Consider the following 72,089-nt stretch of genomic DNA (forward strand, 5'->3'; position numbering starts at 1 on the left):
AGTAACATTTTTGCAGATAAACAGCTATGAAAACTTTGATTCTAAACTTAGTCACATTTAGCACCTGCTACTGAGCTTTGTCCAAATTCTTATTCTAGACATCAAACCAGACTCTGTTTTGATTGAATCTCTTTTCTTTATCTTCTTCATTCATTAAAAAATATTCTAAAACATTTAGCTAATATGAGGCTGACAAGTTCTCTGCCTCCATTAAGACAGATTACAATAGGAAAACAATCAATATAATGAACAATACTCAAAAACAAATACAAGAATGATAATATGTTGAGACAACCATTTTGAAAAAATGTAAATTGGGACACCAATAGTTCAAAACATGGGGAGGAATGGAATACAAAGTGAAGTTTTTAATTTAAATTTTAACTTCTTTTTTATTTCTTTTCCTATATTAATCAATCTCAAGTTTTTATCATTTGAAAGAGTTTTTTTTAAATAATCGAAATAGGTTGTTATCAGCCTCATGGTAATCATAAAGCAAAAATCAATAATCAACTTTTCTAAAGTAATAAGCAAATAATGAAAGCATGCAGTTGGAGAAAAGTCATTTAACCACAAAGGAAGATTTTCAGAGATGTAGAAAATAGATAAAACTGGAGATCATTATTTAAGTGAAATACAGCAAGCACACATTATTTTCTATCTCACTCAAATGTGGAATATAACATTTGAAATAACAGATATTAAGAACATGAGGTTATGCTAAGCTAGCAATGCCTCATGAATGAAAGGTTGACAAAAGGGTACTTAGCTATTGTTAGATCGGATCAAGAGGTTCTGACATTTCACTGCTTAGTAAATGACTATTGACTATGTATCTCAAGGAAATCACAAGAAAAACGTGGAGAATATATTCACCACAAAATATTCAGTGTTTGAACAGTTTTAAGTTTATTTTGATTTGATATCATGCAATATATGTCTAGAAATGTCGCATGGTGCCCCACAGATACACTATTAATTTGTCTGTTAAACATAAAAGAAATAACAAATGTGATAATTTGAAAAATAAAAACAATATGAATAAAATAAATCAGCAATAAAAACAATTAGAAAATTATAATAATTGTTTTGTGGGATAGGTGAATTGAGGGATAGGTGAATCATGCTTTTGTGTGGCATTTAGTGCAATTCAAGGGCAGATGGCCAACAGATTTGGTGAATAAATGGAAATATGCCACTGAGAATATTTGTGGAAGAATAGAAACAGTGACAAAGAGAAGTGAAAATAATCCTTATGGCAGCAATTACAGCGAGGGCTAGGGACTCAGAATAATCAGAATAATTTACCTAGAAGAGAGCCCATGGATTTTATCAGAGAGACAGATATACCAAAACAGTACAATCAGCTAATTATTGCAAAAGTAGGTGTCTGCATGGTGTTGTGTGTCAAAGATGGTGAGCATGAAGTAAAAGGACTCACTTTGCTTGACAGAGGATTATACCTGGACAATCTTTAGAGAAAATAGGAATTTGTATACCAACTCTGGTAAAAGAAATCAAGGGAGAAAACAAGGATGAGGAATTATGGCTAGTAAAAAGAACCTGGAGTCATACGTAACTTTCACTGTACTGGGTGGGACAGAATCCTGGGCTGACAAGGGATGGGATTCGTACTGTGTGAAGCCTGATGTGACTGCTTAAAAGCCAACTGGCTTCTCATTCATACTTCGTTCAGACTTTTGTTACATAAGGACAGACATTACTGTCAAAACAATACTACATGCATAAATACACACTTGATAATTAATACACATTTGATAATTGCCTCTAACTTCTCTGGAGATCAAGGTACTTTTGTGAGGACAGAACATTGTTTCTACCTTTGGAAGTTGAGCTACTCTTCACCCAAATGTTCTTTTCTGACAAAAATATTTTGGTTGTGTTTTTCTAACAGCCCACCAGCATATATTAACACTGATGGTGTAGGAAAAAACCCAAGGACCCAGAACATGTGAATGTATCATATTCTTAAGCTGTCTTAAATGCAGAACTTAGTTTCAGTTTATGAGGTCATAAAAGAGTGTGTTATGAAATTAAATTGCCTGTTCCTTTTAGAATGATATATAATAGATATGTTATTATTTATTTAAATTGTGTATAAGCACTGGATTTAAAATTTTGAATATTGAACTTTTGCCAAATTAAATATGAATAATTAAATTCATATGAATGGAAATGGATTCAAGTAAGCAAAATAATGTTGCAATATTTTTTCTCATTTTTAGCTAAATGTAAAAGGAACATAACAATATAGATCAATGTTTGCCATGTGGAGCTTTGTAGGCTGTCCCTATTTCATCTGTATTTTACGTGCATAATTCGTCTTTGAGTCAGAATCCCTGTCTGCTTTCTGATGCCTTTACGCCTGCTGAATTCTCTTCTGGCTACAGAATTAGTTTCCTGGAGTGAGTCGTCCATCTCTGATAGCCACACATCATAAGTCTTTAGCTGTCACTGTCAGAGCCAAGTAATTCTGATTCTGATCAACACTTTCTCTTGGGCTCATCTCAGAGCAGAGGAAACAGATTTTGTTCACCAGTAAGTCATATGATCAGCCAGTCATTCCTTTCTTGACACATTTCTAAAGGTATACATCTCTTACTAAAGCTAGTGCCCCAACCCCATCAGCATATGTACATTGGGTCTAAATGGCATGTGACTTTGTTTCATCAAAGAACAATAATTGTAAGAATATGCATTATTACACTGCACCCTGAGCTGTGCTCAGGGCTGGGCGCAAAGCATGTTAAATCAAGATGTTTCCTAATTCCTATTGAAGTTACAACACTACTTTTCCTTTTTTTTTTTTTTTCTGAATGAACAGTATGATCATGTTTTACGTGTTAGAGTCCCTGGCATCCAAGGAAGTCTGGTTCAGCCATGCTGAATAAGGGAGGTGCTACATCACTGAGTACTGGGTTACTGTCTCACCTCTGCTCTCACCGTGCTCCATTGCACAGCATATCTCCTTTTAGTCCTGATGAACTCGTAGCAATACACTGAAAACTCAAATTCAATACTGCTCCACATTTCAAGAGAATGATATTTTTTACAGTGGATAAAACACAGGCTTGAGAACTGACAGACCTGTTTTTAAAACCTGCCTCCCCCTTTCTATTTCTGAGAGTTTGTCTGTGTTTCCTGATTTGTTAAAGGTTCAGTTTCTCCAAATGTACAATTAGTTCAATTCATCCTCTTTCCAGTCATCTTGATTGTGGTAAGAGTACGGGGCTGAAGGGGAGACTATGCAATGTAGCAAATGTGTCTTATTTATAAGATGTCTCTGAAACTCCAATATAAGCTGGTAGAAATGTGGAAAAGACATGAACAGTAACGATCACCATGGATCATCAATGACTGTGCATGAATAGTGGACAAAGCCAAGGGATTCTGACAACAGAATTCAGGGAATCAAATTTCTGTGAATTATCAGTGGAAAACTGAAGAGTTAGCTTGAAAACAGTAGTGCTACCTTGGAAAGAAACTGACCGGCTCAGATATTTGCTAGAGAATGGATTTGATTACATTAGTAAATCAGAGAATTTTTTTCAAGCCAAGAGGTAAAGAGAGGATACATTTCTATATATAAATGTCAAATTGAATAAGACAAGAAAACAGAGGAGAGAAAAAGTAAAAATCACATGCAAGTAAACGTGGGAGCACATGTAGTGTAGATGTTACAAAGGGCGAGATGAGTTTTTGGCTTTTTTAATTTTTATTTTACGAGAAAGAGAAAGAGATTTTAATAAGGCTTTCTGTGGGCCATGATGATTTTAAAGTGTTAAAAACATTAATAAAAACACAACTGTATCAAAGACATAATCTGTTTTCCTTTTTAAAAAGATTTATGGACAGACAGACTCACAGAGAGAAAGAGAGACAGAAAGATCTCCTGTGTGCTAGTTCACTCCCCAAGTGGCTGCAATGGCTGGAGCTGAGCTGATGTGAAGCCTGGAGCAAGAAGCTTCCTCTGGGTCTCCAATGTATGTACAGGATCCCAAGGTTTTGGGTCATCCTCTATTTATTCCCCAGGCCACAAGCAAGGAGTTGGATGGGAAATGGAGCAGCCAGGACATGAACTGGTACCCAAATGAGATCCAGGCATGCACAAGGTGAAGGTTTAGCCACTGAGCCATCACACTGAGCCCCTAAGATGTAGTTTCAAACACTTGAATGTCATAGGAGAAGGAGATCCAGGGACTAGGAAATTAAGAAAGATGATATAGCATCCAAATCCCTTGTAAGAGTAGATGAAAATGCAACTCGCAGAACCACTGAATTCAGAAAAGACAAGTGTCACCCCACTTATTCAGTTTTTATTATAAGACTGAGCATGATAGGGTCGATATGAGCATGAGAGGGAAGAATTATGCCTCTACAACCAACTAACTTGGATAACATAAACTGTAGATAAGCAGCTTAAAATAATGAGCAGAACTAATGAATAGGAGGTGGTTAGAGAGAAAATTTCAGAACTCAGGAAGAAATAAGAAAAAGGAAAAAGCCACTTTACACATGAGGCCTAAACTAACAAATGACACAAAGAGGAAAAGTAGTAATTTATAGCTCTTGTTCATGCTGAATTATGATCATTTTACTTGTTAATTACTTAGTGGTACATTAAGCCTTTGACTAAAATGCAGATGAAAAAGATCATTCAAGAATTCGAGAAAACAAAAGAAAGAAAACAAAGAGGAGAAGAAGGAAGTGTCATTACACTTTTAGAACTGGGTCTCTGATGTGGGGCTGACACTGTGGCTCAACAGGCTAATCCTCAGTCGGCCAGCACCAGTCCCACATGGGTGCCAGTTCTAGCCTTAGTGTTTCACTTCTGATCCAACTCCTTGCTTATGCACAGGGAAATCAGCAGAGCATTTCTCTGTGTCCCTGTACCCTTGTGGGAGAGCTCGAAGAGGCTCCTGATCTCTGATTTTGGATTGGCTCAGCTACGGCCATTGTGAACATTTGGAAAGTGAACCAGCAGATGCAAGATCTTGTTCTCTCTCTGTATCTCCTACTCTCTGTAAATCTGCCTTTCAACTAAAAGTAAATAAAAAAATAATAGATCTTAAGAAAAGAATAGTGTCTATTATGAGCAACATCAAATCTGAAAATTGTGTATGTTTCTAAAAGGAACAAATAAATACTTATACATAAAGTATTTATATATGATATTTGTTTTATATACATATCTTAAACTTCTTTAAAGATTTATTTATTCATATTTGAAAGATAGATTTACAAAGTGCACAGAAACAGGGAGACAATCTTACATCTGCTGATTCATTTTCCAAATGGCCTGAACAGCCTGAGCTGAGTCGATCTGAAGCCAGGAGCCAGGAGCTAACTCCCTCCAGGATCCCCTGTATGGGTATAGGAGCCCGAGTTTCTGGGGCATTCTCTGGTGTTTTCCCCTGGGAAAGCAATCAGCTCCCATGGGATGCAGGCAATGCTGGCAAAAAATTAACCTGCTACAACACCATGTTAGCCCCAACAGAAATTTAAAATAATTTGTTCAAGAGACAGTGAAGAAGACAAAAAAGAATGCTTGTATGTGTGACAAAGGTTACAAAAGAAGAGCAAAGCATTAAAGAGAAGTTAACCTTATAGTTAAAATAATGTCATGTTTTTAAATAACATCATACAATCATTCATCTATTATAATGTCATACAATATTCATTGAGAACATTCAGCTACAGCAAGTAATACCATAACATAATTGTGGTCAAATTATAGGACTTTAAGTAAATAAAAAAGTAAATAAGCCCAGTGCATCTAGGTAGAAGATAAAAATCAGTAATAAAGGAAAGAAATACAATTGTTACCAGGCTTTTCCACAGCAATATTTCCTTATAAAATATAAATATCTTCAAAGAGATAAAATATGAGTTACAGCTTTTTTTCCTTTAATTTATTTGTGTAGGTCAAGTGAACAACCTTCGTTATCTCACAGTGCAGGTTGAGGGGGAGTGCTACTTCCCCTCCTGCCCTCGCCTGCCTGCATCCCCACCTAGCTCCCTCCATCCTTCTCTCTGTTTTCCTTTTACTTTGACATATTTTAATTTCACTACACAATGTAAAGTTATCAACACACAGTAAATAGGAAAAAAAGGTCTACTAATCTTCAGAAGTCCAAAAAAGCCTGTAAACAGTAATCAAATTTCACAATCTCAAACATCATGTAGATCATAGTTTTTGGTAATCTGTGTATTAGTGAAAACACAGATCAGTGAAAACAAATGAAAAGCTACAACTTTATTTTCATCTCAAATAAAACGTCAAGTGTAAATGCTCAAGAAAACCTAACATGAGTGCGTGCTATCTTAGGAAACATTATGACCTAGCATTTTCTTAAAATCTAGCAGAGAACAAACAAGACAGATGACATAATGAAAACCTACTTCTTTTATTTTTTGCATGGGTATGTAACTGTGCAAATGTAGATATAGATATAGATTAGTGAAAATATACTTTTCCTATGACATATTCCTGGAAAAATTGAATTAGATTTTGTAAAAAAATTGTTGCTGAAAATATTCATATGGTTATTGAAAACATAAGACACAGAAGCACATTGGAGAGTATGAGAATAATGCAGAATGAGAGAGAGAGATTGGAGGCCAAACTATAGAGCAAAGGAAAATAAGAAGTCTGGGCATGCGATGCGATGGTCAAATCAAATTGCCCTTGGAATGCTCACATTCCGTACAGCAGTGTCTGGTTCAGGTCTCTGGCTGCTTTGTTTCTGATCCAGCCTCTTGCTGAGGTACATCCTGGTAAGCAGCAGATGAAAGCTCAATTACTTGTATCTACTGTAGATGTGGAAAACTTGGATGGCGCTTTGGGCTCCTGGCCTCCTTTTGGCACACTTTGGATGTTAGAGGCATTGGTGAGTAAATCAGTGGAGAAATAATTTTCTCTGACTCTAATTTTAAAATAGATTTGAAAAAAATCTTCTATTTATATAAAAGAGTTAATAGAGACAAATCAAATAACAATAATGTATGTATTTTATTTTCATACTTTATTGGACCAACAGTAAATATGAAACAACTTGGGCTATCTGAATCTAGTTATTTGATGAGTGTAATAAGTTATCATTGGATATATCTTAACAATAGAATGCTGGATTCTCTGCCCATGTCTGTACCTGCAATGACAGGTTACACTTAAATAGCAGAATGATAGAATTATGACTGCTTATGAAGGACTATACTATTGTGACAATATGGGGGGAATCTGTTGGGGAAAGGGAATTTGCAGAGGGACTAAGGGATATCCCAGAGCCTAAGGAATTGTATCATAAAATTAAAAAATAAAATAGAAGGAAAAAAGAAAGAAGTTCCTATTTTTTTATTTGAGATACAATGGAAGAGAAGCAGCCAAAGAGAGCCCCCACATATTTATTCACTCCCCAAATGCCTTCAATGGAATCAGGCTGAAACCAGGAACTCTAACCAGGTGATTCATGTAACTACAGAAGTCTAACTGCCTGCTGCCTTCTTGGGTGTGCATTGGCAGGAAGTAAAGCCAAAACTGAAGCCTAGGTACTCCAACTTGTGATGTGGTGTGTGTTCGGGGGGTGGGGGGGAGTTTTCAAGGAGAGAGGGGTTTCAAGTGGAAGTGGTATCTTAACCCCCAAGACACTTACCCCCGGGAATTTGTTACTGTTTTGCAGTGGGATAATGGTATTGTGTCTAGGTTCACTAAGGCTTTTCATCTTTCAAGATGTATTTGAAGGACTGTAAGCATAATATGATGTCTGTTACTATATCTGATTATCACATATCCTTTTCCTTAAACCATGATGTTTCCCTTGGACTGATATAATGAATTTCTTACTGATATTTCCATTTTCATTCTTCGCATCTTAAAATTCATCCACAGCACAGCAGCCAGATGATCTTGTAAGCCTATAATTGGGAAGATAATCTTAGCAACATATAAAGCATATATGTCAGCACTTATTATTCACATGCATAACTTGTTATTGGCCACACTTCCATGTTTGAAGTGGGCCCTAAGTTCATTGCTACTTTATACAGAAGATGGCAGAGGCACATGAATGGTTAATGTCCAACTCAAGCAGAGGAGACAAAAGTGAAACCAAAGCATCTTGGTGTTGTTACCTTGTACACTCTGCTCTCCTAACGCTTTGTCCAAATCTGCACTCACTTCTCCAGCACCTGAAGCCTTCCCATTCTTTCCATATGGTAGGTTGTATAGTCTGGATTTTCCTGGCCTGCTGGCTACTGCTTAAGCTTTGTTTCGGGGTTTATGGTTATGACATCAATTAGAACACCACCTTGTTCTAATTTTGTTGTCCAGAGAACATTTTCCTCTAATTTATCTGCTGTGAGGAGGTGCATTTTTTGCAATTTGAAAGAAGGTGCCAAAAGTACTAACACAGCTCTGAGAAGAATCTGCCTCACTCCAACCTTAATAAGTGCCAATCCCTTCCACGCACATTTGTTCCTCTCATGCTGGTTTATGTCAGTTTCTAGAATTTCCCAAGCTTTTTCTCATCAAAGGATTTTTGCTTTCTGCCAGAAACACTACGCCCTGCCCTTTGTGATGGTGAGCTCCGTTCACTCCACAGTTTTAAATGCTAACTGTGCAGAGAGGAATTTTCTTACTGCCTTCTCCCAGGCACCTCACAATACAGCATGTTTACATAAAGCATAAATTGGAGACTATTCTTACAGTAAAGTTCATTTTGCAGTTAAGGGTAACAAAAGTGGCAGTCACTAATTCTACCCTAAGCTTACAACTAAGGATCACAAAAAGACACAAGAGACTAAAATGATAGTATCATTTCTAGTGGTGATGATAGCTGGAGACTATATCTTACTGCTGAGGCCATAATGGACTTAAGGCTTCTCTGAAATCCTTTTCATCCTCCAGAATTGCAGGTTAAACACATCCAACAAAGCTTGCCCTAAACATGTCCCACTTCAATCAGAGGTCAGGGTACTCCCTACCCAACTTCACGCAGATCTGAAAGAGAGAGTGCCTTTAGAGGTGCAACACATTTCACGCCTGGTTAATGTTCTCAGATATACCAATGAGGTGAATTCATGCCCCTGCTTATGAGATACAGAAAGGCTGGGGTTATTCTTGTGTATTTGTAACTCATGGAAAGGAGGATGAGCATTTCCCTCTGTTTCCATTCAACGGAAATCACAAGGGTGAAATGCAAATGAAAAATACTTGGAATTTTTCCCCAAGTACAAACCTAGAGGCTGGTTTTTTGGTTTTGTTGCAGCTGCTTGAGCTGCTACCTGGAGCACTGTTACCCTACATACAGCTTGAATCCTGTCTGTTCTACTTCTGACCCAGCCTGGGAAAAACTGTAGAAAATGACCCAAATATTTTCTATCCAAGTGGGAGATCCAGCCTTGGGCTGGCTCAACCCTGGCCATTGGAGTCACTTAGGGAATGAAGCAATGGATGGAAAAATCTCTGTCTCTCTCTTTTTCTCTCTTGTCCTCTGTAACTTTGACTTTCAAATAAATGAATGTCCTTTTTAAAAATGAGGACACCCTAGTGTCCTCATTTGACTGGAATGAATTATAGCTTTGCTAGATTTTTAAGAATATTATGAACCAGGTTTGAAATGTCAAACAGCTTGAAATCATCATCATGGAGGCCTGAACAATATAACGTCTTCATGCTCACCTTCATCTCTTCAGATTCTCTGCTCATCTTCTTACAAGATTCCAGGAATATCTTTTCCTTAGTCTTAAGTTTTTTTCTTTTTTGCCCTTTTTAAAAATATATTTTTATTTTGAATTTGTATTATGTGGTACAATTTCATATAGGCTGGGATTCCCCCTCAAACTCCCACCCCCAACAGATTTTCCTCACTTTACTACAATAGTGTAGTCCTTCATAAGGGATCATAATTCTGTTAGACAGTGTCAGGCAGTCCAGCATCCCATTATCTAAACATGTCCAACAGTTTCATTGGGAATCTATCTTTCATTTGAAAGCAAGGATGCATGTTCCATTATTCCCCCAGCATCTGCATATGATAGACCCCAGTATTCTATCATTATACATTTCTATAATTGAGAAGCCATGAAACCAGGTCAACAACTAGTATGAGTTAGAACAGGCACAACAACAGCCTTAAGTTTTAAATTGAATTCCTCTTTATGCCGTTTATACTTGTGTCTTTCTTGAAGGTTCTTCTCTCATACCACTACATAGCTTGTTACTTCTTCCCATTCAGATCAAGTGAAATGCCACAACCTCCACAATACTTCTTTATCCCTCTAACTGAATGGAGTTCATAGTTGTTCCTTATCGTGTTGCTTTTTATATGTATGTTCACAGCAAGTCACTATGTAAGTACTTGATAACTACTATTATATTGTCTATGAATGTAAATTCTCCAGCAGCAGAAGGCTCATCTGTTTTATTCACGGCTGTGCCTCTATTCTCTAGACTGTGGCTAGCACAGTCAGTTGAATGTATCAGTAACTCTGCCTCGATCCAAACTGCATGACTCAAGGGTGAAAAACAAAGTGGATCAATGAAATTCTAAATTTAGATGAGCATTTACTTTTTCTAATAATTTTAGCGTGACACATGTCTCATTTTTTAAAAAAAGACGAACAGATAATATGAATTAAGACTTTCTTGAATGTACATAATTCATAACATTTGATCCTTGCTATTCTCAAAAGAAAACTGATGTTGCAGCTTTTCTTGTAAATTTCAGAATGATTCTTGAATTCATGAGGTAAATACAGTGGTTTATTTTCAGGAACATTCCAGGATGTTTTCATATGACAGCCAGAATGTATCTTAACTTTTATAGAAATATTAATCTTAAGGTTTCCATTACATTTTTCACTCCATGGATTTTATTTTTCTGTTGTAGTTTTTGTGCTGGAAAGCTTTTGACTAATACTAAGCCCTGATAAAGTCTGAAATTGGTTAGTTAGAAAAAATTCACTGTCAAGCCTAGCGTTCTTTATGAAAACACCCTTTAGATCGTTAACTTAGAGGGGAATACAGAGTAAGAGGGAACGTGTAACCCCTAGAAACATTCAATCTTCTTAAACACTGAGTTTGTTCTGTGGAACACCTTAACACTACAGGAAGAAACACCACTCTTTCAAAAGGGCAAACGAAGCAAGCAATAATTTCTGCAAACTCAGAAAAATAATCTAAAAACATGTATTTTGCTTTGTAGAACGAATCATCAATGAAGAAAAATAAAGATGAAGCACCTCAAATAGAGCATCAGATGTAAAAAGAGCAGACATAAGCACTGCTCAGAGATATAGCCCACAGTTCAACTTTCAGATAGTGGGAGTTGGTTCATTCTTCATTATGTCTGGGTGACTCCAGCATGAGGACTTGTTTCATTGGTAAACTATAATTTTCCACCCTGTAAACCAATGCTTAGTTTTTGTTAGCCTCAGATATTTTATTTCCTTTTGTAGATGCCAGTTTATTAGACTGTGACCCTTGCTTCCTACCCACAAGTATATGCAGCTTGCTTTATGGAAGTCGGAAATTTATTGTTTATCTTTAGGGAAGTCTGGAGAAGAGAAAGTGTGGTTATATATTTTAACATTAGAAATTGGCATGTATGATAAAGGAAAACCTTGTGCAAGTGGACTATATGACAGAGCAATGGGATCACTGTTTCCATGGTCTGCATTGGCTTTGTCTTTGAGTAAAATTTCAATCGTGTTGAAAGTTTGTTGCTGTTCCTTAGGCTATCTGGAATTCATTCAGTGCTAAGTGGTAAGTGGCATAACATCCTTTTCGGAGTGCTGACCTCCAAACTGCAATACGTTAGTCCCATCTCCATAAGGATGAACTGCTAACTGACCCTTCTTGCTGGCACAAGCCTCCTATGGAACCCAGTGATGTGAGTGCATTCATCATAAAATGCAAAAGAAAAATCTATTACCTATTCCAGGAGTTATTTTTTAAATAAGTGCGGGCTTGTGTAATCACTTAACTTGATGATATGACTTTTCATTCCTAAAATGACTGCATAAAGATGGAATAGAGAGTCTTTTAAATGTTCCTCAAAGTCCACTAACTTTAGGCAAACACACAAGCAATGAAAAAAATGGGTATGTCTGCAATCCACAATATGATACATTTAAATGCATATAGGTATTTAGGGTGATATTTTCTCTGAAAGTGAATCCAGTGGAAGCGAAGTATGTGGAATGGTCCTTAAACTTCTTTTCTACTATTCATACTTAAAAATTTCTGATCAACAATTTAATTGTCCTAATTTTACAGATGAAAAACACAACAAAACTTCCTTCCAAATTGATACACTTGAAAGAACTGGCAAGTTCAATCGAGCATCCAGTTGAACAGTCTGAATATGAGCCAGGAACAGAGGAGAAGGACACACTATATAAATCCCCTAGAAATGGACCCTGCAAGAATTCTATTGTTTTTGAATGACAGCAGTATCCAATATCTCCAAGTTTACACTAAAACATACCTAAAAGCTTATTGAAAAATTGAAACTCATTTATTAAATGATTTTAAAAAATTAGATTGAAAATTTACAATGTATCAGTTGTTGCAAGAATCTGAAAAAAAAGTGTGCTCTCCTTGAGAATGCTGGATTAAAACATACCATTGAATGACTCTACTTACCTTAGAGTGTGTAGAAAGGCATTCTTCCTTTTTTGTTTTAACAGAAATGATTGCCAGTCAATTTTTGAGGGAAGCAAAATGCTTTTTTTTTTTCCCTCTGCAGCAGCGATTGGCTTGATTTGGAGAGAACACAGCCCTTGTGGCTGCACATTCATCCTGATAAAAATGGTTTTCACAACTGTAATGTCAGTGGTGAGAATGTAGCTGAGTTGATCAACACATCCTGATGATTTTATTTTCCCATATGTTTTTTTAGCTTCTGAATGTGAGAAGGTTGGAACATTTTAGCGACACAGCGTTAAATTACTTAAAGGCCACAAGGCCTTTTGAGTTTCATCAGCAACTATTGAAATCAGGTTACCAAAAATTTAGAGTCCATTCATACCAGAGAATGGCTAGGAGCTCTCTGCTTCCCTGCATCCCCATTGCCTAAAAAAGAATGCCTGTGGGGTATTAAAAACAAGGGGGACAAAGCTATCATTTGTGTTGAACATGCAGAAATAGAGAGGACTTTCGTGACTGGAAATATTTGAACCAGGAAACATTTAAAAAAATATCCATTGCTTTTTAATAGTGTATTTTATTTTGTGACTGTTCTAAATGATGTCAATTTTGCAAAAATGTGTCACTGAAATTAGAAAATACAAAAGTGGTATAATGGTGAAGACTTGTGAGGAAACAAAGGTATAATACTGGAAATGAAAGTTTAAATCTGGTAGTGATGGAATTATCCTGGAAAACAGAATCACAGATGTGGATATGAGATTAAGAAATTGGTCCAGAATTCAGAAATGGAAAAAATAATGAGAAGACATAGAACAAGCACACAGGATTCAACTGAAGGGTGATGTATTTGGCTGTGTTACATTTCGAACAATCAAAGAAATCTCTCAAAACTTGGAAGAGGCAATCATGTGAAAATGTATATTCAGCCTTTCCATATAAAGTCAACATAAAGAAAACCATCCTTATACTTGTCTTTCAAAGATTGTTTTGAAATATACAGACAAAAAGGCTACTAAAATGGTTAGTACTCAAGAAGGTGAAAAAATAAGAAAGGGAGAAGTTGATTCTGAAATCTCTTTGGCAGTAATAAATGTTGAATGAACATTGTCAACTGAGTTAGGAATGAAGAAAAAGCAGAGATTCAATGACTCCAGCAAGACAAACTATTGCTCTTTTGGTAAAGAAAGAGGAACAAAGTTTCAGGTTTTCAAGGTCTGAAAAAGAACTCAGTCTCTTCTACTGCTGTAGCTAGACCTACCCTGGGGAGATGGCAGATTGCATTCACTGGGGACTCTGTTTGATACTTTGTCTGCTTTCCTTACAATGCTATGATTATTTACTGCATATAGTCTCCATCACAAAATGTAGTTTGGCGGGTAACACTGTTGACAACATAAAATCAAACCTAATGCATTTGATCTCTTTTAAAAAGTGCTTCAGAGGCATGGGGTTACATCACTTAATTTTGGTGTTCCGACATGGCATTGCTCACACTGAGAGCACAGATATTGAGCCCAAGAGCCTAAGAGGCTAATGTGGCTCTTAGCCCAACTGTGAACTGACATTTTTTTGAAAGAACCACTGAGCTAAAGCCATCCTGAAAGCCATCCGTGGTATTTGGATGGTGAGCTAAACAGGTGTTGAAAATGGCTCAGAATCCAGGACTATGCATTATGCCCCCACATTCACGATTCTAGGGAAAATCCATCTGAGGTCACAAAGTAGTTAGCACTTGGGCTCCTCACCGGGGTGTAAGCTCTTCCACAGCAACTGTGTCCTTGCTTAAACTCTCCTATGTCTCAGCGGGTTACCTCACCAACAATCCCCATAGACTCTGCCCTATCCTACTTCTGGTCTGCCTCAACAACCACCATTCCCAACCAGTGCCTGACAGAGTGAAATTGTCACAGGTGCAGAATGTATTTCAAAAACTGCCTTCAAAGTTGCTCCTAAACCAGTAAAAGCCAGATGTCTTACACACACACACACTCTCACACACACACAATCTTAGTCCAAACATAGATATTAATCTTGAAGAAATTACACAAACTTGATGTCCCTTAGTTACATTGCTACATTGTAGAGATGGTGATAAACACATGACTTAGTAGCAGTCCATAATCAAATTCATATATATATATATAGATATATACATATAACATACGATAGAGCCTGGCACATGATAAACATTATTCAGGAATTATCTAGCATGGCAGTGCTTAGAAAGAGTTTATCATGGTGGCTCAAATTATAATTCACTAGGGATTTTTTTTTTAGCTCTTCACAAGCTGGCACTGAATGCAGCAAATTTGGGGTGATTTTAACTATAAGGAAATGCTGATTTTCTTAAATAAGTGCTTTAGAATGTGAAAAGAAAACAAAAATATCAAAACTCCTGAGGTGTAGCACAAACACTTCCTCATGGACTCGTAGGTCACACAGTAGCATCATTTGCTTTAAGAAGTTTTTTTTTTTCCCACATCTTTGTTGACACATTGATCTTTCAGTAGCATGTTACTTGACTCCATGTTGTAAATTTTCCACTTTTTTCCCTATTGTTGATTTTGTTTTATGGCATTCCACTTAAAAGTGTGTATAGTAATTGTGTAATGTAAACTATCACATTCAGATGTGAGGATACAATGCAATATGCATCTTTACTTCCAAATCTAACATGCACACCTAATGAAACTGTTAAATATGTTTTGACAATAGGATGCTGGTCCCTCTGCCATTGTCCATCCCTGCAATGGCGGGGTATACTGAAAGAGCAGAGTGATAGACTAATGACTGTTAATGAAGGACTATAATATAATAATGGTATAGGGGAAATTAAGGGAGAGTTTAGGATTTGGGTGGGAAAAGGTAAATCCTAGAGCCTATGGAACTGCATCATAAAATAATAAAATACATAAATTTAATTTAAAAATGAGGCACTTAAAAACTGCTTTTGTGGTCCTCACTTTTAGTTAGAAATAGCAATTGAGTGATATGTTCAATGTTTTACATAAAGTTCAGCCTAAAATCTGTGAATTTTCTCTAAAATGTGCGGAGCTGAGTATTGTGTGAACCTGTATCTGAGGATTATAGCAGTTCAGATGAAGTCTCTTGTAGACTTACCTATTTATTTCTCTACTGCTACACTCTGAAGCAATGACTGCTTCAGATTTTACAACCCCCTTTTTTCATTATAGATTTATTATAGCTACTCAATTTATTAATGAGTCTAAAGGCTTGCAAAGTTAATATAAATGACATCATACTACTCACAAACTTTGATTGTTGCAATTTTCCATTTATTATTATATAGAAAACATTTTATTAATTTCATAGACAAGATTCCAAGAATACAATAATACTTTTCATGCCTTCCCTTATCCCTCTTCCTTTCATTAATTTCTTTCTTTCATTATTTTACAATATTATACTTTCAAATTATATTGTAACACAGGTTCAATACAAAGAGCTTTACAATAAAAGATGGATAGAGCAATGTTCCACAGGGGCACAAAAAAAGGTAGCAGAAAGCAATCCAATCACATGATGGCAGTTTAGCTCAATACATATTAAGGTTTTTTTTGGGTACTCTACATGTTAGCTACATTCATCAGAGAAAATATGGTATTTTTCTTTTTGGGTCTGGTGTATTTCACTAAGCTTAATTGTCTTTAGTCACATCCGTTTTGTTGCAAAGGACAGGAGTTCATTCCTCTCTCATGGCTGAGTAGTATTCCATCATTTAAATGTAGTACATTTTCTTTACATAGTTACCAACCGATGTACTCTGGATTGATTCCATGTCTTAGCTCTGAATGCACACAATCCAGAACAGGCTCTTTTCATTCTGTGATATATTATTTGAGATCCATGTCTATGAGAAAAGCCATGTGGCATTTATTTTCACTACTCAGAAGTCCTCACACTATATCAATCAGACACACTATTATTCATAGTCTCTCTTGTTTCTATTTGCTTCTAATTATGTGTTAACATAAGTAGATCATTATTATTATAATTGTTCCAAGGTGAAAACATGGTACTCTTCTTACCAGGAGATGCCATACATGATTGATTTCATTTTGACTTTTCACTCTGGAGATGGCCTGGGATTAGTATTTGATGCATTCTAGTCTACCGTGTACTTGAGATTTCAATTTCTTAGTATAGCTTTCCAACTCATTTCTAACTTGCTACGCAAGCTTTCAGCAGTTTATACCCAATTTCTATGTACTTCAGTTCCTTATAGAAAATATGAGATAATAAGAACACCTACTCCTAGGATAAAATTATTTAGCCTGTGTTTAACATAGAACAGTGCTCAGTACTTACGAAATACTAGTTACTATGATAGGAGTCTTAATTCTCTCTTCAATTATGCTAAAAATGGTCCCTATGTATTTTTAAAGGTTTATTAATTCTTATTGGAAAGTCAGATATACATAGAGTAGGAGATACAGAGAGGAAGATCTTCCATCCATTGGTTCGCTCTCCACATGGCCACAATGGCTGGAGCTGTGCCAATCTGAAGCCAGGAGCCAAGAGCTTCCTCTGGGTCTCACCCAGGTGAAGGGTCCCAGGGCTTTGGGCTGTCTTCAACTGCTTTCCCCGGCCTAGGCAGGTTGCTGAATGGGAAGTGGGGCAGCCAGGATTAGAACCAGTGCCCATATGGAATCCCTGACTGTGCAAGGTGAGGACTTTAGCTGCTACACTATTGTGCTGGGCCCCTATGTATTTTTAAGGCACGATTTAGATAGATTAAAAAAAAATAAAAGAATGGGTGACTGAATATTGACAATTGTATACACCCATGTAAGCATTATATTAATATAAATATATAGAAATCTCTGAAGCTTAGAAAGCTTTCTGCCTTTTGATTGTGAAACCCAAATTCAGCAACCATTGATCTGTTTTCTAACATGATAAGTTGTTGTGCCTGTTTTGGGAATGGTATACTGTGAATTATACAATATGTCCATATATTTTTTTTCTATTGAGCTTTCAGCTTTTGTCAATGTTTTTGAGTTTTATCTATCTTACAGCATTTTTCATTATTTTAGTATGCATCCTTTAAATTATTTATGAAACTTTAGTCATTTTCGTGTGATTTGAAAGACAGAGAGACAGAGACAGAGAGATGAATGGAGATCTTTGTGCTCTAGTTCATTCCCCAAAAGCTGGCATTAGCCAGAGCTGGAACAGGCTAAAGCCAAGAAAGTTGCAATCCATTTGGGTTTCCTACTTTGGAGACAGAGACCAAAGTGCTTGTGCATCAACTGCTGCCTCCCAGCTGTGAGTTAGCAGCAAGCTGCATCAGAAGCAGAGGAATGAAGACTCAGACCAGGCACACTGATGTGGCATGCTGGCATATCCAATGACGACTACAGCCACTGTACAAGTGTGAATATTCTTTGGTGAGTCATAGTTTCTTCAATGATTTTTTAATTGATGAAAATTGACTGACACAATTATTCATGGATCAGTTCATTGGTGTCTGTAATTTGCATTTCCTTTCTGGATTACATAGGAATGACTATCAGTTTAGCTTTTATTTTCAAAAATTATTTTTCATTTTTACCTAAAGTTGTGAGTTTTACAAATAATCATGAGCTATTTGTTATCATTTTAGTTAGCCAATAATTTTCAATGTTTTTTTTTTAAATTTCTGAAATCAGTTTGAAATATTCATTTAATGTTTTATGTTCTGTATTTCAATAGTTGATGTATTTCTAAGATTGAGATATATTTCACATATTTTAAATATTTGACTTTCAGTTCTACTTTTCTCAGTTTGGGATTTTGTGTTTACTTTTTTGGACAGTTTGGTTTTGATTTTCAAATATAATGTAAAGTTTGTGGTAACATTATGCATACAATTATGATGTGATGTGTGAAGAAAGTTTTTTCTTTCTTGATGAAAGACTTAGAGTCTGCTAATAAAACACACTGTAGAATTATTTTCAATAAATTTACTGTGTATATTTGTGTTTTTTAGACCACTATTACAATTGATGCCATTGTCGACTTCAAATATTTTTGAATGCCAATCTATAGATTTGTGATATTATTTTTTCTATTGTATACACTACAGAGCAAAGTCAGATAATTTTTTTCCTATGTATATTTGTCCAATGAAGATGGGATGGAGTGGGGAGATTGAGTGGTATTTTTTCCCCTTTCTACACTTTTACTGAATGAGAAATCACTCATACAGCCAAATTTTACAACTCGATCTCTATTACAGCTTTCTATATTTTTCTAATGAATTTAATTTGATGATTGCATCTCAACTCTGAATTTCCATCTGTCATTTTCATTACTTTTTTTTAAAGCAATCAGTTTACAAGGTCCTGTTTCATTTTTGGTGTTTACAGTCATCTTTTCTTCCAAAACAACATACATTTAAAAGAATATGTGTCATGTTTTTATTCATAAATCTATGTTTTGATGAAATAGGAACATTGCTAGGAAGTTTTACTCAGAGGAAAGCCTGAATTGGTAATAAGTGGAAACATATTTTATGATAAAAAAAAATGGGCACAATAAATAATCATAGCTGAAGCATCAACCATGTGTCAGAAACCATTGGAAGGTCTAATGGAGCATCACATGAATCCCAGGGAGGCAAGATGAGGGTCAGAGATAAGGGCATGTAGGTAAAAGTGATGAACAGGATGATTTGTGCAACATGGCACCCACGGGGCCAGTTTAATATGATGTAAGGAAGATAGAGAGGTTGGTTCTGTGTCTCTAACTCGGCTAGTGGTGTTGCCAAGAAAACGTGAAAAAGGGATGATTCATTCCCGCCAAATGACACTCTATCCCTTTCCCTGCAGTCAGGGAAATATCTTATGCATGTGACATATTCTGATGGGGTGACAGTTACCACCACCATATCATCACAAGTAGTTGACTATCTCCCATTTTTTTCCCTCTCATGCCCTAAGCATGGGTGGAGAATATCAGATCATAAGGTTGATGAAATCATTCGATGTGGTGCTGCCAAGGCAACTGCAGAGGGGGTGGATATGCAATAAATCTATAGTTGACTGATTTCTATGTTGGTGGTTTTTTAAAAGGGATATTTGCTTATTTGAAAGAGCTACAGATACAGGCAGAGACACAGTACAATTTTTCCATCTGATAATTCACTCAAGTTGCCCTAATGGCTGGGGCTGAGTCTGGTTAAGTGCTTCTTTTAGGTGTTCTATCTGAGTAGCAGGGGCACCAGAATTTCGGACATCTTCTGCTGCTTTTCCAGGACAACAGCAGAAGTGGAGTAGTCAGAACATGAATCAGCACCCATATAAGATGCTGGCACTGCTGGTGATGTCTTTACGCACTGTGACACAATACTGGCACCCTAAGTTGATAGTTTTATATGACATGTGAATGCTGTTCTAAATATCCAAAATATGCCTGTCAGAAAATATTGTGACCCCCTCCTTGGTTGGGAGTGACCTGTGTCCTGTTTCTGGTCATGATTCTTGCACACTCCTTCTTTAGGTATCCTTCCCTTCCTGACCTCCTATTGCAACCCCACCTCCAACCCCATATACTGGCTTGAGAATGATTAGAATCAGGCTTAGGTTTGAGACAAAAAGGAAACAGAATGCACATCTAACAAGTAGCTGGTGTCAATATAGTTTGCACTGTGAGTGATACTCTCCTTTCCTTTTCTTTGTTTATTATCTTTATCTCTCAAATGTTGCTTACAGGGAGGGTGGGTGGTTGATAGAATAGAATATAGCCATTGCAATAAATCATCACTAAGTTCAGTAGGACAAACTGTTTCCTTGAACTACCATTGGTCAGGAACTTTTGAATCTTGTTTATGACTAGACTCTGACTTTGACCTTGTCTTTGTGTTCCTGTAGAATCAAGTTTGAGCAGGAATTGTGCCAAGTCAATATATCTAATAGTCTTTTTCTTTTTATCTGACTACATTTCATATCCTATTATGCCGACCTGCCTTCAGTAAAAATTCTGAGTCCAAGTTAAAGAAAAAACAAAAACAAAAACAACTCTGTTTACTCAATACTTGATGTTCATAAATTCCAAACATTATTGCCACCCTACTCTTGGTTATAAATCTCCATGTTTCCTTGTTAGAAGAATTGGATGTAGTCTCTTTCCCACATTGAAGACCTCCTGGGAGTAGGTTCTATATCTAGCATGATTGTTTCTGATTTATACAGAGAAGAAAGAGACACAACTTCTATTTGCTGGCTCTCTCTCTAAATAGCCACAGTGGCAAAGATCTGGCTTAGAATGATACCAGGAGCTAAGGATTCAATCCGGGTCTTTCATACAGGTGTCAGAAACCCAATCACTTGAGCAATCGCTACTGGTGCTCCAGATCTATGTCAGCAAGGATTTGGAGTCAGGAGCCTGACCTGGAAGCAGAACCCAGGCGTTCTGGTGTGGTACACAAGGGTCTTACCTAGTGAGTTAACTGCTAGGGTAACGCCCACTCTATAATCCCGTCTTCAGTAAGATTTTTAACAAATGCCAGCAATTATATTTTTCTTTAATAAGTGTCAGTAATCATATTTGCTACTTTCTTTCAGATTAAAACAATACTTAATCATTTATCTTTTACTATTTCTGTGAGATTTTTCTTGCTAAAATTTTAATCTCAAAGGACAAGAGTTTTTCCATATCATGGCTAGAATTGGGTGCTTTGTCAAGTCATTCTCTATTAAGACATATTTGTTAGGTCATTTTTGTCACTGCAATATTAGTTTAATTTGTATAATGGGAAGTGGCAGCTCTTCATAGTCATTATAACTTTCCATATTTGAAAATCATAAATTCTTGTATTTTTGTGTAAAAGTGTCTTTTCTCAGAGACAACATACAACATTTGTCCTTTTGGGATTGGCTTATTCCACTGAGCATAATGATTTCCAGTTAGGACCATTTTGTTGCAAATGGTTGAATTTCATTTTCTTAAAACCTGAGCAGTATTCCATAGAGTAGATGTACTAGTTTCTTTAGCCATTGGATGTCCTCTTCCAATGGGCATCTGGACTGTTTCCATGCCATACTACTATTACAGATAATGCATACTACAATCACAGATTGTGCTGCTGTAAAAATAGTATTACAAGTCAGTTTCTTATATACATATATTACTTATATACATATATTACTTCCTCTGGATAAATTCCCATAAGTGGGATAGCTTGGTCATCTGGAAGCTCTGAGTCTAAGGCATTGTATCATGAAAAAAATCTAAAATAAATAAATAGATAAATAAATAAATAAATAAATAAAAATAATGGCTTCATTTATCTAAAATAATAATGTAAGGTATTTTAAGGTTTTGTATAAATGTGTGCTCTGTGATCAAAATGAAGGCTACGGATCAAATGTATAAGTTTATTGTATTAATATTATGCTTAGTATTTTCATGTAAATTAAAAGAGTGACATGAATAAGCAAAGCCATCATTCTTAAATGCTGTGTGATACCAGCTCTCAGGTGTTTCCCTCTGCTATAACAGAACACCTAAGACATTTTACTGAGTAGTTTTAATACCAAGATGATCCTCTTTCTTCAAAGAGAGTATAATTTACTTTGTCATGATAGACTTCTTGAAAGCACAGTTTTGATCAGGTATACCTCTTAAAATGAAGATGCAAGATTTAAATGAAGACCAGGCAATATGATTTCTTTGTAATGTTTCCCTGTATGAAAGATGCAAAATCCAAAAAGAAGAAAAATGTATATTCGAGACTGCAGGGAACACTAAGAGGAGGGTGGCAAGCAATCCCTAAATGTGTATGTGTTTCCATCAACTACACAGTGAGCAACTGCAAAATCACTCTCTAAGGGAGGCTCTCCTTGCCCATGTACGAGTGAATTCATGCATGGAAGCACCAGCCGCTCCCAGGTACTGAGGGAGGGTTCCTCCCGCAGGAATTAGTCCCATGGTGTTTGCAGGATACCCCAAGTTGGGGGCAGAGCAGCCCTCAGTTCCACAGGAAGCCCTCAGGCACAAAGATGCATATGTCAGCAGTTGTGAGTAACCAGTACCATACTAAAAGCGCTGGAAGCATCAAAGCATCATGAAGATCTTCCATATTCTGCCCTGCAATGTCAATTCCTTTCATCTCCCACTATGCACTTGAAATCATTTCTAGAAGATTAGTTTTAAAAAGTTGAAATTGTAAGCACAATTCCTGCTATTTTTAGGCAACCAAAGTTTGTTTTCTTTCCTTTTCAATTCAGGTACCACTTATTCTACATTTCTCTTCTATCTTCTTTATGAAAACATTGTAACTTTTATGAAGAATTTTAACTACAGACACCTATAATATAAACTTGCCTCTTGGTGTCTTAGAGGACAGTTGAATCCTTCTCAGAATGTTCCCCTAGTCGGTATAAAAATGTGTCGATGCTTAAATTCTTATATAAAGTGGCATGTCATTTGATTAAAAACATCATCCTTCCTCTCTTATAACTTAAATAAGCTCTGGATTATCTAAAGTGTCTGATAAAAATGCAAATATGACCTAAATAGTTGATGATAAGAGATGGTCTAAATGTGTTCATTGCAGTGCAGTTTATCTCCAAATATTATCACCAAGGTTAGTTGAATCCACAGTTTTGGAACCAATGGATAAGGAGGGTTTTGGATCTTGTCATTTTCTGCAAGCTTTAGCTCTACTGTTAGGTTTCAGGTTATACTTTTTATCTTTGTCATTCCAATAGCATCTGACGCTTCATAGTGTCCATAATTTCATTTATAAAGTATTTAATGAATATTCCTGGGTAGACCTGAGAATAAATGTTTTGTGTGACATAAAAGCTCTTGAGTTCACAGAATTTAAGATAACTATTTTAAGATAACTTTAAGAATCTTAAGATAATTATATTTTTCACAGCTATAAAAGAAAAATTGTAAAACTTGACAGTAATATTTAATCTAATTTGTTCATTGATTAAAAATAATCTTTCTTAAATGAACAAGTGAAATGATAGATCAGCTCAAATGTGAGTGTTCAAATTTTGAAAAATATCTGTAAGGAAGTGGTATTTGACATACTAGTCAAATTCAGAAATTATAGGCTGTATTTGGGCTTATTTTATGTGACAGAGAAAAGGAAGAGCTTTTATTTTTTATTATTTCTTTGTACATCTTTTTTTTTTAGATTTATTTTTATTATTTTTTAATTGGAAAGGCAGATATACAGAGAGGAGAGACAGAGAGGAAGATCCTCTGTCCGATGTTTCACTCCCCAGGTAGCTGCAACAGCTGGAGCTGAGCCAATTTGAAGCCAAGAGCCTCTTCCGGGTCTCCCACGCGGGTGCAGGGTCCCAAAGCTTTGGGCCGTCCTTGACTGCTTTCCCGGGCCACAGGCAGGGAACTGGAAGGGAAGTGGGGCTGCCGGGATAGAACTGGCGCCCATGTGGGATCCTGGGCATGCAAGGCGAGGACCTTAACCACTGCGCCACTGCACCGGGCCCTGTTTTTACATCTTTGAAGAACACAGTTTTTGTGTCTATACTCCAGGGAAGACATTGGAAGGAAATTGCTGATTTTCAAGTTTTATTATGCTTCACTCCAACATTTTTTTTTTCTAGCATGAAAATATTAATGGGACCACAAAGGTTCTGAAACACTTTTATCCCCTTCATATTAATTTATTCCAAAATTAGCATTACAGAGAAGGGAGGCAGAAAGAGCTGTTTATTTCCAGGTACACTCCCCACATGGCTGCAATGACCAGGAATGAGCTCAGCACATGTCAGAAGCCAGGAACTTCTATGAGTCTCCCACACAGGGACCTAGAGCCCACTATTTGGGTCATGTTTTGTTGTTTTCTCAGTTCCATTGTCAGGAACTGGAGTGGTAATGGAGCAGCTGGAGCTTAAATTAGCACCCGAACAGGATGCTGTGGGCAGTGGATTTACCTGCTACACCACAATGCTGGACCCTGAAAACTCTTTAGAATTAATGAATGAAATGATGCTTGTAATAATATGAAATTTCAACCAGGAGTAAGCACAAAAGTGCTCCAGTGGCGATTTTAAAAGAGTAATGAGTGAGAAAAGAAGGTGATTTGTGTTTGCACAGTTGTTTATAAAGGCTAATAATGCATGTAAAATGAGAAGCCAGTGACTGCAAGATTTGAGTTTAAATCTTGCTTTTGCATCCTGACAACTGTGAGACGTTGATCAGGCTGTTTATTCTCTTTATGTTGCAAGGTTCAAATAGGACAATATATCCATCAGAAGGTAATTTTTGACTACATTTTTAATTTTTTTATTTTTATTATTTTTTCATTGGAAAGGCGGATATACAGAGAGGAGAGACAGAGAGGAAGATCTTCCATCCGATGATTCACTCCTCAAGTGAGCGCAACGGGCCGATACTATGCCGATCCGAAGCCAGGAGCCTCTTCCGGGTATCCCACGCGGGTGCAGGGTCCCAAAGCTTTCGGCCGTCCTCGACTGCTTTCCCAGGCCACAGGCAGGGAGCTGGAAGGGAAGCAGGGCTGCTGGGATTAGAACCGGCGCCCATATGGGATCCCGGGCGTGCAAGGCGAGGACCTTTAACCACTTGCGCCACCGCGCCGGGCCCGACTACATTTTTTAAAAAGTTATTTGGCTACAAATAAAATTTGTGGGTGAATGTCTTCATGTAGCCATCAAGAGTTTCTTGGTTTGGCTGCATCCCAAATCAGTGTGTTTGGGCTCAAGTCTCATTCCATTCTCAATCCCAGCTTCTTGATAATGCTCACTCTTGAATGTGATCATTCAAGCTGTTGGCTCTGACATGTGTGTGTGAAAGATGGATGGAGTTCACAGCTCACGATTTCTATCCAGCCTAGCCACCTGTTATGGGCATTTGGACAATGAAGTAACAGATGAAAGTTGTCTGTGTTTCTTTCTGTTGTTCTCTTTCTCCCTCCCCCCACCTTTCAAATAAACAAAATAGTTATTAAATATTAGAAAGGAAACAAATTCAGTCTCAAAAGCGAATTTGTGAGAAATACTGCAGAGATTTGGGGTGGGTGGGTGTTTAAAAGGTTTCAAAATGTGGCCCACTTTGGCCTTCTGCTGGTACTTACTCCATGCTTCTGTATTTCAGAAGATCCATGCCCTACCTTGAATCGCTTATGTACTTGAGAAGCCAACAGAGACACATAATGAACTTTAAAAACTATTAACTGGATATAAATCAATTTGCTATTATAATGCTAATGATGTGCAAAGGAGAGCTTGTACCTTCTGTATCGTGATTGAAAACTATCATTGTTAACCTCTTCTTAGAAGCTAAGTGCAGGAGACATTAATATTGTTTCTACAAAGAATTTTCTTAAATGCCTGTTGTCAGAATCACAGATGAAAAGTTTTGTGATCATATTTTCTATGAAAAAGCTTGGAATAAAAAGAAATATTCAAATAGCTAAAGCAAAGAAAAACTTGCTCCGGGTTTCCGGTTATCTGAATGTTGTAGTGCTGATAATACTGTTAGGCTTAGAAAATTGTTTAAACCTAAATGTCAGGTGTATACAAGATTACGTCAAGGAATGATCGAAAAATTGAATTAAAATAAGTTGATTTTGTCATGGAAAGTTTTATATCTACATAGAGTTTTACGTAAGATGAATTTTCCACACTCCCCTCATATACAATGGGATATTATTCAGACATAATAAATAGTGTTCTTCTATCAGTTGCAACAAATGATCAAATTGGAAGATTCTGTTAGGTAAGATGATCTTTACCAAAAGATGTATGACCAAGCTATCTGACACAAGCTAAGCATATCTATAATTTTTATTTTTAATTATTTTTTCAAAATAATCTTATTATGTCTCAAATTATTTTATGTCCAAGTAGATTTATTTTTTAAATTTCATTTTCCATAAATTTAAAGTTACAAAGTACTATTTTGTATTTATCCATCCATTCTTTTCATTTTTTAAAATTTAAAATAAATTGACCCACTAGATTCTCAGGCTCACAGAAAATGTACAATTGTTAAAACACAGTTCTCACCGAGTCTCATGTTGATATGATGCCATTGCTAAGAGGAATCCCTGCAGATCATATATATAATTCTAAAAACATAATGATTCTCTCTCTCTCCATCCCTTATTTCCTTATTTTTTTTGTAGGCATCTGGATATTTCACATGCTTGGAAATTATAACGTGTGTCTGATCATATAAGAGTGCTTACAGGCTGGAAATGGCAGACAGAAAAGGGAGACAGGATAATGGGAATTAAATATGGTGATACAGCTGTATGTTGCAGTGTGTGTTCCACACGACAGTCACCTACAATGTGCTTTATTAATAAACATAACAGAAGCACGTAAAGGCTGCCAACAAGACATAGTCGGAGAAACCAACAGTGTACACTGACTTGCTCAATACTGAAGTATCACAGCATGCCACATCAACAAGTACAAGGATGACATTTTAAATTAAAAAAAAAATAGTATTTTTGAGGAGATGGAAACACTAACTTGCCTGGTTTATTCCCTACACATTATATGTATGTTTGAATTGCACATTATATGGTGACCTAAGTCTAGGATTGTAAGAATCTGCTAGTGGGTTGCTTCTGTTCCAACACTAAAGGGTTCTGCAAAATTGGTTTTGTTGCAAATCCGTAGTAACCATCTTCTTGACATGAAAATGAGTGCCTAAAAAGAGTCATCTCTCTTGTAAACATTTCCTTGGAGCAAGGATTGGCCTGGACTCCTTAGCCACTGCAACTGGGCTTATCAAACGTAAGACCACTGAGCTCGACTTGGCTCCACCATGGTAAAACCAGATCCAAGCTCCCATGCGATGTTAATAGTCCATGTACTTTTACTTTCTCAGTGTGAATTATAACTGCACTGTGTTGCTTGGGTCTGAGAAGGGGAATTGTATGTCGCGACTCAGTGTTACAATGCTAGATTATACCTAGTTCTTACAGCCTGCAAGATCAGTACAGCACTGGGATAAGACTCAGATTCAAGCTGCCACAAACAATGTGCAGCTGTGGTAGACTCATGCCCCAAGGTCATTGCTACCTGTGGCAGGTGATGCTGGCTGAAATATAAAGCTAATTAGCTGGTCTATGAGTCTCTACTTGACAGTGGCAATGTCCTGGAAGAGGAACAATAACAATCATCCAACCATCAGGTTTTGCTATCCTGACAATGATTTCTGGGCCTTAGTCGTGTGCTCATCTTTTTTTTTTTTTTTTTTTTTTTTTTTTTTTTTTTTTTTACAGCGAGATAACATCTTACTTCTTGATGCTTGCTTGAAGTGTTGGGCAAGGTGTTGGAAGCAGCTCTTTAACCACCTAGAACCTCGTTAAGCCGGACTATTCCTGGGTCTCACATCCAGGAATACCTAGGCAGTCTTGAGGCGCATGTGAGGTGGCTGTGTTGCAGTCTAAAATATGAACCTTTCCCACTGAAATTTTCCCTTTAAATTTCTTCCCTATGGGGACAGTATTGAGGTGTTGTGGTTAAAGATGTTTCTTGCAATGTTAGCTTCCCATTTGGGAGCTGGTTTAAGTCATTTCCAATCTTTCTTTTTCCTAAAGAGCTGGAAAAGCAGCTGAATATAGCCCAAGAGTCTGGCCCCTAGTCCTTCACTAGCTCCGTTGTGACAATCCCTTGGGGAGAGCCAGCAGAAGGAAGTGCTTGTTCTCTCCCCCCCCATCTCTCTTTCAGTATAACTTTTGAATAAACAATCTTCCCTGTTGATATTCTGTATAAGTCTCTGAAAGAAATGAGTAATGAAATTGGTTTTTGAAATGTCTGTGCATATTTTCTGTTATAGGTTCCATCTTTTTTTTTAATTGGATACCAAATGGTTTTCCAAAGAGATTTTCATATTTTCTTTGAGTGTTTCTTCAGATGACTTTTGGGCAAGTCCTTTCCTTTTATTTCTTTCATAATGCATGTCAGAGTATGTGAAAAGTTTTGATAGACTTAGTTACCATGCCTCCCTCAGACATAGCTTGCCAGACACATTTTATATAACTCTAATATCTAGCAAAATTAGTATTTTGCAGAATAATTAAAGAAACTATGTTCTGAATAAAATACACATTTTTCATTGTGAACCTTGCAGACACTTGCGATCTTTCAATTTACACTGCAGGTGTTGTATAAAAATTGCTTTAGTGGACCTCATTTTAAGTTATGCAAATACCTTATACTGAGGGACTTTTATAAAAAAGAGATAAAACAAATCTTTAGGTCCACGAGGAATAAATGAACCATTTCAGGACCACTGTATTAGTTTTTCTATTGCTGAATTGCGGTTATCACATACTCCGCATCTTAAAATCACACACATTGATTATTTATATCTCATGTAACAAATACTATTTCAAATCTTATGTCCCACCATCTTTATATTACAGTAATGATGGGCAAGCCATAGTTTTCCACAGACTAAAAGAGATGGTGTTACATATAGTGGATACCAGGATATGAGAACTGCGGTGCCTACTGCCACAGTCACAAGGCTAGGAAGGAGATTCCAGAGAATGGATTATCAGTGCACTTCTAGAAGCATTTCACTTGCAAGTATAAGCGAAGAGAAAAAAAAAAAACCTTAGTAAAAAAAAAACTGGCTTACTATAAAATTCTTTGATCTCCTCAGGTTTCAAAAAATCTTTTTTTGAAAAACAAATTGTGTTTACTCAGTATTTTTACTCTGGACTCTTCTCTTTGTGAGTGCCACACTGAGAATATATCCCCATTCCTAAAATTTATTCTTCTAGGCCCAGCTAAAGTCATCACTTTGAACACACTGGGATCCCATATGGGCGCTGGTTCTAATCCCGGTAGCCCTGCTTCCCATCCAGCTCCCTGCCTGTGGCCTGGGAAAGCAGTCGAGGGCGGCCCAAAGCCTTGGGAGCCTGTACCTGTGTCAGAGACGTGGAAGAAGTTCCAGGCTCCTGGCTTCGATTTGGTGTAACTCCGGCCATCGCAGTCATTTGGGGAACCATCAGATAGAAGATCTTCCTCTCTGTCTCTGCTCCTCTCTGTATACCTGACTTTGCAATAAAAATAAATAAATCTTTAAAAATACTTGCTCTTCCCTCCCCAAACTTCCTGTATCATTGTTCTTTTACATCTTCACTTGCTCATTGAGTTGAACAGACAAATATATTCTAATATAGATCTGACCTTATTATATACACTGAACGTTCGCTTCATTCAAAAATAATTCTAGAAACCATTAGGTACTGATGACACATCCTGGCTGGCTTGTAGAACACAATGTGAGAGAAAGATGTAAGATTTCAGACTCATTCCTCTTCACTATTTCTGTGTTTGTGCTGTCTTTTTTATTTATCCCTTTTAAAAAATTTTTATTTATTATTTTTAATTGGAAAGGGAGATTTACAAAAAGAAGGAGAGACAGAAATATCCTCTGTTGGTTTACTCCCCAAGTGGCCATAATGGCAGAGCTGAACCCATGTGAAACCAGGAACCAGGGGCTTCTTCTTGGTCTCCCATATGGGTGCAGGGTCCTAAGGTTTAGGGCCTTCCTCCACTGCTTTCCCATGACTCAATCAGGGAGCTGCATGGAAAGTGGAGCAGCCGGGATACAAACAGGCACCCATATGGGATCCTGGCACTTGCAAGGCAAGGACCTCAGCTACTAGGCTATTGCGCTGGGCCCTGTCTGTTTCCTTTGTATGGCATGAGGAAGATTGGGAAACAAACCGAATTACTCAATGTATCTTTTTGAAATTCTGCTGTTATTTCTGTATGAATAAGATTAGGCAAGCCAAGCCAATGATATCACCAACTATATTCTCAATGATTTGTTCAGACACAATTGGACATTTTGCGTGTGTTTGCCCCATGTCTCAGTCAGGATTTATAAAACACAATTGGTATTGGAATCCATTAACAAAAATAAACATTAGAGTAAATAGGTCTTGACATACTGACCCCTGACTAGTAACTGCACACACCTGGAATGCAGAGAGCGGGGGATCTTTACTGTGTATGTGTAGAAGTTACATTTCCTAAATAAATGAAAGACACAGAGAATGAAATCACAAACATCCACAGAAATATTAGCAATGATATCAAGCAACATAGGAATTTCCAACAGGGAGAAGTACATGTTTTCTAATAAATAAAATATAAGTTAATTTTTCAGAGAGCTTTTAAAATGCCATTGTGATGTGACTGGAAAAGAGCATGTAGCACTGTAAACATCGTGGTTATTGAATTCTAAACTCCACAAATTTCATAAAAGGTGGCTCTTCTTTCATCATCTCAGTGGGAATAGAAATGGTTTATATTAAAATGCATTTTTGCATTGAAATATATTTCTAAAGGGAGAAAGAACTGGGCTGTAGCAATTTTCCTCTGTTATACAGTGTTACTCTCCTTATTGCAACTTTCAGAAATGTTCATGTATTATATCTTTTGAATTTCATCCACAAAAGAGAAAATGTTTACTTTGAATAGAAATCCTATTAAACAATCTTTTCTCATTCTGCTTTTTCCAAACGCATGTTTCTATTTCTTACTTCCCAGCCTACATTCCAGATACATTAAAATATCATCTGTTTTGTGAACCTGTCTTGTCTTTTCCACGATAATAATCTCATTTCTAGCACAATGAAAGGCACAAAGAGAGTATAAAGTCTTTGTTGAATGGCTCAAGGTCTTTTTTTTTTTTTTGTAACTTCCTTGCTATATATAACTTTTCTAGCTATTTAAACCTTAACTGTCCTGAAAGACAGGACTGGAATACTTTTTTCTCCTTGAAGTTGACCTCTCACTTGAGATAAGTTATTCTTCTTTCCATGCCCCACAGCTTATATCTTGATTATTGCAAGTATTTAATTTCCATTTGTGTTGAGGGAGCCTTCAACCAGATATGGAAAACTGCTCTGGAATTTATGATGAGGTAGAAGGTGTTTGAAGTCAAATCGAGTTCGGTTAATATTTCATTCTCTAATGTTAGGTCTTGTATCAACACTCTATAATTCTGTATTTCATTATCTATTGATCAGAATGATAGCTTATGTTCTCTTTTATCTTAAAACACACTACCTTCGTCTCTTTGCCATCAAAACATTGGAGTTTCTATACATTTGCTATTCATTTGATCTGTTCTTGCTAGACATAGGGAAAAAAGACTTATCTCTTCAAAACAAAAATGCAAATTAAGTGTTATTCTATTAGGAAATTTTGCCATGATCATGGCCAGCTGAACATGGCATAAATGAGCTCACAATGAAATAAGACAGCATCATAACAACTAGATGTGGCAAGGGTAAATCTTTATAACATCTATGTAAAAAAAAGAAAAAACAGCTTCTTATTATCCTTAAAATCATGTACCTGAAGGCAGACAGCCTGGATACAAATCCCCACTGTTACTTACTGACTAGGCGCAGACATTTTGTTCTATATCGATAGAATTAGGGTGGAATGACATTTCCGAGAATTTACATTTTAGTATGTTTCTTGCTGACAGTTGCTGACAAAATTCATTTACACCTCTGTGTAGGTGTGGCAGGCTGCTCACCATTGCTGAATATTCAAGGAAATCTCAGGTCTAGCATAGTTTATGACTGCTTCAGGTCACATGAAGACAAACCTACAAAAAAGGATATGCGTTTTCTAGGGACAGATACTGCTGACAGGTCTTTCAATACACTCTTGCTTTTAGGTGTTTGCCTTTTCTACTGTATTACTTGGTTCTTCAGGTTGGCATATTCTTTCAGTTATGTTTCATTTCATCATCCAGAGTTGAGGATGGTGCTTTAGGAATAGGAAGACTCCTAGTGAAAGCAACTGAATTAGAAAGAGCAGTGTTAATGTTACATTTTAAGTGTTGTGATAGTTAAATTTGCCTATGAAAGCTCATTTCTCTAATTTAACTACAAACTTGGAGTTAGACAGATTAGGGCAGAGATTGTCTTTTTGTCTTCCTGCTTCCTGATTCTTGCTGTGCCCCATGGTTTTACAACGATTGTTACATTAATTGCCCCATTCATGTTTTAGACAGGAACCTGACATGGAGGAATGTCAGCAAATGTTTCCTGTAATAATAAGGTTTCTGCTATTTTGTTTTATCGGCTGGAACTGTGATCCACACCATTCCTTCAAAAGGCTGAGAACAAAAACCGCAATGTGAATTATTTTACTAAGGCAGGAGACAGTAGAAATTTGGATGCAAATGGCAAAATACTTTATGAGCAGCAAGAGAGAGCTGGAGCCGCAGGAAGCAGAGAAAACTAAACTTTTCTTTGAGAATTTCAGGAAATGGTCTTTATAAGTATTTGACATCTTTGAAGATCTCAGAAAACCTTCTGATAAAGGCCTAATGGAGAAGCTTGGTCCAAGGGGAGGTAAGTTAGCAGCAATTGTGTGACTTTCCACAATGAAAACTATGAATCTACTAAACTGAGAAGCATTGGGGGAGACCACAGACATTGTCCAATAACTAGTAAGTCTAACAGTGGAGCCATAGAAATAGCTTCAGACTTATTCTGGAAATCGAATTAATTAGGCAAAGTGATTTCTTCATTTGCCTCCATTTTTTTTAGACCATGAGTGTTGTGTGTGTAACATGCAGTGCAATACTAGAAATAAACATTATTTCTTTTAAAGAGTCCATGCCTAGTTTCTTTCTTTTTTTTTTTTAAAGATTTATTTATTGTTATTGGAAAGGCACATATACAGAGAGGAAGATCTTCCATCCATTGATTCACTCCCAAAGCAGCTGCAACAGCTGGAACTGAGCCAATCTGAAGCCAGGATCCTGGAGACTCTTATAGGTCTCCCATATGGGTGCAGGGTCCCAAAGCTTTGGTTGTCCTCGACTGCTTTCTCAGGTCACAAGCAGGGAGCTGGATGGGAAGTGGGGCAGCTGGGATTCGAACTGGCACCTATATGGGATCCCGGTGTAGGTGAGTCAAGGCCATGGCACTGGGCCCTATTGTGATGTTTTAAAGGAAGAGAGAGCAAGAGGCAGACACAAAGAGGAAGAGAGATCTCTCTGCTGGTTCAATCCCTGCATGTCTTAGGTGGAAAAAAGTCTGGAGTCTACAACTCAATTAAGTCTCCATGTGTTTGAAGCCAACACCTGCTGCCTCCGAGAGTGTACATTATCAGGAAGCTGTAACTGCAGGCAGAAGAGAGACCCAAACCCAGACACCCAATATGAAATGTGGGCCAGTGAGGTAGCCTAGTGGCTAAGGTCCTCACCTTGCATGCACCAGCATTTCATGTGGGCATTGGTTCCAATTCCGTCTACTCTACTTGCTTCCCAGCTCCCTTACTGTAGCCCCGGGAAAGCAAAACACCTCTTTTAAAAAAATTGAAATGCTAACAAAATGTTGACAAAATATCAAAGGACTGAAATTTAAACTGAAATAGTAACTATAGGAAGCTGCTGAAATTTCTGGTGGAGCAGGGGAGACAGCAGCAGACCAAGGGAACTGGGACTCAGTCCCTGGGCCTCAGCTCTCTGAGGAGGGAATGCACCCCAGCTGCCCCTGGTGCTCTGGAGCTCTGGGGAGGACCCTTTCTCCTAAGCCTTCCTAAGGTGGAGGTGCTGCCTGGCTGCTGCTGGCAAGTCCATCGTGACCTGGTGATGATGGTTCTGAGAGTGTCGGAAACAGCTACAGCTCCTGGAAGCAGAAGCTGAAGACGGAGTGAAAAATGAGAGAGGGGCAGGAGGCAGAAAAGAAATTCCTTCTTGCCTCTGTCACTCTACTTTCCTTTTGCTATTCTTGTTAGTGAAACCTAAGGATGAGTGTATGCAGATGTAAGGTTTTCCTGACTCTAACACAGAGAACGTGTTAGAAATTCACTGCTTCAGAAGATAAAGATCCAAGATCTATTATAACACTAATACTAGACCAGGTGTGGTAATGTAGTGGCTAAAGTACTTATTGCACAGGCTGGGATCCCCGGAAGCCCCACTTCCCATCCAGCTCCCTGCTTGTTGCTTGGGAAAGCAGGCAAGGATGGCCCAAAACCTTGGGACCCTGCTCCCGTGTAAGAGACCCGGAAGAGGCTCAGGGATTTGGATTGGTTTTGGATTGGCTCAGCTCCAGCTGTTGCGGCTGCTTGGGGAATGAATCAATGGATGGACAATCTTCCTCTCTGTCTCTTCTCTCTGTATATCTGTCCAATAAAAATAAATCTTTAGAAATTGTTTTTAAAAATTATGATAAATGCTGTTTTTTTTAAAGATTATCTGTATTATTATGAATTTTGTTGACATCAAAATAACTCATTTGCTACATGTTTTCCTAACTGTATTCTCACTGAATCATGAATAAAATGAAAGAACGGTTTAGTGTTACATTATATTCTAAAAGAGAGGAGAAGAAAAAGTGAACGTTGGCCAGTAGGAAGAGTAAAACTTCACTGTCTTCACACATCAGAAAGGATAAGATGCCTGCTGATAACAACAAACAAAAAGGGAAATAGGTTGTTGTGGTAACGTGCTGATTCCTGAGATGTATACTTCCTTGTATATTCTGGATGGAAAAGTATAACATGAGTCGCATGACCTATGCGTGTACCTGGTTATCTCTAACAGTTCCAGAGAGAGGACCGTGAAGTGCTTACTCTGAATGAGGGCGGTTGGGTTCATGTCGATTATTTGTTCCCAGGCACAAAGAATGAGTTAACACCTGCCACACATGAATATTTTAAAGACAAAAATCTATTTTAAAATCAAAAGATTGCATTGTGATTTCATTGCACCATCTGACTATGTATTTTGCTAATTTACAGAAAAAATTAATAGCTGAAGAAAGTCTTAGAAAGTAAGAGTCATCAAGTCCTTGGCATAGATTGCCCCAGGCATATCTCTTAACACGGGTGATATGTATTCATTATTGAAAAGTGCTTAGGACTTTCTCCATTTAAATGGAGGTATTCACCATGTGTATAGAAAATCATCTACAAAATTTCTTATTTAATGAGATACCGTTTAATAACAGCAAATACAGGGAATGCAAATTAACTTGGTTCCTAATAGAAAAAGTTAAAAATCAGATAAAAATTTTCTTGGGTATTTTATTGAACTAGAGTGGGTATGAAAGTGAGTTTGAAGAAATAAAATAATGTAACAAGGACTTTAAAAAGCACTTTTCTAAAATTGGAAAGTCAGCTAAGAAACTTGTGCTTACAGAAAAATAATACACATTGATCTTTTGTTTCTTCCAAGGGGAAATGAAATTGATTCTCATTCTCCTCTCTTTTTTCTCTCTTGCATGTGTGTGTGTGAATGTGTTTGTGTCTATGCCTGTGTGTGTGTTAACAAAGACTAGGACGGAAATTGGGGTACAGGCTATAAAACAGCAAGAATAAGCAGGGTACAAGCTGTACAATGAAATATGCAGACAAGTACATAACGTGGTTGATGGTGAGGACAAAGCACCAACAGTGAAAACAGACACGGTCAATAGCAGTCCCAGACAGGAGAAGGGTCCCCGTCACAGGCAGGCAGGAGACGTGCTTTGTCTTGGCCAGGCAGGAGTTGGGAGCTAAGCCAGGAGATGAACTTTAAATTCCTCATTCCCAACCTTTGGACAAAACACACTGTGTGAATCCCCAGGCACAAACCTGTGCTCCCTTCTCTGGAGAAAGTAGAGAGCATTGGGGGAAAAAAAAAAATCTTTACATAGAGCCGTTGGAGGGTTCCTGGGGAGAAGCCTGTACCTCTGCAGGCTGTCCATCAGGTCAGGACTGAACACCCCGTCAAAACAGATCAGAAGATGGAAAATCAACAATCAACACTAATTTAAAACAAGATGGAAAAAACACACAATGAAAAATAAATAAATCCTGGAAATTAAACAGCTTGAAAACAAAAATTAAAGCAAAAAAAAAAAAGCCCAGAATCTTATTAATGTGAGATTTAGAAAAAGTAAACAGAAGATAAAGGTCTTCTGACTTGAAAATTGTAAGAGAAAAGAAACAACGTGACATGATTACCTATTCACAAAGAAAATCCCAGCCAAGTATAAATAAAGAATGAAGTCATATTCCTGTAAGGTCATAAAAAGTTCATTTTTTTCTTGCATCTTTTCTTAGCAATTACCTAATGGAATTAACAGTTATAACAAGCATTATTGAGAGAGGAATTAATGTGTCTGAAAATATATCTCAGGATAAAGGTAAAAAGAAGTTTCTCGAAGGCAGTTCCCCTAAGTGCAAGGGTCAAGTTGATAGTGAGTTTTTGGAAAGAAAAGGTTTCCAGAAGGTCAGCATTTAGCAGAAAGGTTAAGGTGTTGGCTGGCACAGTCACATGCACAGGTTCAAGTTGAACTCCATCCAAATTCCAGCTGGAGCAGGCTCATTTACATGGCTCCTTGGGTCCTGACTGAGTTTCCAGCTCCTGACTCTGGGGAGTCTCTCTCTTACTCTCTGTCTGTTTCTCTCACATTCTTTCTCTGTTTTTTTTTTTTTTTCTCTGCCTCTGAGGTAAATGAACACTAATAAAGAATAATATAAATTGGAAAATGAATTTTCCAGAAAAAGAAGGACATCACACGTAGCATCAGAGTACACAACGAACTACCTGATTCTCCAAGAAAACGTCACAACACAGGTCAGTGTTATCTCACGGCACAGAGGACAAAGTTAAACATACGTATTCACTCCTTAATCTGTATGTGTTAATATTTTATAAACATCATACAAACACCAAGAGTTTTTGTCCCTAAAAATACTCACATACTTATATTGGGTATAATTTATGTAAGGTAATGAAATGTAAACATTTTATAAGAGTTGTTACAAAGCATTTTCTAAATTGAGAAAAGCAAGAAATCATTATTTTAAAAAGAGAAGTAAATTTCAGGAACAGGACTTGAGCAATTTTCACTGGTGATCCAGACAAAAACAGGAGGGAGAGGAGGAAATGTATAAATGGTGCACCTGATTTTTTGTCTAACCTTTCACAGCTAGTGTAAAAATGTACTAAAATGATTAAGAATGGAAATATTTTCCACTTCAGGTCCAAGTTTGGGAGCCCATTGACAGATGTTGTCATTCAGTTCTACCACATGGTAGAACAAAAGTAAAAAAAGTAAAACTGGTGTCTATTTTGAGCACAATAAGATATACGATAGAAATAATCAGGACCTGACACGGTTAAAGTCTTTGTCTTACACGCTGGGATCCCAAATGGTGCCGGTTTTAATCCCAGTGGCCCCACTTTACTTCCAGCACCCTGCTTGTGGCCTGGGAAAGCAGTGGAGGACGGCCCTTAGCCTTAGGACCTAGTACCCACCTGGGAGACTTAGAAGAAGCTCCTGGCTTCTGACTTCAGATCAGCTCTGCTCTGGCTGTTGTGGCAAATAGGGGAGTGAATCATCAGAGAGAAGATCTTTCTCTGTCTCTCCTCTTCTCTGTAAATCTTTCCAAATAATAAATAAATAAATAAATAAATAAATAAATAAATAAAATCAATCTTAAGAAAAGAAAAGAAAAGAAATGGTCAAAACCCAGTTGGATGTATATCAGTTCCATAAAGAAGTCTTTGTAGATTATGCAGGTGGAAGTAATATTTCTGTTTTTACACTCTCCCAAGAGTTCATTGTATTGCTCTTGCAGTCCTTAGGATCAACTATATATGTATTGAAATTTTTTGTTTTTTGATTCATCTTGCCCATATTAGTCTCTTTGCTCATTGAGGCAGGGTCCATGATTGCTACATTTTGTTATCTACAAAAGTGCTTAGGAAGTTACAGGCATTCAAAACCATGTGCTAAAATGATGAGCAGGCTTAACTATTTCACTGGAAATATACCCTGAAGATTTTATGTGAGTTGCTGTCAGTGTTTATGCATTGTTGTTAATGCTCATTTCATTTCAACCACAGGAATATTTTTTTTAAAGATTTATTTTTATTATTTTTTCATTGGAAAGGCAGATATACAGAGAGGAGAGACAGAGAGGAAGATCTTCCGTCCAATGATTCACTCCCCAAGTGAGCGCAACGGGCTGATACTATGCCGATCCGAAGCCAGGAGACTCTTCCGGGTCTCCCACGCAGGTGCAGGTCCCAAAGCTTTGGGCCGTCCTTGGCTGCTTTCCTGGGCCACAGGCAGGGAGCTGGATGGGAAGCGGGGCTTCCGGGATTAGAACCAGCGCCCATATGGGATCCCAGGGCGTGCAAGGTGAGGACCTTTAACCACATGCGCCACCGCGCCGGGCCCCACAGGAATATTTTTGATGGACTGATAATTTGCATCAGAGGCAGAACCAGTTGTCTGATAAGCTTAATTGTCTGTTGTATTTTCCATTGAGTCTGAGAAGTCATACACAGAAGGACATTGGAAAGGAATTTGATTCAGTAAAGCTATCCTAGTGATGGGTTTATGTGTCTGCCAGTCCAGTAGCGACATAACGAGATGAGGGCAAGTACTATTTTTTGGTAGGTTTATGGAGGTTGTTTCTGGATGAGGTTAATATTTGAACTGCTGAAATCAGGAAAAGTAAATTTCCCTCACATTGTAGATGAGTGTGGATTATTTCAGAGGGCCTTAATTGAATAAAAAGTGGAGCAGGGGAGAATTTGCCCCTGCCTTTTTTCTTTTTTATTCCTTTTTTGAAATGGGCTTTCATTTCTGGTTGAACTGGGACATCTCATCTCATTTTCTCCTGTACTATGACTGGGATTTATACCGTTCGTTGTCTGTCATGCTCAGACTTACTGCACAGCTGACTTCCCTGGGTCTCTGGAAGCAGACTAACCTTCACAATTGCTAATTAACACTTAACAAGAATAAATCTTCATATACAGCAAGATGAGTAGGTAGATACATAAATTTATTTTGTTCATTCTCTGAAAATCTGTACTCCGGTGGTCATATATTTATGCGGTTAAACTTAAAAAGAGTCAATTAAAATCTCCCTGATTTTTAATAATCCTTTGTGGAGGAGAAATATATGAGAATATATTAAAACTCATCGAAATAAAGAGATATGTTTTCCCTAAACTGTAGATTTTTCACATATATGGATCTCAATTTTTTTTTAAGACCAGAATAAATTTGGACAGCATCTCCCATGCTTTTGGTGAATGAGTTATCTTGTGTCTGTTAATGGGATGAATGCTAGTGATGGTACCCTAGATCTGAGCCAAGATTAAGAGTGTTTAAGTTAGCTAGCCAAAATTTGCCAAGGTTCAGGATTCAATCTTAAAATGGTTGATGTACCACTGACACTTGCAAGATCTATAGCTGGGAACAGACCTGGTTGGGGAGCTAAGGAGATGTTCTAGCTAGGTTGTGATTCCCACTGGTAAGTGCAGGGGCTGGAATGGGAGCCACGTTCTGGTCTGGACATGGCTGCAGTGTCCCTTGGCACAAGTGTGGACTAAGGCTGAGTGTGCCAGACTGGGCTAGACCCCAGCACCTGGTGCTCGTGAGGACCAGGGTAGGTGTAAGACGGCTAAGCTAGGATTTTGCCCCTGCTGAGCTAGGTGTAAGAGCTGTGTCTGCCCATGGACTTGGCTAGATTGGGCTGTAACACCCAACAATAATAACCAAAATGGGTACAAGGCCAATCAGGAAAGGCCATTGTTCCTGCTAGGTCAGGAATTAGAGTCAGTAGGGCTGGCTCATGAATCCATTTGTGTGCTCGAGATCTGGCTTTGGGAATGGTTTTGATGGAGGAGCCTGGGAAACTCCTGTCAGGACACAGTTTCTGCAATGAGTGCAAGAATCACGATAGGGAGCAGCCCAGACCAGGCCCGGGAATGGTACCCACCAGTATACATTTGGCAAAGGTCACAGCGAGCCAGGCAGGGCAGTTCACATCACCTGCTGGTGAATCCGAGCACCAGAATGGAGTGTGGGTTGGGGCGGGTTTGGTCACAGCACATGGCAGTACACATGAGAGCTTGGACTGATAGCCAGCTGGGCTGGGCTAAGCTGTAGCCGCCCCCCCACCCCCAGCATAAAGTGGAATTGGAGGTGGGCTGGGCCAAACCAGGCTACAGCAAATGCCAAGGTGAGTGGGTCATGCCAGACCAGGCCACAGCACCCAATTGGCACACATGGAACCAGCAAGGAAGGGGGCGATTCAGGTAGGGGCTGGGTTGGGCTTTCCTGGTGGACTGCCACTCCCACTGATGTGTGTAAGAGCTGGTATGGGAGCAGACAAGACCAGGCAGTGCTACAACACCGGTTGGCCTCATGTGAGCTGGACCAGGGCAGGCATTAAGTCTGAGTGGGTGAGGGTTGGTTGGGATATGTCAAAGCATCAGCTGGCATATGCTGGCACGGGGGGCTAATTCTGTCAAGCCAAACAGCAGAACCACCTGGAGAGTGCAAAATCTGCAAGTGGCAGTAGGCCCATTAGGGAAACAATGGACACCACCTTCTTGGGTTGCCACTCCCACTGGTAAGCATGAGAACAAGGACTGGGGCAGGCATGTCTAGACAGAGAGTAGCCCCTGTACATACTGGCAGGCACAGCATCCGGGGCAGGGGGCAGGCCTGGTGGGGATTATCGCGGGTCGCTCCGACAACGCTGTAGGCTGTAGTTCCCACTGGTTTGCATGAGGGCTGAGTGTGTGGTGGGTGGGATCGGGATGGGCTTCAACACCCATTGGTGTATGTAGAAGATGGGGCTGAAGGTAGAACTGACCCAGCAATTGCAACCACCAGTATATGTAAAGATTGGCGCGATGGTCTGTGCTGGACCCTGTACTGGCAAGCACATAGAGGAATCTCGTCTGGAATCACTTCAGACAGTTTCTTTGAGGACCTCCCCAACTGAACTGCTGGACTCAGAACTGCAATCATGAAGAGAATTTCAGGTTCAAGTTTCTGACCGTGGAGTGCATGTGTCAAAGCTGAGCCTTCTCAGGGTAATAGACAGCATAACCAGGTGCACAGGGTATTGTAGTACATTGGAGCCTACAGAAGACACCTAGTACCAGAACAGAGGACAGAACAAATTGATCAACTATCCCAGTGAAGTGCTGGCAGTGAAAATCTGGGCAAGTAGAGATGCTAAGGTGGACTATGTCAGCTAGTGGATTCTGAAGAGATTTCATAGTGCTTGGAACGGTGAGATTGGCAGCAATTCAGAACAGTTGCGCTATCAAAACCACTTGAGCATGTCCCACATCAGGGACCTTGGAATGGCTGGGCGTGGCTTCTCCCTTTGTGTCTCTTCCCTTCCCCCAGATACAGAAGGGAGAAAAGAGAATGTAGAAACAATGGTCCTACCCACTTTCCTGTAGTCCTTGACCCTTTGGGCCCTAATCAACTATGTAAAGATCATTGAGATAAATAATAATAATAAAGTCTGTAGAAAATTGAAACAACAACAAAAAAAAAGATGGTTGATGTATGGGAGCTGAGTGTTTGGTATACACAGACGAAGTGACCTATTAAATTGCTGTCTTCACCAATAACTTAACTCAGCACATCTGTAAGGTTATAGATTCACCTTATTCTGATTCAAGCTCATCAGTCTGGTATTCTGTTTGTGATTGACTTCAAGCAATGTTCTGTGAAGATTTTCCTGGTACATGTAAATGTATCCTCAGAACTTTTTTGTTTGTTTGTTTGTTGTTGTTTTCATCTGACTCTGTCTAAGACACTCTTTCAATCATCTACTTACTTTTTTCTAGTCCAGGCCAGGTACTACTCTTTGGTGTCTTATAGTAATTAACCTCAACCTCTGTAGTAATGCTTACTGGCTTTCTGATCATGTGCGTTGAATTGTGAGACTCTCAGAAGCTGGTAATAGGCTTAATTCTTCCATCTCAATCATGTGTAAGATTTCAAAGCATTCAACAGGCGGTCCAATATCAAATAAATTAACCAATGTAAATTTTTAGAGAAGTAGAATGCATTTTGTTTCCCATACATTTTTAGAAACTACTAAAATTGAAAAACATTGTCCTGGAGAGACATTGCATGGTTGGGAAGTTGTGAAAATAGATGTCTACTCCTGAGCTCGGCAGAGTGCGTTGCGTCCCATTGCTCATGTACTGGCTGCAGCTCATTTTTAGGGAACCTGATCATGGTGGGCTTGATCTTCCCAGACAATCAAGAATGAATGACTAAATAGGTTTGTGATTATTTTTTTAAGCAAAGCAAAGGCTAAAATAGAAATCTTGGCTGTGTAGAGTAAGCTGGGCCATTGAAGGCAAATGTTATGTAGACCATATAAATCTTCTTCTAAATATCACACTTCAGGAAATTCATGTGTCTTTTTTTCTCTACTAAAAATATATATATAAAAAATAATACTGTTTAACAGTTACTGTTCAGCTCAAGCTATGGAATGAAAAAAAGTATTTTGAACAAGGCACTATTTTTGGCTAAGGAATTTGTTCTTTGCTCCTATCATTTCTTCTAGTTTGCCTTTTTCCTCTTTGTCTTATGAATTAATTTCATAATAAGTCCTGTAGAAGAAGTGAATTCCTATTTCTAAGTGGTTTAAGGAAAAAGAATTTGTTTAGATTTTAACCTCAGGAGTCACAACAACAAAATTTCTAGGTTTGGATAGGTGTACTGTTGGGTGGCAATCAACTGGGTGACACTACAGTTTCAGAAAAGAACTGGGCTTTTGTCACAGAGTCGATTGGAAATGGAATCAAAGCGATCAGTGAGAATCAACAAGGAGGGTCTGAAGAACTGTGATTCCATATGCATCTGATCTCTGATTTTATCCATTAAAACTGCTTTATTCATTGATTTTTCTAAATCAGGGATCATAAACTCCTAAAATGGAGATGAGCATTTAGGGACTATGCAATCAGCATAAATGAGGCATCCAAGTAGCCATCAGACAGTAGGAAGAAATGGGGAAGTTAGTATATTGTGAAGTCACATACATTCTTCCTATAAATTTTAACCTTCCTTCAAACTTTTAACTCTCACCAAAGAACTGTACTACTGTAATAATACGAGTGAAAATGGTGGGAAGGGAAAATGTGGAGGGGAAAAGAGAAGGGCAAGGTGGGAATCACTATGCCTACAAAGCTATCATGGAAAAGAATAAAATAATTTTAAAATAAAGCTATAAAAACATTTAGGAGAGAAGTTGAACAAAAAGAGAGATAGAAAAATGACAGATTAGGGATCTGGTAGATTAGTATGTAGAATTAGCTCAGTGCAAGAATTCTTTTTTTTAAAGTTTGTTTTTAAATATTTATTTATTTTTATTTGAAAGGTGTATTTACAATGAGAAGTGAAGACTGACAGGAAGATCTCGAAAGTGCCACAATACCTGGAGCTGAGTTGAGGGGACCAGGAATTAAGAGCTTCCTTAGGTTTCCCACAAGGGTATAGGACCTCAAGGCTTTGGGCCATCCTCTGCTAATATCCCAGGCCATAATAAGGAGCTGTTTGGGAAGTAGAACATCCCAGAGAAGAACCGGCACCCATATGGGATGCCAGTGCTTAGACGTGGAGGATTAGCTAGTTGAGCCCATATGTTGGCCCCACTGCAGGAGTTCTTGATCCTTGGTAAAACTTTTTCTTTTATTGAGGTGTGTTTGTTTATTTGAAAGACCAGAAAAAGGCCTGTGTGTGTGTGTGTGTGTGTGTGTGTGTGTGTGTGTGTGAAAGGGAGAGATAGATAGATAGATAGATAGATAGATAGATAGATAAATAGATAGATAGATAGATAGATAGATAGAGATGAGTTGTTCTTTTACTTGCTGATTCACTTCTTATGGCTGAAAAGCTCTGGATCAGGCAGAAGCCAGGAGCCTGGAGCTTCATTTGATCTCCCACATCAATATTAGGGATCCAGGTACTTGGGCTGTCTTCTGCATATTTTTCCCACAATATTAACAATGAGCCAATTAAAGAAGGAGCAGCTGGGCTGTATGGGATGTCTGCTTTGCAAGAGGTGACTTTTCCTGACACATCACAACATGGGGCTCTGGCAAACATTTGTACACCTGTTTGGATGCTTCTTCCAGCAAAGCTAAGACAATTCTTGAGGTAATACATGTTATTAGTAATAAAGCTAAACTGCTGAGTTCCCATTGTCTCCATAGAGATTGTAGCTGGAGCACTTCTTTTTCCTGTTTGTACTCCATTCTCAAGAATCACTAATGACAGACATCTAGCGAAGCTTGACTTCTACATCCGAAATCACTGGTGCTCTTCTCTAAACTCCTTTTCTTCTCTTCTTGTTAAACACACTTAATAATAATAAGTTTTTGATGAGTCTTCTCTGCTAGCCAACCTGGAAAACATTTTCATGTTTAGATCACCAGTAGGGGCCAATCTAATCAGCTACAGCTACTACATTTATTTAGATTTCCTTTATTTAGATGGCAACATCTATGATATGATATGATATAAATAGATTATATCACAATGGTGTGCCAATAAAAATTTTATTGTCTGCTAAAGATACTCATTCTTGTAACAAAAATGAGAAAAGATAATTCTTTTCCATTTATGAATTGTGTGATTGTTCTTTAGGGCAAATTATGTCACTCGTCACTTCCAAGTCCCACCATTTAGCCTGTCAACAGTATGTTGCCCAGTCATCTGCAACAGCAGCTGAATGCACAATGCTAGAATATTATCTGTGAAGCCGTACCAGCCTGGTAGTTAATGCAGCCTGCCATAGAAAATTATAGTTTAGTGGAAAAGTGAAGAATGAGTTATGCTTCATGAATTCATAGTGAATTCTACCGACATTCTTTTATTATAAAGATTTATCTTATTTTAATTTGAAACGTAGAGCTATAGAATGAAAGAAAAGTTGAGGGGGGGGGAGAGAGAGAGAGAAATCTCCCATCTACTGGTTCACTCACCAAATGGTTGCAATAGGTAGAGCTGGGCTGATCTGAAGCCAGGGGTCAGGAGCCTTGTCTGGATGTGCCATATCGGTGCAGACTTGGGTCATTGTCTACTGCCCTCCAAGGCCATACAGAGATAACGGGATTTGAGATGAGGATTGCCAGAATACAAACTGGCACCCATATGGTATGTCAGTCCTGCAAGTGGAAGCTTAGCCTTCTACACCACAGCACCAGTCCCTCTACAAATGATTTTATAATAAAGATATGCAATTTGAAAGTACCAATAACTAAATGGTTTCTACTCACTCAATAACTTGTCACACATCTTCACATTTTCCAATACAATACTTTTGTCTTTTCCTTTCTGAAGTCTGTCTTAATATACACAACTGAAAATGTCTTGGATTGCAAATGTTTTAGGCAAAACAGAATTCTGAAGTTCAGACTTTTTTTTTTTTACCATATTTGTATTTTTTCACTAAAACAGATTAAAAATCTGATGTGGTTGCTAAACAGGGGTTGACGCTTGGATTGGTACCTGAGCTGTGTTTCATGGGGTGCAGACTTTTTATGCTTAAAGTCAGCTAGGAAGTGAAGTCGCCTTTTCTGCTTCACAAGTGGAATGTGCTCCCTCACAGGACGTGTGTTTTATCTTCTGTAAGGTATTCTTCCTCCTCTTTCTTTGCTCCATTCATTCCCACGTATCACAATCACAGTCAGATGTCCCCGTCTCTCCCCCTCACTATCCAGTTTGTGTCGCCAGACTTGTTCACAAATGATATCTCTTTCTAATTGAAAATTGCCTTTGTAGCCTCAGGTTTTATTTTCTCAATGTGTTTTCTTCAGACTACAATGATGATTTCAGGGTACCAATGAAGTAAGCTTCTACCAAGAGTGACATTTATTATTAAAATGACAATTTTGTGAGGAAAGATTAACCAAAAAGCATGCCTTTTTGCTCTTGTTTATTCAGCAGACCAGCAAAAGCTATTCTTTCAGATTTCTAGTTGTGTAACAATGAAATTGTGAGGCTGGCCCAGGGCTCCTGGAGGAAAGTGATACATGGGCTGTAGGCAAGGTGGGTTTTCTATGAACAGTACATGTTCTCCCAGTAGCATATAGGAGCCCCAGTATTAGCACATGCCATCTTTGCTTTGGGTATCTCTAGGAGGTAGTCCAAAGATCATTCAGAACAGAAATGTGGCTGCAAGACCTTGCCTTTCTTTTGTCATATAGTTTTTTGTTTCTTAGAAAGTCTATATTCAGGACAGCCTCAAAGAGTACTCTCTTGAGAGCAATATTCCCCTCCTTTTCGGCAGTCTCCTTCTGGCTGGCAGTTGATTTGGAAAGGAAATACCTTTAGTTTGACTTATGGGTGTTCTCTCCTGCCAGAAGAACAGAAAAAGCTGAAAAACATTGTACGAGGCCTTGAGACTGTGAAAGTGTAACCTTAGGTTTGCAAATACTGAGAAACTGCCTTCGGCCTTTGATTTTTGTCTTTCAGTAGTTGTGGCATGCTGGGCAGGAAACTAATTCTGTGTGAACTTTCATTTAGCATCTGTCCAATAGGGGAGCTCTTATCAATGACCCCCAAGGACAGGCTTCTCATGGGTTCTCTCTGACATGGCACTGCTTGGCATTTGTCCTGTGATTCATATGCTCATAAGACCAAATTCATTCCCTTAAAGATCTGAAAACTTACTACATGAAAGATATTGCCTTTTTTAAAAAAATATTTCATTTTATGACACAGTTTCATGGGCTCTGGGATTCCCCCAACCCTTTCCCAAGCCCTCCCCCCATATTGATTTCCTCCATATTTCTACAGTAGTACAGCTCATAACCAATCATGATTCCATCATTGTGAGCATGGACCATGCAGAGTCCAGCATCTTATTGCCCAGATAAATTCAACAGATTCACTGGGAGACGATCCTTGATCTGAAAGTAGAGCTGGTAGATATCCTCTCCAATGAAAAGCCACTATGCAACTTCAACAACAATTACAACATCATGGAATTCATTGACATGCTACTGAGTGATCAATGTGTTAGAAAATGCAAGTTCCTAGCCACATCCTGTAACTACTTCATTGACATCTCAATTTTAGTTTATAGATAACCAACAGTTGTAAACCTTAAAATGGTTATAGGGTACTATTCAGCTGCCTCATGTCTTTTTTTTTTTTTTTTTGATATTTATGTTTGGCAGCTTGTAGTATTCAATCTTGATTTTACTGAACTCCATGAATTTTAGGATAATCCAAACAGGTTTATAACTGTAATCAGCCATATGTTAATGATTGAGGAGCAGAAGAGTTTTAGAAGGGGTGCACAGAGAAATCTTCAATACTTTAGTGAGGAGTTATTGTTCTTTGTATCCTACCTAGTGAGGTATATGAGAGTCCAAGCTGATTTTTTCTTGTCTCTTCTAAGCTTTCCTTAATGGTCTCTGTCTATCTGATCTAATTTTGGGGGCTCCAGAGCAACCCTGATGGTCATTGCAAGAGAGGGTGTGGAACCAAAGTTGAAACTAAGTAAGGACCAGAGAAAATGCCTTTCCTGAATACTGAGTGATCTTCAGAAACAGATATTGCCTTTTTTATACTTTTAAAAATATAGAGGGCTTCTACTCCAGAGTGGGATAAAAAATGCAAGATGTTGATGGGAAATAATTCACAAAGTGGAAATAGAGGAGAAATAATTTCTAAACTTGACACCTTCATGTTGATATGTACAATAGAAAAATTTTGCTTAATAACCTATGGGATCCTTTGCCCTCTTAGCCCTTCTTTAGAGTCTAGACAGGACTAGAAAACACATTTGTGTTCCTGAAATATTTTCACAGGGGCATCATGAGAAATGCTGTGCTTTGCACTGTGGTAATCGTAACACTGCTACTTTCTTGGAGGACAAAGCGTAAGTGTCGTTAAGTATTACCATGATTTATTGTTGCTGTGTGCAGGTCCCTCTTAGGAGTGAGGTAATGTTTATCATGTGGCCCTGCGGAGTCACAGGGCAGCATCTCCCATACATATCCAACTTTCATGCCTGGGAATGGCCAAGTACCCATTTATATAAAAGAAACTTTGCGTATATTCACTTTATTCTTTCTCAGATTATCACGAACAATCTCAATAAAAAACATAATTTACATTTTCATTTGGGTGTGGAGTTCAGAAACTGTAACATACACTGATTAGCATAGCAACCCTTGCAATGGCGATTGAGCACAATATCATCTCCCTGAAAACATTGAACTCCACAGTAGTTGCTCTTCCAGGCTCCTTACTTCTATAATGCACTGATGTGCTCTCCATCTACCTTCAAGCCCATGGACTTCTTCTCTTAGGGTTGTTTTTCCATGAGCCCATCCATGGATTTCAATATTACAATTGTTTTATTTTTAGGTCTAAAATTTGTTTGGTTCATTTTTTATAATTGATCCTCCAGCTCCTTCTTTCCTCAATTTCCTTTCCTGTGTTTCTGAGAGCTTTATTTTAATATGAATTTAGTTCAATACTTCAATATGATTGCTTGGAATAACTTCATGGCTGCATTTCAAAAGTCTTTTTCAGATAATCATAAGATATGTATCAGCTTTTATTGATGTTTATTGTCTTTTTTCATTAAGTTTACGGTTTTTGTATGATGAGTAACTTCTAAATATTACTATGATAAGCATCTACAAGGCTTGAATTCTATGGCGAGGCAAAGGTGTTGTGGCACAATGGGCTTGGCTGTGTTGGGAAACTCACATCCTCTGTTAGAACGGTAGTTCAGGTCCTGTTTCTGATCCAGCTTCCTGATGTTGCACCCTGAGAGGCCATAGAAGATGACTTTAGTGCTTGGAGTATGAACACATGACTTCCAGAAGCATTTCTAAAGCGAAACAGCAGGCAGTCTCTCTCACAGTCCCTGTCTCTTGTAGTGTCTTTCTAAGTATGTGAAAATAAGTAAATAAGTATGTGATGCTTTCAGTGTAGCAATGTAATTGGCTGCATTCAAAGTGAGAATTCAAGCTCATCTTCTATCAAATATGATTCTGTTCTTGATTCAGTTTTCAAAGACCTTGCTGTTCTTTGGATCTGGCTCTCACCTGGGAAATGTTCTGGCTGTTAGTTTACTTCTCAAATTGTTTGTCTCTTTTAATGTTCAGATCCATACATGTGGAACTCAATAGCAAGCTCAGAAGTTCATAATTCACAGGTGGATGACAGTTCAGCATTGCAAATCAGTCAGCAGCCATCATTATTATCAAGATATTGTTACTGGGCCTTGCACAATAGCATAATGGTTAAAATCCTCGCCTTAAACGTTCCGGGATCCCATATGGGCACCGGTTCTAATCCCGGCAGCTCCACTTCCCATCCAGCTCCCTGTGTGTGGCCTAGGAAAGCAGTCAAGGTTTGCCCAGAGCATTGGGACCCTGCACCCGTGTGGGAAGAAGAAGCTCATGGCTCCTGGCTTTGGATCAGCTCAGCTCCAGCTGTTGTGGCCGCTTGGGGAGTGAACCATCGAACGTAAGATCTTCCTCTCTGTATCTCCTCCTCTCTGTATTTATGACTTTCCAATAAACATAAATAAATCTATTAAAAAAGATATCATTACTTACAAGTAGTCAGAATATAGTTAAATTTGATTAGAAAAACATGAAAGAGAAAGCTCAGTTAATATTACATATATTTAAAATATATTAAAACACATTCACTTTCAAACTATGTAAAACAAAACATGTTTTATCAGAAAATCATGCTCTGATTAACAGGCATTGTTTAATTTCATTTCATATCACATTCAGAATCTGAAGGGAGACGATGTTTGGAATTTATGTGCAAGTCTTTTCACAGAGGCGTGCAGCTGATCTCTGCATAGTCCTGAGCTAAAATGTGTAACCATATTGCTACCAGCAGCTCCTCATTTGAAGAACACATCTGCTGGGCTAGAGAAAATATGACTGGATCGACATCTCCTTCTCACATATTGGGTAGGGAGAAAACTATAATAGTGTGTGTCCCTGATTTGGAGAAAAAAAAATAGTGTTTTGACTAATAGAACCATCATTTTAATGCTTTGCCAGAAAAGGCTGATCTGGAAGCAATTTAGCCAGTTGATTTACAACCAACTTTAAAAACAGTAACACATGTTCTCAAGACTTTCCAAACATGCAGTGGATAGGGAGCTGTCCAGTCACTCGAATTTTCTTTAATATTATAGTTTAAGCAAAGATTCCCTCTTAAAATGATACCCCTGGGAGATCAGAGCTACTCCTTGGAGTGCCGAGAGTGAGAATCAGTGTGGAGTTTTATTGTGATCATCACATTTGCTTCGCGTTTGCAAGGCGTGTTTCCTAATTTTTTCACAACTACAGACATCTCACATGACTGAAAAAGAAATGTCAGGAGATATAGTATGCCCTGGGATGTGTTCACTGAAATAAAAAGCATTTCTGTAATGATCTTTTTTTATTGCATTTAATTTTTTATTATAGTTTTTTATTATTATTATTTTAATTACATTATATTAAGTGACACAGTTCTATAGGCACTGGGGTTCCCCCTATCCCTCTCCTAACCCTCCCCCCATGGTGGGCTCCTCCCCTCGCCCCCGGTTGTGTAACCACAGTTCAAGTTTAGTTGAGATCCCTTCATTGCAAGCATACACCAAGCATAGAGTCCAGCATATTATTGTCCGGTCAAGTTCAGCGCCTTCTTAGGGAGACCCTCTCCGGTCCAAAGGCAAAGCCAACAAAGCAAAATCCCAGTCGATTAAAAGCCCCAACATAACATCAGCAACAATATATAACGTTAAGAGATAAATTGACAAAGTATTGAGCAACTGATATGTCAAAATTGGATGCAAGGCCTTAACAACTTTCTGTGACTATTTCGATGACAATTCAAAAATTGAGGTACAAAACAGTTTTAGGAGGGGTGTGCAGAGAAATCTTCCATACCTTGGTGAGGAGTACTTAATCCCGTGTCCTACCTAGTAAGGTGTGTGTGAGTCCATGCTGACCAAGCCTTCCTTGTTGTTCTCTGCCTATCCATTCCAATTTGTGAGTGTGCATGTGTGTGTGAGTGCGTGTGTGTGTGTGTGTGTGTGTTGGCGGGGGGGCTCTGGAGCGTCCCTCATGGTCATTGCAGAGAGGTTGGGGACCCGAAGTTGGAGCTAAGTAAGAACCAGAGATTGCTCCTCTCCCAAGTCCAGAAGGGAATTTACTGTTCTTCTGTTTCTGAAGACCGCTCAGGTTTCCTGGCTGTTGTTCCGATGGCCTTGGAACCTATGATGAAGGATTCAGCTTCTTCCATCCCACGTGGTAGGTCCAAAGTCGGGGAGGATGTCCTCTGAGTTCTCAGCCTCCGAAGGCATTCCAGTCCCCCGTGGTCTCTTTGGCAGTTGGGATGTAGTCCTTGGCACCCATACTGATAGTCATTGGTGGGGATTCTGGAGTCTCCAGGTTTGGGGTACAAGCCTCCTCCTGTCCACCTGCTCCACTCTGTGGTCCCCCACTGCTCTGTGCACATGACCTCCTGTTAATAGGTTGTCAGGGTCGCTTTTGATTCTCCCTTATGTCTTTGTAGTTTTAATCTTGTCTAATGTTGTCTTGAAACTATTGTCTACAAGTTACCTGTTATGTGCCTGAGAGGTTACACTACACTAGCCATGATCTTTTTTTTTTTTTTTAAAGATTTGTTTTATTTTTATTGGAAAGTCAGATATACAGAGAGGAGGAGAGACAGAGAGGAAGATCTTCCATCTGATGATTCACCTCCCAAGCGTCCACAATGCCTAGAGCTGCCGATCCGAAGCCAGGAGCCAAGAGCCTGCTCTGGGTCTCCCACGCGGGTGCAGGGTCCCAAGGCTTTAGGCCACGCTTGACTGCTTTCCCAGGCCACACACAGGGCGGTAAATGGGAAGTGGGCCACTGAGATTAGAACTGGCATCCATATGGGATCCCTGCATGTGCAAGGCAGGGATTTTAGCTGCTAGGCTACTGCTTCAGGCCCTCTTAATGTGCTTGAGAATATGAAGCAGTCAGAAGCTCATAGACTTTAGATTGTTTTATGTGAAGTTTCAAGAGCTATCACATTGTATACTGAAGCCTGGAATCCATGAGCCCAGTTCAGAGTCCAGTTTATATTTACGGCACCCTGAAAGTAAAATTATATTGTATGCAGGAAGAAGGAAAGAGTCAAGAAATCCATTGTTTCCTAAATCTGTTATGTGACTTACAATTTCATAAATTTTCTGTGTAATCATACAATTTTTATCTTTTACATCAAATAATAGGTTTTCCTAAAATTATTCTTCTCTTTCATTGTTGCTAAAATTTATAATTCTGACTACAATGTTCCTAGTAATAAAAAAATTGCATTTCGCAAAGAAGATAATCATACACAAGACAGAGAAATACAGTTAAAATAAGATAATATCATTAATTATATTAGATTATATTATTAAATAATGCTGTTAAAGTGAAAATGAAGATAAAAAGTGAATATGAACAAAATGGGATGCTAACAAATCTAGTCTATTTATAAATAAAAAAATGGAGGAGTTCTACATCTGGGGTGATGCTGTTAGATATACTTTGCTTATTCCTACTGATAACTACAACTAAAAATGCTAGCCAGAACACACAAAATCCATACAGAAAAAATGAATGGTGGAAAGAAGAAAAGTGAAGGAATGAAACTGACCTTATTGGATTTTTGTTTTATCATAGAAGTGAAATCCCACTTAGAAACACAAAAATTCATAATAAAACTTGTTTTTGTATCAGCCAAAATTTCAGGAAAAGCATAGCCTAGCTAGATAGAAAGTTAGAGAATAGCTAGGTAAATATTATAGAAAAAAGAAAAAGTAAAAACTGGCCCCCTCCCAACATGCCTCAGGAAAGGCAGTGGGGGCCCAGATTTGCCCTTGTAAGTCTGTAACTAGGTGCTAATCAACCTTGTCAGATGTTATCAGGGCAACCCTGTACAGAGATGGGACTTTAATCTCTGCTTGCTGATAATAAGCCTGCTTTTCCCTATAGTGCCAGTGGAATTCATTTGGGAAGCCTAGATGTCTGTTCTTACCTTGTGGTAATGAGGCATCTGCACTTCCCTACTGGGCTAAGTCAGTAGGCATCAGAGTGTTCACCAGCATCCAGCGATAATGAGACCAGACTCAGCACAGAGTCAGTGGAGATCACGCAGGAAGCTAGAACTCCAACCTTAGTCTAGGAGAACAGACCGCCCCTTCGCCACGTGCCAGTGGAGCCTGGGTGGAAATCTTGCCTTTCCGCTAAGCTTCAACAGAAGCAACATAGCTCATGCCCTTCTGCTAACTCATCAACACCAGAGAACGTCAATAAAACAAAATGCATAAGTGAGATGTTAGAGCATAACACAAGGATATCCAGGTTTTGTTTAAAAAAATAAGTCATTTGTTCCGATCAAGAACTAGGAAGGTTTCAGGTTAAATGAAAAAATACCACAGAAGCCACTACTAAAATGACAGTGAAGTTAGACTACCTAGAAAATAATTTGAAGCAGCCATGATACAATTGTTCTAACAACTACTAACCAGCATGAACAAACTAAGAAGCCTTAGGCGTGAAATGCAAAATTTCGGCAAAGGAATACATGGAATTAAAAAAGAGCATACAGAATGTCTGGGACAACAAATATAATAACCTGAACATAAATCCCAGCCAGTGGATCTCGGTGGTTCCCAGGGACAGGAAGAACAAGAAATTTACCCACCCAGTTCTGGTACACAGTGATATTATTCTGCAGAATTGGAAGGGCAATCAAAACATTTTCAAATCAGAAAGTTTAACAGAATGAGTTTGTAGCAATACTGCTGTGAAAGAAGGACTCAATAAAATTCTCTAATCAGAAAGGATTAATGAATATCAACATTTGAACAGCTGGAAAAAAATCAAAGAACATGATGGTAAAATAAAAGTGGATAAAAAGGGTCTCCCTTTCTTTTTGAATATTCTGAATTTTATTTTTCAGTTGAAATAAAAATTATCACACAGTTTGAAGTGGCATTTTATAAGTTTATAAATATTTTTAGATATGCATGAATATAAAGCAAATAATATATTATAAATATATATAATGTATCATGAGATGCCCTAAAGTTAATATTTATGATTCAAAATGTAATGTTGAAAATGTTCAGATATACTTCTCAAAGGAAAATAGGGAAACAAAACCTACTAGGGAAAAAAAACAAGTAACAAAAAACTACAAAATTCTAAGCTCACAAAGTTTAGATTAAATGCAGATCTTAAAAACACAGAAATTAGAAGCACTGGTTATGAAGCTCAACTCAAATTTAACTATACAGAGGGTTTGTTCCTGAAATAATGTATAAAATGTATGACACATATTTTAATCAAAGGGAGACAGGAATAACCATGTCAATTTTATATCAACCATACTTTATATGAAGAAAAATTTAAACACAGATTGAAGTGTTACAGAAAATCAGTGAATATTTTTCCAAAAAAATAGAAATTACATGTCTGTCCCAAAATGACAGAGCTAAAATCTAAAGTGGAAACTGATAGCGCTAAAAGAAGAGACAGAAAACACATTTGTAACTGTTGATTCTGAACCTCTTTCTGAACAACTGGCTGAACAATTAGACATAAAATCAACTTTGAATCGAAGAGCTAAACAACTAACAGTACTTAAAATATAGAAGATAGGAGGATTTTTTGTTTGCCATAATGAAGCATCAAAATATTTGAGGACATAGCCATATATGTGTGCATGTGTGTATGTGTGTGTGTATATACACACATAGAGATATATGCTGTTACAGAATGCATATTTTCATTGGAATACCACATAGTAATCAATAAATGTGTACAATAAGGGAAAAATATTTTTGAAATACTCAGATTTGTAAAACATACCATCCAAAAAAAAAAAGAGAACAACTTTGTTATTAAATTTTAGTGTGGATGGAAGATATCAGAGGTTTTGAAAGTTCATGAGAAATGAGATTATAATTTTGTTTCAAAGAAACTTTGAATTTCATGCACTGTTTTCATAACGTATAATTTTTCATAAACTTTGGAAGATTTCTGATATACCATAGAGATAATACCCAACAATATAAAACAAAGCTCAATCAGTTTAAGAAAGATGAATGGTAGTGTTTAAAAATGATAAATATTATTTGCATCTTACAATAATAAAGCAAACACACTCTAAAAAACTGGTAATAAAAACGGCACTATCTTAGATTAAGAGTGTTTAGAGAAAACATAGCATCTGTATATACTCATAAGCAAAGGAGTTGTAACTCAGAGTAAATTCAGGAAAGTAGGAAAACAGCTTAAAGAGGACTAATTTTCTTTACTGGGCTTATATAATATTAATCTTTTCAACTTATGTGAATTCATTGAGCTATACAAATGACATATGTTCCTGTTCTTCTTTGTGTATCACACTTCAAAAATAAACTTAGATTTTAGATGCAATACCTTTTTTTCAAGGTTTGTTTCCTGATACAGTAACAGGGAGATAAGAAGCAAATCCCCAGGCACTTGGAAACTAAACAGCATACTTCTGGATAATCCTTGGGTAAAAGAGAAACTCTCAAGGGAAATAAAAAGAATATACTGAAAACACAGCATATTATAAATTTTGGCACACTGCTAGAGCAGTGTTGTTGAGAGGGAAATTTACAACATTAATATATAAAGTATTTTCAATATTCAACAATAAAAAGGCATCTATTTGCAAAATGGTTAAAATGTATGAATTGTCATGTGATTAAAGAAAATATAAAATGGGAAACTAGTACATGAAAATGTATTCAATCTTATTAGCCATTAGGCGAAATAGTGACATGATCACAATGCTTTATCACCACAAATCTGTCAGAATGGCTGTAACAGAACTAGAGGTCTAACTAGACTGAGCACTTTGTTTTTCATGATATTTGGTACTACTTTCTTCGAGATGTCCCTTGGATGGTGCATAGATGTCTTTGATGTCTCCTTGGATTTTATGTTGAGTTATTCTTGTATAGCAGTAAGTATTCACATGCATGTAATTATAACTGAGGATGGAAGGACAATAACCAGGGGCTGGGGTGGTGGCTCATCCTCTGCCTGAAACCACTGGCAGCCCAAATCGGTGCCAGTTCATATCCTGGCTGCTCTGTCTCCAACCCAGATACCTGCTTATGACCTGGGAGGGAAGTGGAGACCCTGCACTCCTTTGGGAGACTGGAAGAGGCTCCTGGGCTCTGGCTTTGGATTAGCTCAGCTCTGGTTGTTGCAGCCATTTGGGGAGTGAACTGGTGGATTGAAAATACACTCTTTCTCCTCTCTGTGAACTGCCTTTTCAATGATAAAAAAAAAAAATCTTAAAAAAAAAAAAAAGAAAGGTGATAGGCATTGTGATTTGGTGTGCAATAGAACACTTAGAAGCCTATGAAATAAGGATGGAAATGTTTATATTTTGGGGATGGCCTTCTCAATCTGTAGGTGCTTGTGTACTCAGTGTAATGTGTTCCCAAATGATCAACTGCACATGCAATTAACATTAGAAAGAAAGATTAAAGCAAGAAAGAATAAGTCACCAAAGGAGTAAATTTTATAAATATGAAGAAAATAGAGATTATTAAGAAAAATATTTTCCCCTTTCTAGTGAAATTCCATTGACGAGGAGGAGAGTTAATTTCATGAAACTGAGTTCTCCTGGGAATCTACCAGTTTAGCTCCCAAAGTAGGATATGAATGACTGTGGGTGAACTATCTGGGGGCTACTGAACAAGCCATGAAATCACCCGGCAGCAGTGCGTACTTGGGATGGTGAAAATAATGTTGATGGTATCTGCTTTCCGTTGACAACATTCCTCTCCATGGCTGGCTGTATGCTCCCTTGGATGTTAGCAATGTATGTACAAGAGAAAGAAAAAGAAAAGTGCTAGAAATTGAAGGAGGGAGATAGAGAAACAGAAATTTGTTCATTCCGCTCAGCAAAGCTATGTGGCATGCTAACCTACGACTAACCTATGAATACTGGCAGTTAGTTAGCATAATTTAAACTAACAATCTGAAAGAGCCAACTTAGATAGCTTTATTTACTGAGATTATCTTATGATTTTACTTAGATTCAAAATTGTTTCACAAGAGTTTGGGTCCCCTTTTTATTTCTAATATGTATTTTGATCCTCTGATTAGTACTAACTGTGTGTGTATATAATGATTCAATTAACTTTATCCTCATATGTGCTTAAGATAGACATTCTTTTCATATTTCAATAAAGGAGATTGAGAAAACTTCAAAAATGTCATTTTAATTGACTGTCAGTGTTTGTTTTCCTTTGAAAGCTGATCCTGGGGCCTTATAACTCCAGGACTTGGTATTACTGCCCTTCATATGTTTTTGTTGTGGCTAAAGCACCAAATATAATTATGTGAATTCTCCTAATCTCAAACAATTGCTCCTTTTTGTATGAAGAGCAGTTTGGTGTTGTTGGCTGTCCTTCTCTTTGGAAAAACTCAACGAGCTTAGGAGAAACATGAATTTACTAATACTGCAGTGTCAAAGGGTGACCTGTTGAAATAGCTGGAAATAGTTGTACAACTTTTAGAAATTTTACAAGTTTCTGAGGATCTTGAAAAATACCCCTGATAACACTATAATCTCTGTGAGTGGTTTCTGTCTGGAAGCAGAGAATGCCAACATTTGGGTTGTAGTTGAAACACCCAGGAAAGAGGGTCAGCATTTTTAGTTGGTTTTGGATTCCGAATCCACCATTTATGCCCCGAATGACTTTGGTGATATTGATAAATCTCTGTACCTCAATTTCCTCCTTCGTAAAATGGGAGTTGAAATAGCACCTAATATATGGTCATGGGGATTCAAATAAATAGAATACTTCAATTATGTGGACTAGCTTGACACTCAATAAGCACTAACTGTACTAATAAGAAGTTTTGGACTTTATTGGCTGCTGGAGATCATTTTCTAAGTGTTGGGTAGTATCTGATGAGTTTAGAAGGATTGTTTTCAAGCTTTCATGGAAAAATAAATACTATTACAGTCACATCAGAAGATAGATAGCAAAGTAAAAAAAATTACAGGCATACTTTTGTGCAGGCAAGAGTGATTCGAAGTCAGTCATGATTATCTTGTCATTTTTTCATGTGTATATTTGGTTATTGTAATGACTTTTTTGGATCTTATTTTTTCATGATGGTAATAGGGACACCTTACTTCCCACCTGCTCATTGAGGTGCTTAGAGACCAGATTGAGAAAACACTGCCAGTGTCCTATCACAGTGAGAAGACTTTATTATGATTCATATTAGATAAAGTGAAGGGAGAGATAGTGACTTAGTGACAGAACTCTTTGGATTCTGTAAAATAAGTCAAATTGCTGCCTATGTAATTTCTGGCATGGAGATTATGTTTCCCAGACGTTGTGAAAACTAATGGAAGTCTAAGTGTTCCTTTCTTTTATTTCTGTCTTTCAGTGGGGGGCATGGGATGACATGGAGGATGGTTAATTTCATTATGAGACTTACAAGGCAATTAGCCGTTATTATAGTGCCATTTGGAAAATTAGCTAATCTATTATCAGTTTCTTATCAGATATATAATATGCTAAGCACTGAAGGGGACAAAATTAAAGAGTAAACCATTTCTTATTCTCTAGGGCCACATGCAATGAGTAACAGAATATTGTCATAACATTCATAGATCAATTTTTACCAATTACAGATAATGTTTGCATTTTTCTGATATTACCTTATGCATTACACTATTCCTACCACAACACTAGTCTCAGAGTATTGGAAAACATGGATATTTGGTGATTAATGCAGAAATAGAAATAAGATAAAACCAGACACACAAATTACAATAGAGTTATGTGATCTAGGAAGGGGACGCTTCCTACAGTTGTGGGAACACTAAGACAGAATTACTTCAAGGTAATTTGTGTTAAAGGAAATAGGACAAAGTCAGATTGAGGAGCATTTCACACAGAAAAAAAAAATGTTTTGGACTGCAAAGTGAGAGAACAGTTGAGATAGTGTAGGGAGCAGAAAGAAGTCAAAAACAGCCAGCATGTGTGAGCTGATCAAGGAGAGAAAAACAAAACTTCATTCTGATGAAATAGTCATGGAATAAATCATGAAATGCATTGTACACAACAGTGCACAATAGTTTTGGGATTCGCCTTAAGGATAATGAGATACTATTGGATGGTTTTTGAGTAAAGAAGCAACATGATTTGAAAATACTGTTTTAGCTGTAGATCACTGTATTGGATTTGGGTTTAGCAGGAGGTGAGAATTTCCAGATCCTCTGCATAGTTAGGTAGAGGTTTTGTTTTTATATTTTAATATAATTGATTTATTTGAAGGAGGAACAATGAGAAGAAGATACATAGAGACTTCCTAGCAGTTGGCTCACTCCCCAAAGCTTGCAGTAGGTCAAGCTGAAACCTGGATTTTGGAACTCGATCTAAGACTCCCATGTTGATGGCAAGGACATGAGTGTTTGAACCATCTTCTGCTGCCTCCTATGATATGTATTAACAGAAAACTATATCAGCAAAAGAGAACCAGGTACTCCAATACAGGATGCGGGAGCCCAAGCCCTTCAAATTCTCTGCTCCAGAGTCTGAGGATCTTAATGTACTCCTTGAACTTGTCAGCATTAGCAAAAGCAGTGGAGTGAGCCTGATATTGATGGGAGGATCTTTTGGTAACTGTTCTAGGAAAGTAGTAAGTGAAATACGTTGTTCAGCTGCGACAAAATCATAAAATTTTGAGATGACCATATAAATAATCTAGTTATAGGAAGAGAATGAAAGCGAGAGGATTTAAACAAAATCAAAGTCTCACAATAGTAATAATAAAGAGGTATCAAATGTACACTGAAATGAAATTTCTATATCAAGAGATAACTATCATTAATGATTGAAAAGGAAAAAGTGAAGTCATACAATAGAATGTGATAAAATTGTAGGTAGGAAAACCACATCTGCAATAAAGTTATTAATTCATTTGGTGGGTTATAGATTTGCTAAGAGGTAATTTTCATCTATGAAAATATGGAAAAGTCGTTCTTGATCATGAAAGAGTGTACACTTGGGGGTTGGATAATCTCTAGAGTTTCACAGTTGCTAAAATCTTTGTAATTACTAGGACAGATATGGTGGAAAGTGAACAGAAAAATGTATAGTGAGGATATAGAAAAACAATAGAAAATCACAAAGGAAAATTGTTTAATTTACAAGGAATTTTTCGTCAACACAATTGCTATGAAACTGAAAGCATGCCAGTTCATTTGATTTTCGTAAATTAGAGTATTCTAAATATTTTCATGGAAGTTGCACACATTCCGATACAACTGTTTCTTAGCTTGTACAAGAATTCATCCAGGTTAGCACAATGGGGGCGAACAGAGCACACTTGGTGAAATACATCTCAGAAACAAAGGAAGAAGCAGAAAGAAAAGAGTTAGACAAGACGCTCCCCATCACAGCCCTCTCTGCTTTACCTCTTCAATCAGTTTCCCACGAGGCAGCTTAACTGGTGACATTGCCTGTCTGCATTAATATTCATATTCAGCAGATGTCTTTTTAGTTTTACCGTTGTGTGAATGACAGTTTGAGTTTGGGAAAGAAAGACCAGGAGTCACAGCAAGAGATTACAAAAGTGAAGAGCAAAGGAGCTGAGATTTAATTATTATAACCAGTAGCCCTATTTTTAACAGTTCCTCGAGAAAACATAAAATTTTCATCCAGTACATGTCCAATACAAGCTGATGAAGCTCCCCTTCTGTTTTTAAAACAATGGTCTTACCTGAGTTTTTTCTCGGAATATGCATTGTATCTCTGTGCAAAGATTTGTGGTTATTTTTGCTTCCTTTATTTTCAAAATTGGTTATTTTATTTCTAATGGTATATAATAATATACCAGATATATAACAGACCCAATATATAACAGACCCATATTTATGGGTCTGTTATGTGTTAGCATTTCATCATATTGTACAATGATCAAGTAAGAATACTTAGCATATTTCATTTAAATTTTTGACACTAAACAACTCACAAACCTTTCTATCATTTAGTTTTAATGTTTCATTTTTAATAATATGACATGTTTAACTGTTGGATTGTACATTGTTAGGGATTATGATTCCTGTAATTTTCATTCACTGCTCTAACAACAGTTTTTTTGTATACTGGACTCAATAATTGTGCATTGAATTAAGCCTAGTCCAAAATATACTGACTTCTAGTTGTTTGTGCCAGGAAATGATAATTAATATTCTAATCATGATTCTGTCTTTCATGAAAAATCCCATATCTGAGTTTATGCAAGCAATTTAAAAATATGTGGAAATTTCCATTGCTCAAAATTTCTACACTAAGATTAACTTTTCTCGATTCTTATTTCCCATGAACCTTTTGTAGTGCTCTCGTATATTCCAGACAATAAAAAGAAAAAGGAGATTAAAAAAAGTAACAAATATAAGGTTAAATTTGTGTCAAATGAATTGCAAATAAACTTTTAGAATTGCAAATATTTAAATTGGCTATAAGCCACTAGCTCACATAATCAGTGCACTAATCTTACTGAAAGTAAGGATTCATATCCAGTTAATAAAAATAGAGTTGTTAATGATTATTATTTGCCAAGAACACTGGATTTTTACAACAGACAGTATTGAAAGGCCTAGGAAATGCAATGTTTATCATTGTCATTGTCATTATGGAATCCTGTCAGGTTAAAACCAAGTTTATTACTGCAAACAAACTTCCAGACTATCAAACAGAGTATGAATGACAATGTTTAACAATTTATTTCAAATCACATTTCATGTTACATGTTAAGCTTTGACGTGAATCTATCAAGTAGTCCATGCCTTGAATCAACTCAGAATATATTTTGAAATATGGAGTAAAGCAACATGAGAATGTCAGTGCTATTGTTCACATGTAGTCAATGACAAACCTCCTTCGATCCTCCAGCTTTGTTCATGCGTCCTTAGTATTCTCTTGTGATTTCCAATGCATTAAAGTCTGTGAAAAATCTACAACAGTTGTTTGAGCCTGCTTTTTTTGTCAACACTGTTTGATGCTCCAGAAAAACAAAAACAAAACAACCAACCAAACAAAAAACGTGGCAAACGGCTTTCAAATTCACTCTCCTGTTTAGATTAAGTTGCCATGTGAGACAAGTTGGTTATGAAGTCAGAGATATAAATAAGATTTTAGTAGGCAATTTCTAGTAAGTTATAAAGAGAAAATTAATTTAAGCCCAGAGAAGATGGCTGGTGAACAAATGGTGTGTTTTATTCTCAGATAAAAGGACATAATTACATAGTTATATTTTAAACAGCCTCACATATACATCCATGAATTCATTTTGAGTTGGAAAATAAGGTATAATGCACCTCATTTACACATGTGTACTTAAAATACTTTTGAAAAAATGATAGCCATGCAAAGCATAACACTATATAAAATAATTATTTTGTCTGCATGCTCTACCCAGTTTATTATTTGATTACATTTTAATGCATTCTTCTGAATGGTGATCTGGTCACCTAGTATTCAAGGACTAAATTTAGAGAAAGTGTTTCTTCCCTATCTATTTGAGTAGATAAGTTAAAAGCAAAACAGCAACCTTATGCCCAAATGGGAAGGAAGGAGAATGTATATAAAAAGGGACTTGAGGATATAAATATTATTGATGATTGATTGAGGTAGGTGACAAGGGATTAATCGTGGTCCTAATTGTGAGATTTGTCCATTCTACCAAGAGAAAGATCTAATAAAAAAGCAGCAAAACCAAATAGCATGTCTGATAACTTAAAAATACGTCAGACTATGGAAGTAATTTAATGTAACATACACTTTAAAAAATATTTTATTTATTTTATTGGAAAGTCAGATACACAGATAAGAGGAGAGAGAGAGAAATCGGTCTGTTTATTCACTCCTCAAGTGACCACAAGGGCTGGAACTGAGCTGATCTGAATCTAGGAGCCAGGAGCCTCTTCTGGTTTTGTGACATGGGTAAAGGGTCCCAAGGCTTTGGGCTGTCCTCAACTGCTTTCCCAGGCCACAAGCAGGGAGCTGGATGGAAAGTGAGGCCACTGGAATTAGAACTAAAGCCCATATGGGCTCCTTACCTATGCAAGCCAAGGACTTTAGCTGCTAGGCTACTGCACAGGGCCCAAAGCCAATATTTCTACTGGCAAGTGCTGCCACATCCCTTGTCTTGTTTGTGGCACTGGCACGGTAATTTGAACTGTACTCTGGCATCATTTATTTTTGTCCTCAGCCCTTAGTGATGGTAGCCAACATATAAAGTGATTTCCATTAGAAAGGTGTCAAATTATGTTCTCATTCCTTGTGGGGAGCAAATGGGACTAACAGTTATTACTGTTCGGAACTGGATTTGTTGGTGCAGAAACTCAGATGAAAAAAACATGGCCTAGACTCAATTTCAGCATAGACATGATTCTTTATATTAATTGAGGGGAGTTACAACAACTACAACCTTTTGTACCCTGCAATATATTCTAATCCAGAAACCTCAATGCCAACATGTATGTTTTTATTAGTATTTATTCCTCATATATTTTTAAGTAAACTTGGAATTAATGCTATCTGCCACCTTTGCTCCTTCCCTTCTGAGAACACAAGAGTGCAAACAATCTATGTAGGTAATTTTCTTTCTATGTATTTATTCACTGATCAATTTCCTCTATCAGAAAGCAAGGCCTTTACCAAATAACTGTTCCTGTTAGATGTTAATTATACTGGTAATGAGCTCCTCACTTGGGTTTTTAATGGCATAAAAAGTATTCATATGTGGCTAGCATGATGGCTCAGTGGCTAAATCCTCGCTTTGCACGAGCTGAGCCTGGATCCCGTACTGGCGCTCTCTCACATCCTGGCTGCTGCAATTCCCATCCAGCTCCCTGTTTGTGGCCTGGGAAAGTGGTGGAGTCAGGCTGCTGCACCTGTAGGATACCAGGAAGAAGTTCCTGTCTCCAAGTGTTTGTTCAGCTCTGCCTGATGTGGAGATTTGGAGAGTGAACCAGTGGACAGAAAACCTTTCTGTCTGTTCTCTCTCTGTATATTTGCCTTTCCAATAAAAATAATTCTTTTTTAAAAAGCTTTCCTATGAGTTTTTCTGCTGATCTGTTATAAATTAAGTCTCAAAGAATGGCTGATATACTAGGATTATGGAATTGATCAATGCAAGATGTCTCATAGTCTGAGTGGTATAGTATTAAAATCAAGAAAGAGATGTGCAAGGTTAATATCCAGGTAATCCTGTTGAGGAGCAGATACATAGCTAGTTAATAATAACAATAGCTAAGGTTTATTATAACTTATCAGACATTATATTACTTCCTTTTAGTACAATATTCAATCAGTATTTTTAACAGATCACTTAAGTGCTTTTGTTATCCACATTTTATATATGTAAAACCAGAACCTTGATAATATTCAAGCATTTTACTCAATCATGTTTTGAAAAGATCAAAGGTTGCTAGGGTGTCAGTTTTGGTCTCATTCCCTTGCCTGTGACCACTGGGCATTTCTGCTTGCTTTCTGTTTATATTTTCTTTCACAACATATACCCTGAGGGTAACATGTATCTGGTGTTCAATTACCCTCAATTGGATTCCATCTATTGAAGGCTCATTTCAATGAATTTCAAAGTGACATCTATGAGAAAATTATGAAAATATCTGGAATAATTTTATCTGTAGACGAGGAGTGCTCTTGAAGTGTGCTCATATTGATACTGTACTATTCATACATGTATAATTTCTCAGCCATTTCCACAAAAATGGGGCATTTTAGGAAACTTTGGACACATCTTCTTCCAAAGAAGTTTTTATGCCAATGGTCTTCAAATAAATTTAAGTCAAATGCTCAGATATTCTCCATTTTTACTGGTCACAGAATAAAAAGAAATAAACTTAAAACCTCATTATGACACATGTAGATTAGGCCTTAGAAAATAATTTCTGAAAGCAAGAATGAGGAAAAAACGAAGTGACAGACGAAGGCAGTGACTCAGTGGGTCTTTAACACGGGAGTCTTTTCTATAACTCCCAGGCAGTCAATCAAACGTGGGTCTGGTTAACACAGCATTACAGATTTCTACTGGAGCTGGAGCCTGTGGTATCAGGACGCCGATGGAGACCACCTCTAATCCAGCTTCCTGCTAAAGTGCCAGGAAAAGTGGAAAAAAAAAAAAGGCTCAAGTCCTTGAACACCTGCATCCATGTGCAGCTCCAAGCTCCTAGCTCTGGATTGGCCGGATTTTGGCCATTTCTGCTATCTGGGGGAGTGAATCAGTGGGCCGAACATTTCTCCTCTCTGTGTCTCTTTCTTTCTCTATAGATCTGTCTTTCAAATAAAAATAAATAATTATTTTTAAAAAAGAAAAAGCATTTCTGTTTATTCCACAACCTTTGGGATGTATGTTCCAGATGAGACATCAAATAAAGTAACATAATTTGATAAGTCAGTAATGTTTGCTGCATGTCTATTTTGTAAAACAACAACAAGAACAACAAAAAGAGGTGTTTAGCAAAACGGAGATTCTGGAAAGCAGAATCAAAAAGGAGATTTAGAAAGCAGCAGCCCTGCTTTCTAAAGCAGACAACATAATGAAACATTTAGGTAGAGAAAATGGGTTTTTTTTGTTTTTTGCAGTCAGGAAAAACAAAGTTTTTCATGACCAGTAAATGATATTTTGGTTAAAAAGCTTCCGCCATATCATCTCTGATTTCAGACGTGTAAGGTTGTTACATGGAGATGCTGGTGTTGTGTAGCAAAGTCACCACAAGCAATGCTGGTATCCCGTGTGATCCCCATTCTTCTCCTGGCTGTTCCAATTCCAATCTAGCTCTCTGCTAATGACCTGGAAAGACAGCAGAGATTACTCCTGGGTTTGGGTCCTAACGTCTATGTGAGAAACCTGGCTCCTAGCTTTGGTATGGCTCAGACTTGGCCATTGTAGCCACATGGAGAGTGAACCAGGGGTCAGAAGAACTCTCTTCCTGTTTCTCACTTGCCCCTCTCTACAGTTCAGTCTTTCAAACAAATAACATCTTTTAGACAAATAAAATCAGCATATGGAAATATCTACAGTCCAGATTTTATAAATTCACAAAGTTACTATATTGGTATGCGTAGAAAGAGGATAGTCCATGCCAATACAAACTTTCCCCTTGACATATTTTTGGCAAGGTGAAGACTTATTGCATAAGAACCTATCATTTCCAAAGGCTGCCCTTTCGATAATGCAATCAATATTGTTTAATTAAATGATGATACTATTGATTCCAATTAGCCAAATAGCTTACCTCATTTTATTTTTAGTTCATGTGAGTTTCCCGAGACGGGATGATTTAGAGTTTGTCATCTTATATTCAATATGTGAGCTGGAGATGCCTATTCTGAAAAAAATGACAGCTCCGGCATTTCTGATTTTGAGTGATTTTCTACTTTTAATGAAAGTACAATTATAGATACATTAACATGGTTTAACATATCATATAATGTAAGCATGAAGTCTGAATGTGCAAACATTAGATTTAAGTATTAAATATTTGAATTATTCTAATAAGAAAATACGGGTATCACCATCAATACTAGATTTTAATACTTCCAAATGGACATTTTTCATTTCTAATGATCTGTCAAAAGTCCTATGTATAGTTCTGTGACCTGATGTTTGTTAAACATAAGGCCTAGAAAGTGTTGTCTAATTTTTCTGTGTAGGGACTCTAGATAACAGTACATTCAGGCAATGAAATATAAAGGTCTTTTTTTTTTATAATCAGTCAGACAAGAGCTAATGGTATTGTTTATGTGGCAGTGGAAAAAGGAAATGCAGTATTTCTAACTGTCATTTGAAAATTCTATATTAAATAAAACCTTCCTGAGACAGCAGAAATGAGAGCAGAGGAGTACTGACATGGGCTGAGCCTCTACCGGCTACCGAGAACAGCACTCGAAGCTGCGGTCACGATCTTCGGTCTTTGCATGGACTCAGTACTGGCGATGACAGTCACAGATTCTGTGTATGCACCAGCAGAGCTTCATGTTTAGAGTTTAAGTGACTTGCTCAAAATTTGATGATTTAATTGCGATTTTAAAGTATACGTCCTTGATTCTAAACAACCCTTTCTATTTTCCTGCAGGATGCTTCCATTAAAAAAGATACTAAAATTTGAAGAGTATAGTATTTCTGCTTCTTCATAAAACACAAAGTAAACATCATTAGAAAAAAAATAATTGTATCGTGAAAACATATTTAAGCCATTTTAAACCAAAATGTAGAGCTAAATAAAACTATATAGAACTATCACTACCATACAGTTAATACTGATAAAAGAGGAATATATTAGAACAGTCTTCAAAAGATTTTACATATCTTACATCATTTATTCCTCATGGAAAACTTTAAAGATTGTCGCAACAGGGGGGAGGTGAAAAGAAAAAAGTATTCCTGACAAATCTTACATCTACAAAACTTCAAATACTCCGAGCTAAAGTAATGTTAGCTAAGAAAATTTCCAATGTGATTGAATATTGAGGTGTGGATAGCAATTAAACATGATTTGTGATTAACTAAAACAGTGAAATACTCATAAAAAACATTTCTTTATGATAGTAATAAGGACTATATAAATGTAATAATGCATTGGCCTAGATAAAGTCTTCCAGAATGACACAAAAACACAGGCAATAAAAACATAAACAAATGAAATTATATCAAGCTAACATGTTTCTGCACAGCATAGGAAACACCCCAAAAAGAGGCAGCCAAAATCACGGGAAAAAACTTTTGTATTGGATAAAGAATGAATAGCCAAAATATGTAAGAAGCTCAAGAAAGTAAACAACAATAAACCAGCTCAGTTAAAATACATACAAACCAAGCTGGCATTGTGGCACAATAAGTTAAGCCACAAGCCTGCAATGCTGGCATTCCATATGGGGGCAGTTTGGAGGTCTGACTGCTCCACTTTAGATCCCAGCTCCTCTTTAAGCATGCTGAAAAAACGGAAGATGGTCCAAGACCTCTAACCCCTGTACCCATGAAGAAGATGTGGATAAAGATTTTGTTTTTAGGGGCCTAGTTCAGTAGCCTAGTGGCTAAAGCCCTTCCTTGCATGTGCTGGGATCCCATATGGAAGCTGGTACCCATCTGCGCTGTTGCAGTTCCCATCTAGCTCTGCTTGTGGCCTGGGTAAGCAGTCCTACATGGGCCAAAGCCTTGGGACCCTGCACCCGTGTGGGAGATCTGGAAGAAGCTCCTAGCTCCTGGCTTGGGATCCTCCTTGGCTCCATTCTTGCTGTTGGAGCCACTTGGGGAGTGAACCAGCAAATGAAAGATCTTTGTCAGTTCTCTGTAAATCTGGCTTTAAATAAAACTGAATTGTTAAAAGCAAAAAGCTCTTCTTTTCAGCTTGTTCTTTCCCTGGCCATTAAGGCCATTCTGGGAAGTAAATCAGTGAATGGACTCTCTCTCTGGTGTGTGTGTGTGTGTGTGTGTGTGTGTGTGTGTGTGTGTGTGTGTGTCCCTCCTCCTCTCTCACTGATTAACACGGACATGCATTTTTTAGAGGAAGATGTACAAATGAGCAACAAGCACATTAAACAAATACACACACGACAGTCAGGATCATTAGCCCTCAGGAAATGAAATAAAATCCTCAATGAGATAACTCTTCGTTCCAATTAGAATGGCTGTCATACAAAAATGTATAAATGATAATACTAACACAACTCTAACACATTGATGTGAGTATGCAAAGTGGTATCGCAAGTATAAACACAGCATGACAATTTTTCAAAAAACTGGACACCTCTACCCTATGACCCAACTCTCCAATCCCTGAGAACACAGCCTAAGAAAGCGAGAGCAGAATGAGTTACCTGCACTTCCATGTTTCTAGCAGCTCAATCCACACTAGTTAGGACAAACGAGATTTCCCTCCACTGATAACTGGATAAAGTAAATATAAAAAAAAACAAATGAAAAAGAATGAAAGCCTGACATCTGTACAAATGGACAGGGCTTGAAATTATTATTGTAAGTGAAATAAACTAAAACCAACTTAAAGAACAATACCATTTTTTCTATTTGTTGTGCTTTTAAATTATTAGTATTCCAAGACACAGTTTTGTAGGTGCAGGGATTCCTCCCTCTCTCTCCTAGTATTCCCTCCCCATGTTTCCCTTCCTCTATATTATATTACAAATATGGAGTGTGATAAAAATCATACGGATGTTGGAACGATTGACTCTATAGTTCTAAATATTACTTCAACAAATCCAAACTCACAGATGACAATTTATTCTTATTTCAGGTGTTAAAAAAAAAGAAATGCACGAAGAGAAAGAGATGCAGAGGGCAGCTGTGGGTAGTCTTCCGTGTATCTGGGCCTTCCTGACCTATGCCCGAGGTCACAGGGGCACACACATTGCACCCCCATGGAAATCACCAGGGGGCTTGGCATACGGACACCCTGCTTTAACCAGGTGGTTGAAACGCAAGCCCGAACTGGATGGACATATCCTCTTTTCCTCTGATTGTAATGTTTCCACCTTGCAGTGGGGAAAGGAGGGAATCAGTTAGAGACCACTGCGGTCAGGTTAGGCTTGCAGACTGCTCGGGTCAGGAAGGCTTGTATCTAAAACTAACCTTTAAGATGATTGGCTATAGGAGTGGGGGGACTTATGTTACCTTTACTAGTGCTGTGGGATTCCTGTTTATTGTCCTGCCTATGAGCTTCACTATTAGACTGAATAAACAGACTGGCTGGTTGACTCATGGCCATCTCCCTTCTCTGGTGGTCTTCTACACTGCATCCATCGCCTCACCTTCCAGGGGAACCACGGAAAGCAGTCTCAGAATTCTTGCATTATTAGTATGCTTTGTTCTTTTTTTTTTCTTTAAACATTAAGTTTATTTCTTAGAAAGCAGATATATAGAGAAAAGGAGGGATAAAGAAAGATCTTTCATTCGCTGGTTCGTTCATCAAGTAGCTGCAATGATTGGAGCTGAACTGTTGGGAACCCAGGAACTTCTTCCAGGTCTCCCACGCAGGTGCAGGGTTCCAAGGTTTGGGCTGTCCTCTACTGCCTTCCCAGGCCACAAGCAGGGAGCCCAACTGAACAGCTGGGGTGTAAAGTGGCACCCAAATGGCATCCTGGCAGATGCAAGGTGAGGATTTAGCTACTAGGCTATCACATTGGGCTCAACGCTTTGTTCTTAACTTGAGTATTACTTATGAGAGTGATCAGATGCCAAAAAACCTCATTTCATTGATCTGTACACATTAGCTATTTCTTTATATATACATATATATATATACACTGTATTTCAATAAAATGTTTAAAAATTATGTGAAATGAGTATATAATTTGTTTTCAAATATGAATATCTACTATGTTCTAATAACATAAATTTAGTTTCCTTTCTATTACAAAATAATTTAAAAACATATGTGTGAGGATAAATGCTCAGAAATAGTCAAGAATATGTAAAGAATAATGCTTTCTTTTTTTATAATGCTTCAACTAAAGTGGGAAATAGCTCGTTCACATATTGAGGCCAACACCTTTGTATTGTAGCTATAGGTAAGGCTACTGCATCTTACATGGTAGTTCTCTTTTTAATTTTCTGAGGGGCTTCCATATAATTTCCATAATCATATGTAATTAAAATATGTTCCCACCAGGAGTACCCTTGTGCTACATACTCACGAAAACTTCTTGATTCTCTGATTCCTGAATCTTAACAATAACTATTTTAATATTCTAAGCCATGATGTTGACTCCTGACCTCAATAGTGCACTTTTACTAATCAGATCGTTTAGACAGAAATAATTTCAAAGTTTCCATTTTTTATTTCTTTTACCAACTTTTCATCTTGTTGATAAAATGCTTCCCAAACTTCAATTTTCTATTCACATTTTATTGTAGCTTATTTCAACAGATTTAGGAGACTCATTCTGAGTTACTTTTTAGTCATTAATTGATGGATATTTTTCTAGGCCCATCACTAGCTTCTATTAAGGGTCACATTTCCCTGGATTCTCACATTTTATCAGCTGTTATACATGTTCAAAAAGATGGTTGTTTCTATCAAGTGTGCAGATATTCTTTGTAGTTGATATATCTTCATGATTTGGTTTAACCAGAAATTTCAGATGGATTGGTCATGGTAACGCTAGATAAAGAGTCCTTGATATATTGTTAGGTCGGACTGAGTAGCTTCCTATGCACTGAGGCAAACGGTTCTGAATTGTTCTTCATTATGTGAAGAAACTAATGACTAGGGTCTAACCTGACAGAGCTAGAGCACGAGCTGTGCAGTGGTCTGTCATTTGGAGGATGTAGGTTGTCTTTTCTGACCGAATAGCACAGTTTGGAATCTGCAGTCAGGTAGAACAGCCTGTTGGTCTCTTAGGCGGTATGGGGATTCTAGAATGAGGGCTCAGGGTGTGGGCCAAGGCGCACAGCCATGCTCCAATATATTTATGTGATTGGACATACTTCCTGGCTTAAGGTACTTCAGCTGATCACAAAAGATTGATGAACTGTTCACTGA

This window comes from Ochotona curzoniae, unplaced genomic scaffold (genome assembly GCF_017591425.1).
Source record: "Ochotona curzoniae isolate NIBS_2020 unplaced genomic scaffold, NIBS_Ocur_1.0 contig_2723, whole genome shotgun sequence".
Taxonomy (NCBI): domain Eukaryota; kingdom Metazoa; phylum Chordata; class Mammalia; order Lagomorpha; family Ochotonidae; genus Ochotona; species Ochotona curzoniae.